Source organism: Centroberyx affinis, unplaced genomic scaffold, assembly GCF_046629955.1.
Source record: "Centroberyx affinis isolate AG114_WGS23_722 - 3 ecotype Tasmania unplaced genomic scaffold, CSIRO-AGI_Caff_v1 ptg001966l_1, whole genome shotgun sequence".
Classification (NCBI taxonomy): Eukaryota; Metazoa; Chordata; class Actinopteri; order Beryciformes; family Berycidae; genus Centroberyx; species Centroberyx affinis.
Genome location: NW_027280317.1, coordinates 197,371 through 267,259, shown reverse-complemented (window position 1 = coordinate 267,259; position 69,889 = coordinate 197,371). Strand labels below are relative to the sequence as shown.

Sequence of the window (69,889 nt, the reverse complement as noted above, 5' to 3'; positions counted from 1 at the left end):
AAGCTACTTGGTGCCCTTGTTGTTAGGCTGAACGCAGCACTGTACTAACCATGCTAACAACAAATTCCTTTCTAACATCTGCTCCTGTTCCAAAATCATTATTTTGGCAACACTGATTCATTATTTGATAGGATGATGATTATTTGTATACAGTAATTAAAGTTACTCCAATGATATAATGTGACTAACTTTATATCATATCAACTTTAACATGTTGGCCTGTGTCTGATAAAGTTACTACTTTAAATATAGATCAAAAATATTGGCTTATAACCACTTATGAAAAGATAAAAATGAATGATAATAGCAATCTCCATTTATATCTCCATTGGCTCCATTGGTTTTTCTATGTGACAGCATTTGCCATTATCAGTGTGGCAAGTTGCCCTGACCAGACATTTTGGGAAATTGTCATTGCCATGACCACAGTTTAAGCTACAATTAGTGCCAAATTAAGTTAATCTTTCCATAACTATAGCATAAATTATAATCTATGTGTTATGTTGTTTTTAGTTTTTTACTTCCGGTGTCTTCATCTCAGAGTGTATTGATCTAGTCTACTGAATCCAACATACAGTAACGCAAATGCAACCATTTGTGTAATTACACTTTTTTACTTAAACTTAGTGTCAGTTACAGCCCCTGTCTGACTTACCTACTTGACAACAAGCCCTGAAAAGATTAAAGTTCTTCTCTTGTATCTGATTCTTGACACAAATGGGGGTCCTGCTCTTTTTATTTGATCCAAAACCAACTGCGTCCAGCTGCACTAGCCCATCAGACAGCTCAAGCTGCCACCAATGTAACCATTACTGCATGCCACCAGAGCTGCTGTCTCTTTTCTCAACCCCTGTTTGACATGTAGGAGGCTGAAGAGCTGCGCTACACAGGGGAGGAGACCGAGGAGGGAGCAATGGTGAGAGATGACTTCTCAGCTTTGGGAAAAAACACCATCAGTGGACTGGTTTTGAAAGGCTACCAATATTTCAATATACCCTGAGCAATGCTTTTTGGCAGTAATTACATTTTGTACATATCCATACAATCACAAAGACTCACACATTCAGATTCATTCTCTCTCTCTCTCTCTCTCTCTCTTACACACACACACGAGACAAAAAAAGTGCAGTGCCTCTAAGGTGTCCTCAAAGTGCCAATCATGATGCATCCGTTTTCTAATCTCCTCTGTATAGGAAACAGAGTGGTGCAGCTGAAGACAAATGAAATCCTTTAATAAAAGCATTGTGTTCATAGGAAACCTACAATTTAGTAAAATAGTAGTGATGTCAGTGTTAATAATGGTTCAAATATGCTTTTTCATGAAGAAACCAATAAATCTCTACTTGTCATTAAACTACAATTGGAATACAGGGTCTCTTGTCACAGTGAGAACTCTGCAGTCAGAATACACTGATCAGAACTGGGACTGGGAGTTATCTGGCCAGAAAAACACACTTGTGTATGAAATCCCAAGGCAGACAGACCAATTAGTCTGTGAACTCCTCCCCATGCAGGCCTGCTGCCCATTCTCTATATTACAAATGACAAACTAACAAATGAACCAGCAGGGTGGCAGTATATCACTCTGGTCAGGGAAATAAACTGGCAACCTGGGGGTCGAAATCCCACGTGGTTCACGCTGCCATCATGCCCTTGAGCGTGGCACTTAAGCCAGATTGCTCCAGTAAATCTTCAGCTCAACACAAATGACTCACCTGTCAAGTGTGAAGTGACTACTACCCCCCACCCCCACCCCCCTCCTCCTCCTTCACGGATTCAGGTATCAGTGACATTAGAGGAGGAATTGGAGTAAAAACAGGTGAACTTGCTACAGAATAATGCCGGAGGGCAGACACACTGTAATTAAAGAGGGTAAAGTATCCGATGTCCATATGACTCACAGCTAAATAAATCATGTTCAGTTCATTTCCATCACAATAAGAGGGAATAATGCACTTCACCACTGTGTTCCAGCATTTTAAAAAATTACGATTGGCCCAAAGGGTTGTTATGTCCATTTTTATTCATCTGTAACACACAATATCTTAGACACCACTGACCGAATTTTGACTAAATTTGGAGGAATAATGGATCCACCAAAATTAAACTGATTAACCCTTGGAGGCTGGTACATTGTCTGTTCATTTGTTTGTTCCTTTATGTGTCCATATGCCATGTGTCAGATTTTGATGAAACATGGGGAAATGATGCATCTCACCTCTGCATTATAGCATTTTCAAAATTACGATGGTCAAATGTCAAACCAAGCTCACATATTTGATTGGCCGAGACGGGGACTGCATCATTCCAGGAGGACAACATGTTTACTGTTGCCTTGTTTTCTTGTTGCTTTCCATGGCAGCACTGGAAGTTAAAACAATTTTATTTTTTTTTATCAGAATTGATTCCCCTCAACTATCTGTTTAGTGCTGTTTGTTAAAAACAAAGTGCCCAGTGGACACTGAGGCTAACTCCATTCTACTCAAACTCTACTGAATTCAATAACAGGTATAAACATGATGGGCATGCTGCCTCATTTCAGCAGGTAACAAGATCAGTGTCTTCCTCATGTATTATATAATACAATACTACTTCTCTAAATAGAAGAGAAGTTTGATCGATGAATAAGTGGTGATTTTTTTTTTCTAAATGACAACATGTGATTTAATTGAGAATGTTTATACACCATATAAAATGCATCAAGCAGCTAGCATAATGTATTTTCTGTGCATAATGTATTTTCTGTGCATTTTTTGAAGTGTGCTTAAACACTTCAAAATTTCTTAGATTTCTTGAACTGATTTAACTCAATGAAAACTTGTGTTCTTGTTTTGATCAGATTATTGTCAGAGTGATCTTGACAGCATTGGTTCAAGACTGCAAGAAATATTCTAATGTATGGGTCTTTCCAATGGCTGAAAGGACTAAGACGCTGCATTCTTGTGAAATTGTGGGTTTTAATATGGCTCCAGACCTTTGTAATGTCACACTTTCTCTTGCACCTTGATGTGTCAACTCTGAACTCTCTCTCCACAGTAACAGAGGAGAAATACCATGAAAATGATTGAAAAAAGAAATACTATTTTTTCCACATTCAATCAAACCATGTCCTCCTCTGACAGACTTTACAGGCCCCTTCAAGGAGGAACTTGATATCTCTGCCTGATTCCAAAACTACCTGCCTCTCTCTGAGGTGGGAGGTAAGGGACTTTTTATCACAAGAGTTCTGCAACAACTGTAACAAGAGGGGGAAGGGTAAAAGGAACAGGACAAAATGTACGTTAAAAGACCTTTGCAAAAATAATTTTGGTTCATCAGTTTTGTAGAGCCACAGTGACCACTGACCCATTTCAAGACAAAGGACATAATGCAGTGACTGCAAAATAAAAAATATATGAACATAAATTTAACTTTAGATATATGTATATAGCACAGCAACACAAGTTTCACTTGAGGTCTTCAGTAAAAGTGATAATTTCCTCACAATGGCAGTAATTTTAGAGCTTGATCTGAACAGCTAAAAAGATATAGTAACAGATAAATTAAGATGCCAAAGAAACAAAGAGGCGGGAGAAAGAGTGCCTCTGGCATATAATGCATCATCATAAACAAACAGAAAACCTTTATTGGAGTATGTACTCAGTTTTGGAAAAAAACAAAACATGGTAATTCTTTTTCATCCCTCCAGCTATGTCCGTGACTGCGAAAGTTTCGTCAGGCATGTGACATATCTATGAATGAATGTCGGCTATGTGACACCAGTTTGGCTTGAGGAATTCTTTAATTTCCTATGATTAGAAACATTCATTATTTATACAGGTTTATACAGCGGGCATATGTATCCAAAATTGCACACTAAAACTTTGACCTATTTCAGATGTGTGATCTCCTGAAGAAAGTGTTTGTGTAACTGTAGTCATGATGCAATAAGCGCAATAGTGAGGGAAGGAGGAGGAGTGTAGGGACTTGGTTGAGAACTTTGTCCTGTGGTGCCAGGAAATTCACCTGCAGCTAACTGTCAGTAAGACCAAGGAGCCAGTGGCGGACCACCACTGTGCCAAGGAGCATCTAATCCCCATTTCCATGAAGGGAGTGGATGTGAAAGTGGTGCAATCCTGCAAGTGCCTGCCAAGCCGGACTGGTCTTCCAACACTGAGGAGGCTTATGTTATTCAATGTGTGGAACACTTCTGTGCATGGTCTACCAGTCTGTCGTGGCCAGCGTCATATGCTATGCTGCTGTTTGCTGGCGTGGCAGTATAACTCAGTGTATGCCTACAGGCTATGGATGGATGAATTAACTATATTTATACAATGCACACCTGTGATCTGCTGTGTTATTTATTGTTTATTGACATATTTCAGCCATCTCTTGAAATCTCGTGTTATTTGATCATGTATTCATTTCATGGCTCCAGCGATAATCAGGCATAGCCGTAGACAGAATTTACAGCTATTCCACAAAAAACCAAAAGACAGATTATGGCTGTGATAGAAAAAAATAAACTGCTGAACAGAATAGCATATCTTCTGTTTTGCAATGAAAGCTGAGGACCATAGAAGACTGTTAAAAGACACTCCACATAGTTGTATACATTCAAGCGGTGTTGCACAGTCTGGATGCAGCTGGGCAGGGAGTGACCAATAGTACGTTGGTCAAGTGTACAATGAGGAAGTTACACTGAACAGAATGAGATGCATGAAATAATTTATGAGTGTTTGGAGAGCCTACATTCCTGTGGATATAAAGTGTCGTGTGCCAGCTCTGACATTGTAGTAGTGCGAGGCTGTGCAAAAACACACTTGGATAATCATAAATTGTGTGTTAAAATATAGTAATAATGTTCTGATTTCTGGGAAGTGAGAAACAGTCCGGAGGTTTGTGAGGTTTTAAATGGGGAGACATAAGAGCGATGGTTAAGCGCAGCCACAACTCTCAGGAAGAAGCTATTGAGGTCAAGGGTGCTCTTGGTGTTAACGGATCAGTAGCCTCACCCAGAGGAAACTGGGAAATGACTGCTGAGCCGCTGAGTGGCTGTTTCTGTCAAGTAAGCAAGTTACTCACTTTGCTACTTGCCTTACTGCTCATTTTGCCCCTTGTCAGTATGATCAAAATACAGTCCAGTGGGTCTATGTACATGGAGTTGGGGAGTCAAGGGAGACTGACTTTGGAATTTGTGAGGCGGCATTATGTTTTACTTTTCTTTTTTTGGGGGGTATATTCGCCATTATTGGACAGATCAAAGTAAAGATAGACTAGGAGAGAGAGGGGGATGACATGCGACAAAGTTCCCAGGCCAGATTCAAACCCAGAAAGTCGCATCTACATGGTACGCACCTTGGACCACTGAGCCACCAGCACGTCCCGCGCTGTCCTTTTCAAAGTACACCAGAATGTCAAAGTAATCACATTCATTTCCATCGCTAGGGGGAGCAATAAACTGTGATTTTGACAAAAAAATATAGAAACATCATATATGGAATGAATAATACGATTTCAAGATGTCATTATAATGCCTTGACCATCAATTTCAAACTGAAAGAAGTCCTCTTCGATGGGGTAACTATAGGATTCCCATGGGACCCCATGAGCACCCATGGGGGCCTCTTAGAACCCAATGAGCAGCTATGGGATCCTCCACTGGGCCACAAGCAAATTCACTTATAACTACAGTAAACAGCAGCAGTAGAAGCAGCAATCATAATCATAATTATAATTATAATCATAATAACCCACAATCTTCAAGACACACTCATCTTCCACCCAGCTCCTTTCAATCAGTTGTTAGTATTGTAAGAAATGTCAAAAGTATAACTTTAAGTTTACACAGTAATGCATTAGTGAAATTAGCTTAGAATCAGAAATGACTTTGAGTCCAATAATACGAGCGGAGAGAGACAGGAGGAGAGAAGGAGTATTCAGCAGAACGTGAGCAGCGTTGCAATGCAATGTATGCACATAATGTAGTATAATGTCAGTTATTTCTGTGGCAGACAGTGACACGCATAACAAATCTCTCAGCTGACCATTGATTAAGCTGAAGGTCGACGGACCAGGCGGGTCCCTCTCAGCTTTCTTTGTGCCTTCACTACAACTACCGCTGTTTACAAACCTCCTCCATGTTGGTGCTCTACTGACCTGCCCAGAATCACATGGGTGAACAAGACACATTAACCCACACGGTACAATTGTTGTGAACCACACAGACAGTGTGAACAAGGAAAAAATTAAATGGTAAGCTCCCAAATGAATTTACTCAATATTTGAGTATTCAATATTTTTCCCTCTCCCTGTCTGCGGATGTTTTGAGATTTACCAGCTAAGAACAAGTTGGATGCTGCCAAAGCTCCCTACACATAGGCAGGCTGTGAGCTATAATTGGTAACTGTAGTTCATTCACCGTTTGGTTTACTAATGTATCCACTGCCAGTGATTTGTCATAATCCAATTATAACCATAGACATGGTTGTTTTCATATCCACGTACCACTGATTGCAGGGTGGTGGTGATTTTATAATATGACATTACTGATTAGAGCTGTTGTTCTTTGGATGCTGACTTTGGGAGAGTTGTTCATGTTTAGCTTTATACTGAATGATCTGTTGAAAGTAATAGAATAAATGTTTTCTCTGAATTCTGGAGTGTGTGTGGCCTGGGGGTGTTTTTTTTTTTATGTTATCGGTGTCATTGTGTCACATTACTTAAATACTTTCAGACTTACCAATTTGAAATTACAGTCAAAACACAATATGAAATTCACTGTTATAAATATATATGTAAAATTGTCAAATATCACTTTTGTATATTAATCAAAAATCTACATAAAATTCCATAACCAGTAAACTAGCCGCATTATTTCTGTGAATTGGTTGGTTGATGTGACTGATATATTTTCAACAAACACTACCTTACAATGCTTAAGATGAACATTAATGTCTATATTTTTAAAGTAATAAAGTTCATCTTCTTTATAAAAATATTCAGAAACATTCATATCGACATTTAAAATGGTGTGTTTTATGTTACAGCTCGCATGTAATCTATCTGTTGTCTTTACCTTTATGTTTTTACTTTTTGGTGTACTCATCCCACAAGGAAAACGTCAATAATAATAATAATAAATTATGGCATCTTATATTGAATGTTTGCAAAACTTCTATGAATGAAAAGATAAAAAAAAAAAAAAAACTCATTCAAAAATTTCAAACTGCTTGTAAGGCGAGATGTGGCTCAAATGACTGAGTTGTGGAGCTTCGGATTGAAATAACAACAAAACCAAAGGGAAGGGAAGTTTCTCAGATGAATGAAGAAGTGAATGAATTTTTTTCAATGGAATTTTTGGGACTAATTTTAATTGGGTAAAATCAATGACACGTTCGTTCAAACTGGTGCTCACTAGACCTCTCCTGGTTAAACTGATGCCGTGTGGAGGGGGTTTTACTTGAGCGCTGCATACAGCTTCCTAAACCAGTCGAGCTGAAACGGACTATCCAGCACCGTTTCCTCCGGCTGTGTCTCACAAAATAATGACACGGCTAAAACACGGTTTCCCTCGGATAGCGTGTCCACTCTGGGAGCGATACGTGCATTTAATTAAGTGCTATTGACTGTCTCGGGCTCCACACAGAGGGGAAACTTCCGCCTAGAAAAGGTCGGGGGTGCCACGTGGTTTTAAGCTCTAACCTATCAGGGGCAAGTGCGCATTGCGATCCTGTGCAGGAGGATTTTTTTTTAAAGGGGAGGTAGTGATGAATGAACTAACTTTCAGCACCAGGGATAGCTCCACTCGCACAGTATCAACCTCACCACAACACAGGCGTTCATTTTCTACTCCATTTAGGCTAGTGAGTGTAGTCCCTTCCCGACTTTACAGACGGGTTAAGATCTCAAATAGTAAAATGAGCAAAAGAGAGTCAACTTTACGACTACAATGCAACTGAAACAAAGACACTCTTATGAGAAAACTATGAGCTCTGATTAAAATACCACTACAAATACAATAACACAGCAGTATAGCCTAACTATATAGCCTAAGGCTAAATTTGTTGCAGCTGCAGCACCAAGACGTGTGGATGATTGGGTTCTGCTTTGGTTTATGCCTCCCCAGATGCTCAATTTCGAGCAGTTGGCTGTATTTCCTCGGGGTGATATAACTCTTCTACTCCATTAATAACACAGCCACCAGCGATCACATCAATCTGCGGCTGCAGACACGAGCCCTGACCATATAGGTGCTATAGGCCCAGTCACATGGTCAGTGACCAATGAATGTTGCCATGAAGGCACAGGAGCGCTGAATGAAATCAGCATCTTGTAAATCAGTGGTGACAGAGAGCTGCGTGTGTTTCGCATGCAATCAATAAACAGGAAACCAGTCAGGAATTTATGAATAGGCCGAGCTGATGGGTGTTCTGTTCAAAACCTGAATTACATATGTGGAAATGGGAAATGTCTATCTCACAATGCTCAGATGAACTGGTGAAATGACTGAAAATGGCACAAGTGACTTTTTGATAGTAAAAGAAAAGAAAGAAAAAATGTTCTTCCATATTTTTTTCTTCTCTTATTTACATGTCTGTTGTCTGTTAATGCATAGACCATATGGCCCAGCTTCAATAAGCTCAATGACAGGTTAGGCTGTGTGGGTTTTTTTTGGGGGGGGGGGGGTTTGGACACTTAGGCTAGGCCTAGTGAGAAAAGTTTTCATTCATGGCAAAGGTGTATATCAGTGAAGCAGTGAAGATATGCCTTAAAAGATAAGGCATATCATTTTGTGTCCTTTTTGCTTCTTTGCCGAGGAAGGCTGGGCTTCAAACCCTGTGGTTGCAACCTTTTCATGACGTCAAGCCAGTTGTTTTGGTCCCCGCTGCCCAATCGCAGGCGCCTCTCGCATATCTACCGGAGCCGAAATGGGTCTATTCATGCAACGTATCTGTCCTCCCGTAACTACCATAACGCCCTTCGGTGGGTGCTCTGTGGTACCCGACTGCTGCTTTAAACAGCAGCACTGACATGGAAACCCCATTGCAGTTGCAGAACGATTTCTTTCAAGAGCAGCAGTTCCAGCACTGTAAGTACCAGCACTACTGCGGGCGAGAGGATCGGCTCGGCAAGCAGCAGCACGACCAATGCTGCACCTGCAATAACTGCACCTGTGATGCGAGAAAAAGCCTCGTCTTCCGCGGGACATCGCCGACCACTGTCGGAACTTTAAGGACACCATCCGAGACGTCTTCGCGGCAAGGTTGTCAGTATAGCGTCTGTGAGTTCACGCCCTCTAGTCATGGTAGTTCATCCAGACATCATCATCCTCACCATCAGCAGTGCCACGATCGGCAGCGGGGCAGCCTGGGCAGCAGCCACAAAGAGAGTAACTCCTACAATGAAATAGCCATGAGCAGCTGCAGATACAACGGCGGCGTAATGCGGCCGCTGAGCAACTTGAGCTCGTCCCGCAGAAACCTACACGAGTTTGATTCCGAGTCCCAGCCTTTACAACCCATCTCCACCGCAGATGCGTCGGACACGTTAGTATCCAAGCCTGAGAATAATTCGACCACCCTGATGCCTTACGCATCGGGAGACGGAGGGGGCGGTTGTAGCCACAGTGGCAGTAAATCGGGTAAAAAGAAGAACCAGAACATTGGGGAAAAGCTTGGGCACAGGAGGGCCTTGTTTGAGAAAAGGAAGCGGCTCAGCGACTATGCTTTGATCTTTGGGATGTTTGGGATCGTTGTTATGGTTATAGAGACTGAACTATCTTGGGGAGCCTATGGAAAGGTGCGTAACTCAATCCAGTGCCGTGCAGTCCCATCTAGATAAGGGTTAATTTAGTGGCATGTGACTGAGCAAGTGTTAACCACAACTTCTCCTAAAAGTGTTTCTTAACAAGTTAGTAAGTAGTCTAGCATTCATTCCATTTGAATTACAGGTAGTAAAAGTATGCAGCATACTGTATCATACTGTAGCAAAGTGTCCCATGTAGTGACACACGCAGGCCCAAAAGGCCTACTGTTGTCCAACCGTGAAGGGGAACCCCATTGTGTATGAGGATATCACATTTCAGCATTTGTGGAAGCATGCTAAGAAACAGAAATATTATGTGTATTTATCTTGATTCTAACAAAAGTAACATTTGATGTAGCGTACCAGAAGAATATGGATTGATTTCATGATGTTGTGTTTTTGTGGCTATAGTGTTGTTGTGTCTTTTCCCAGGAGTCCCTGTATTCATTAGCTCTAAAATGCCTGATAAGCCTTTCTACAATCATTCTCCTTGGGCTGATTATCATATACCATGCAAGAGAGATACAGGTAATGTTTGAATATTTTTGTTCCTCTTTTTATTAATGTTGGGTGAAGGGTCTGTCATGTTATGACAGCTAACAAATGTCTTATCACATGTTATAATTATTCCATTCAATGTATTCTATGATGTATTTCTACACACCTGTCAAAATATACTGTAGGCTGTCATGAAGTGATGTGGCAGCTAATAAGTTTTGCAGAGAATTCTCATGAATAATTGCAGTTTGGGAAGTGATGTGCTGTGTATTGACTTAACCAAAGCAAATAACGACTTAACCAAAGCAAATAACGACTTAGCCAAAGCAAATAACTATTAAAGTAAGTTAAGTCTTTTTTAAATTGCACTAATTTTCTCAATCTAATTATGGCAAGGAATACTTTCTCTGACATGAAAACTTTTGTACATGCAGTAGGCTTTAAAATAACTTTATATTTATGACATAAATGGTGACACATTGTAGTTCATTTGTTTGTTTTTTTTACTTTTTCATTAGTCTAATGCTAAAATTTTATGTATTATGTTTGTGCCATCATTATGGATACACCAACATCAAAAAGGCCACAACACTGTAATTCCATATGGGGTTTGGTGTTCAGCAAAAACCTTTTTTATTGGGTGTAAGAGATTGGCCAAGTCACCTTTTGAACCACATGTAGCTACAGTTCATTGTACATTTTGACAAGATTTATTTCAAGAATTCCTTACAATTAGCAGATGGATGTAGACTGTCAGCTTCCCTGATGTGGTCTAGTACTTGGACAAATCTCAGTTTTATGACCTTGCATCAGAGCACTGTTGCATTAGTTATACTGTTTTCTTCCTGCAATTCAGCACTTGTGTCTCTGTTATAGAGCCACTTAATTAATGGTGTCACTTTTTGCAAGGTGGACATATGTTGTCTTTTATGCATTTGAGATGGTTCTTTTTTAATGAAATCAACTTAAAAGGAAATTTGAATGTAAAGAAATACAGCTCAAGCATTTTCTTGAACCATGAACGAGGCCAAGTTTAATCTTACTAATGATTTTTATTTTAATTCAAATTGTGATTTCCGGGTATTGCCAACTACAGTGGATGAGTTTAACCAGCCATAAAAAAAATGAAGAAGTTTTGCCAGCGTACAATATAAATTGACATGAAAGCTGTTTGCATCTGCTCTTATCATTTTACCCTTTATTTGCGTCAGGATAAAGTCTTTGTAAGATTCAAGACCTAGAATCTGCCTTTTTGTAAAAAGTGAAAAATAGAATGTTTGGATCGAGCGCTCGGTCCTCATCTTTTTCAGCACGAATTGCATTAACCATCTTCATTAGCCTTTTTGTTATATTTAGTACTTAGAAGTCCCAGAGGAGCATCAGTCATTGGAATAGCTCAGCAGTAAAACATGCCTCCCCCTTCAGATGTGTTATTGTAAACCTTTCCTTGTGAGGGATGACAGAAAAGGACAAAGATCAATCCAATATTTTGATGCACAGCAGAAGCATTTTCATTTCCTCAGTAGCTGTTTATGAAATAGTAGGTGTGGTGTGAGCTTTATAAAATGCACTTTTTCACATCTTGCTTATACAAACTTACCTTAACACTAACCAATTGAACGAATTATTTACTCTTAATATATTCCACATGTTCATTCTTCAATGCAAAAAGTTTTCCATTTAGTGTATTTTATAGCAGATTGTTTCAATGTATTAGTTGTGGCTTCAGATTAAATGGGCCAGTTACACAGTCGTGGTTCCTGTTGATAATAAACCAGTGAACTGCTTCACCAGTGAATTCTGCTACATACTTTGGGCCACTTTGATCACGTTGGCCCTCGTCTCTTTTGGTGCTCAGATTCCACACAGGCACAATTATATCGTAACTATAACAAATCAAAAACATGGTGACGATACACAACTTTACAAAGCAATCTGCTGAAATAACACAGCAGTTTTACGCAGCAAAAAACAGTTGTCAAGCAACATTCTTCTCCTCATTACAGGCAAAGTGCAAAATGCTTGTTATAGGCATTAAACAGCATGAACTCACTTTTCATTAAAATCTTGCCATTATCTTTGATGCAGACTCCTCCTTTGACAGTCACATGAAGGCAATATCCAAAACGCATTTCTCCTTAGATAGCTGCATCTTCAAGATAAAGACATTTCCTCCTTTACTGACCTAGAAAAGATTATTTGTGCTTTTGTTTGTTCCAGAACTGATAACTGCAATGCACTGTTCTCCATATATCCCGTGTTCGCAATAATGAATATACAATTTATTTGAAACTTATAGGCCTGAATACTCACATGAACCAGAAAGTATTGGTTCCTTCTAAATGTACATGTTGATTACATGTTGATTACAAAGTCCTTCTTCTAACATATAAAGTGTTACATGGCCTTGCCCCTCCCTGTGGAACAAACTTCCTGCAAAATCCAGGTAATTGGCATCGTCTTATTATTTAAATCCAGTTTATAGTCTACTTTAACTACCATCAGACCGGCCGTTCCTTCCCTTCCCCCCCTAAGGGGCTTTTGAGTTCCTGCTGCTGCTAGTCTGTCATTTCTGGGTTCCTGCAGACTCACATATGTGCCTGCGCGCATGCACACACACACACACACACACGCACACACACACACACACACACACACGCACACACACATGCACACACAAAATACTATTAAAACTAATACTAAATATAGTATCTATCTATCTATCTATCTATCTAATCACACATACACACACACAGAAGCTTTGGCCTCATATCTTAAAATTTGCGTTGTGTTTGTTCTCTTCTATCTTGTTTTTTATCAGTATTTATGTCCTTTATTTCTCGGTAAAGCACTTGTGCCAAATCTGGTTCGTTATAAATATGTTCTAAAAATTTGACTTGACTTGACATGGATTAAGCCAACTCTTAAATCTAAATGGCTTTTACGTAATAGGGTGTACTTAGTCAAATTGGCTCCCAGAGATACATGTTCAAGTCCTGGATTTGGCCTTTGAATCTAACAATTCAAATGTCATGAAGTATTCAAGTTGATCCAGGATTGAATAAAGGCTTAAATTAAACCTCATAGATAACTACTTAGCACCCAGAGGCCATGTATGTCATGTAAACATAAATGCAAGTTAGTCTGAGATTTTAAGTTTATGTTTTTTCATGAACATAGTCAAGATGTATACTCTTTTTGTTATATGTTTAAATTCTGACTCTATAATTTTGTCATGCATATAATGTGTTCATTGATTGACTAGTTTTGATTTGACTCCAGTTACACTTAAATGAATCACCAAAATGCAAATACTAGACTATGGAGTAATGGATTATTGTCTAAAAGTAATTTCACCAGATTTGAACTTTGTTCATGAAAGCTGCATTAATATTCTACCCTGGTTTGGGACCTCCACTTCTCTTTTGTTGATGATCTACAGTATATTGTTTGTGTTATTTGTGTAAAGCTATTTCTGAAGTGCACTTTACATTTTTTTCGGTGCGGGCAATTTTGCTTCCGCAGTGAAATAGATTATGCATGCACATCCATGTGTACTCACAGATGCCTGTCAAGTGTAGATGCACAAGTCACGATGATGAAATATTTCCCCCACATTTCTAGCCCCTTAAAACTGATTTACTTGTCAAACTCAACAGTGTGACTGTGCCCTCTCATTTTTTGGGGTATTATGACAGGGTGCATAGCAGGGAGCAGTTTCCCTCTGCTAAGTTTCTCCCCTCAGAGTGACAGAAAGTCTCCTAGGTCAGGTCAGACGAAGGACAAATCTTGGACACTAGCTGTCATTTCAATACATCTCCTGTGTTAAAACGGCAGTGACGGGTGACCTACTGTGTCAAGTCCACTGTATCTGTATCTCTCTCCATCTTTAACAGAAACATATGTCCATGTTCTGGCAACTCTCTCCAGATTTCCCCCTGTTTCCACAATTAGGAGCAATAATATCAACGTATAATCCTCCTTTGTACATATTGATGTCGTTGAGCAAAATGAATGTCGAGCGCTTACTTTTTATACCGTTCCTCGAAGTATTATAGGCCTGATTTAGACCCTGTGATGTCTTTTGTTGACAGCCAGTAATCGGTCAGAGGAGTTTTTAGAGTTTTTAGTTTGGTTTAGTCTGCTGTGCTGGCAGGCAGCGGCTTATTGTACGGCACGAGTGGAGATTGAGAGCTTAGAAGCTGTGGTTCCACTCTGACTTTGATTTGTCATTGTCAAAGGCTGATATGAGCCAGGAGGAATACTGTAAGCATGTTGCTGCCCTCTCTGCTTCAGATGTTTGATGAGTTCACCATATTCCAAGGCAGACATTTGAGTGACATTTTGAAAGTTTTCTTTTCTCTTCTTCTTACATCAAAGATACTTTGCCGAGGGGCAATTGTGTTAAGGCCATTGCTCTGTCGTCGTACCTTGTGATGACAGTTCTGCTGAGTTTTCTAAACAAATGCACGATTCTTTGAGAGGTGTTCTGTTCTTTGATGAGTACTTCTGCGATAAAAGTCAGTGCTGATGTTTCTCACTCTCACAATATTACAATTTTACAACCTGCAGGAAAGATAAGATGCAATAGTTGCAGTATTCGATGGAAAAAACCACACAAAACTGTGTAGATGAATCCTGTCACACCCAGACTTGGCCGTAGTTGTCAGCCTGCCCCTGGGTGCTGTGTATGTGTCAGAGATATGGTGTAACTGCAGGAGATGCTCTGCATTTCTCACAGTGAAATCTGTCCTCCACCTGAGACGCCAGACTGGCGTCGGATAACCACCACTGGCTGGTGACCTCAATGTTTTCACTGAACATACAGGCTTTCAAGGGCAGAGACACCCAGCCTCCCAATGAGTTGAGAATCCTAATGATTATTAATTGATGACATTTGCTACTACATGCACTCTATGTCATTTTAAACATGCGGATGATTTTATTTTATTGATATTGACAACGACACTCCAAAGGACAAAAGATTTATTTGGAAATGTGCTTTGGCTTGAATAGGTTTTACCTTGGCTTGAATGGAAAAAAAAGATGCAAATATCAAATTTAATTTCAGATACAAAAGTAAATGGAATCCGCAACAACTTAAGATTTACTCAGCAAAGTGGCCTCTTAGTGGCTCACTTTGATATCATAAATAAACCATTGCATTAATGTCTAATTGGGCTGAACCTCTCAACCTAATTCACTAATGAGATTGAGCGATTTCATTCTCAGTGACAAGATAGATGTTCCCATCTCCACATTACACAGATTAAATATTGAGCTGGACTCCATTAGTTATATTGAGCATACTGAAACCAGTAACCAACCCAGCTAGCATCGCGCGTGAGCGTCTCTAGCCTGTACAGTATAGGACGCCAGCAGAGACTCTGAGTAATGGGATGACCTCCGGACATATTCAATTGTGTTGTCTGGGGAAAAATGTCAGCACCGTGACACGGGCTCACCCTGACGCGAATGCAACTTTCCCATGATGAGCAAGGGGAATGCACTCTTAATGATTAAACAGTACTTGTATCCAACAGACAACAAGCCAACCATCTGAAAGCAGCCATTGGTGGCGAGATTGGCCTCGTTTAGAAATGGACACCTTGGCTCTCTGTTTCCACGGATCTATTGTGCATTGCAAGGGCTTGTGGGAAATCAAATATATTGGCATACGCTCTTATAGGGGAACTTGGTTTGTTTGTGTGCGTGTGGTCCATATGGTAAAATGGCAAAAAGGCCTACAGGACATGAGCTGAAACTGATTTAAAAGTTTACTGGGTCATCAACTCCCCGTTTTTAGGACTGAGCCCTCAGTGGCTTCGTCTTTATTGGGCCATGGATCACCACCAAGCCTGTCATGAGACACGTTGGCCCTTCATTCAGAACACATAGTTTGAGATTTTTCCACTGCAGATGCAGGTTCCTCCACCTCTCTGTCATAAAAAGTGGTTCTGCCACTCGCATGGAATATTTGATGCTCAGAGGTAAAGAGCCCTTGAGTATTGTATTTCAGGTCATCCATTACCATAATTGCTTTTACCCACCAAGTAGGCTTTCCTTACGTAACCTGGGTTTAAATGTTTAATTACATTGTTTTGAGGTAACAAACTTTGTAAATGCTTGAGACAAGGTGGGGTTGTTGTTTCAAATGTAAAATGAAAGGCTTGTGCTGTGTGCAAACAATAGATGTTATATTTTACCTGTTTTCAGAGCCTAATCCTGTAAGTAAGAAACCGTAACAGAGTGGAGTCACAGCTTGTGTTTCCATGTCTAAATTACACTCCCTTGGAAAGCTTAACAAGAACAGCTCTGGTTAGAGTTACACACACATCTCTGACAGATGTCAGTGTCTTGGAGGAGCTCAGTGTCGCTCATTTGATATGAATAACTACCTCTGAAATTTTAAATGTTCTGTTTTTTGGTAAAACTTTCATTGTAGCTTTTAAATAAATGAATGAGCTGCTCCAGCTGTGTAGGAACAGTTGTACTGCACTGTCGTTTGTGCAGGGATATGAGTTATTCATATCAAATGTTGTAGCTTGCATGTGTATCGGTTTGTTATGGTGATACAACATGTGTTTTACTGCGATGTGTTGACAGCTGACATAGAATTGCTTTGCTTTGGAAACAAGCTATAATGAGCGTGTAGTACTTGCTGTTGTAGGTTCAATGATCTTGTGTGTTAACACGATGTGGGTGGCTGTAGTGTCAGTGTGCCTGTGAAACTGTAGCATGTGGAGCGGTCATGTATTTCTATGAGGCGAGTGGCACTATGTTGCAGTTTGCTGTAGGCGTACATTAGTTTAACTTGTCGAATAAAAGCTTTCTTTTGTTATGGAAAATATATTTCTATTTCAGAAATTGAAGGTTTTGTTTAATATATCACCTCTAAATATACAATTTAGGTCATTGATCCCATTACACTTCCAGGAATGGGACGTTTTTTTCTCTCTAATGAGAAATTCCAAATTAAACTAAATGGAGGCTAGTTGGCAGGATAGCAAGTCGTAATGTGTGACTTGATATATTAATGTGCAATTTTTTTTCACAGCGTTATCTGCATTATTAAAAGTTCTGTGTTTTGACTGATATATTAACATATCCAGCATATTTCAGACTTTTTCTGTCTTAGACAATTTAACTAGGAATATTTAATTCTCTGTCATTCTTCTCCCTGAGTTAATACAGACAGCTATGTGTGGGATGGAAACAAGGCATTGAGAATCTAAATCCCATTACTTTACAGGGCCAATTAAAGATAATTGAGCAGTACAAAATCTTGTTTGCAGAGATGTTGAAAGTGAAGCAAAAGTATACGTTCATAATTGTCAATAAAGGGCCAGAAATCACTAGACATTGCTCAATTAAGTACCAAGCATTATGGAGTGGTTTCAGTCAAAATGTCGTCAGGTGCAGTTTTTTCCCCTCCTGCAGTCATAGTGGATATAGCCAACCAGGAAACCTCCCTTGTATTTGCTGACAGCAACATTTTGTGAAATATCTACTGCCAGTTGTGACGGGCCGTACACAGGCAGAGGACCTTGAGGTGATTGAGTGGATAGAGCAGGAGCTGCTGTGCAGGAATATCAGTATGGCGTGTCAGAGAGAGGAATGTTTTGACAAATGCAGTGGAAGCTAATATGGCTCGATAGTATTTAATCTGCAATCCACACTGGTGAATATACAAGTTGGAGAGGAGAGGAAAAGGAGGTCAGGTATTCAGATTGAGATAGTGTATCTGCAGACCATAAGCATGATCAGAGAACACTCTGAATGACGCCGGAGTCGGCTATGGCGGTCATGGGCTGGGCCATTAGTTCAGAGTGGATACACTGAGCAATGAATCCTCAGACTGGTAGATAGCTCTAGATTGGATTTAAAATGATGAGGGGGAGGGAGGGGAAGAAAAAGAGGAAGGGGCTGTACCATAAGTGGCAGGGCCAAGTGATGAAGGTGTATGATAGAGGACAGGGTGGAGTGATGAGAGGCTGTGAAATCTATCCACACTGAAGTCCCCGGTGAAAAGGCCTACCTTCTGGTCGCTGTGGCCAGGCAATAAGAACATATGCTAATGTGGAGGTGGCAGATGTTCTCATCAGTATAATGCTTTGAAGTTGAAAATGCTTGCCACATGCTGCTAATGCAACACTTAAAAAAAAAATCTTGAGTATTTTTTTTTTTCTTATTTATTCCGGGAGAGGGAAAGCAGAGAGCGAGACAGAGTAGGGGGAAACAATCCCAGGCCAGCAGGGGCGGACTTAACCGTTCGATGATCTTTGGAAACCTAATGTAACACTTAATGACGTTACACAAATGGTCATGGAACCCAAAAGTGTTAACTGAGGCCTAATGGCTATGAATGAAATGAAATGAAATGCCATTTGTGACTTATTGTTTTAAGGGGTTGGAAGATTTATTGCAGCTTGCTATGTAAGTGTAAGCGTCCATTTACCCTTCACTGTACCCTTTGCCTTTCAGTTATTTATGGTGGACAATGCAGCGGATGACTGGAGGATAGCCATGACGTACGAGCGCATCTTCTTCATCTGCCTGGAGATCCTAGTGTGCGCCATCCACCCCATCCCAGGGAACTACACCTTCACCTGGACGGCACGCCTGGCCTTCTCCTACACGCCGTCCAAGACGGATGCGGACGTGGACATCATCCTGTCCATCCCCATGTTCCTGCGGCTGTACCTCATCGCTCGTGTCATGCTGCTGCACAGCAAGCTCTTCACGGACGCCTCGTCCCGCAGCATCGGCGCGCTCAACAAGATCAACTTTAACACACGCTTCGTGATGAAGACCCTCATGACCATCTGCCCCGGCACCGTGCTGCTGGTCTTCACCATCTCGCTGTGGATCATCGCTGCGTGGACCGTGAGAGCTTGCGAGAGGTGCCTGGATCTGCCCTTCTCACGCTATGCTGCGCTGTTCTGCATGAAACATAGATATGGCATAAACATGCATAATATATATACTGTATATAGCTCTTAATGCATTCTGTGTAGCGTGCAGAGTGCCTGGATAGAATGATTTACACATGCTTGTACAAAAACAAATTATCGCCCTGTAGTGATTATGTCAAAACATTTAATATTATGTTCTATTTGATTAGATCATCTAGTTTACAGTCTTTTAAGTTGATGAGTGCATGGGTGGTTGGTTTCTCAGGTGCATGTAGGTTTGGCAAGCTATTGCGTTTTTATTCCAGATATCATGACAACCAGGACATAACCAGCAACTTTCTAGGAGCCATGTGGTTGATCTCAATCACTTTTCTAACCATCGGATATGGGGATATGGTCCCAAACACATACTGTGGGAAAGGAGTCTGCCTCCTGACTGGCATTATGGTGAGAAAAGTAGATACAATTCTAGTGAATGTCGAAATCTAATTACTGCCTCCTTTTACAGCAATAAACTGGTCATCTATCTGAATGTATACCTCAGAGATTTTTTTTGTCAATATTTGTAAATGTGTCTCATACTGGATTTCAGATGATTTCATATGTGGAGAATATTGATTACAGAAACCGACTGGAAGCCTTGTCATACTAATATAACTCTTGCTGATATTTCTATACTGAAGGAATATTTGACAAGCAGATGAAAACCCACATTTCAGATTCCTGGCTGTTCATCAAATCTTACTTACTTACTTATGTTTCTGTTATTTTTCAGGGTGCTGGCTGCACTGCCTTGGTGGTGGCTGTGGTGGCAAAGAAACTGGAATTAACCAAAGCTGAAAAACATGTCCACAATTTTATGATGGACACCCAGCTAACAAAAAGAGTAAGTGAAAGCCACACATTACATTATATTTATATCAGGACATGACATGTTTCACCTTTTACTATCTGTGTTCTTGACCAAATGTTTCCTTGTTTTGTGCGTTAGGTGAAAAACACAGCTGCGAATGTTCTCAGGGAGACGTGGCTCATCTACAAGAACACCAAACTGGTGAGGAAGATGGACCATGCCAGAGTCAGGAAGCACCAGAGGAAATTTCTCCAAGCCATTCACCAGTAGGTAGCACCCTGTTAACCCTGACCTTGTCTGTGATGGTGTTGGTCTAATGCTTTTTGTCCAGCAGCATGTTCACGTGACACACCAATGCAATGCAAACCTGAAATCTGAATTGTTTGACACCTGTAGCAAAAGTATGTATTCATAATATTGAAGGATCCTGTACTTATATCCGTGTTTCACCTGACTAACTTTATATTTGCAAACGTGAAATTATGAGCTGGCCTGACTCTCTGTTGATTCTGCATTAGAAGGAATGGTAGTTCATTTATATGATGTACAATTTACAAATGCCTCTGTTGATATACTATTTGAGTAAAGGTTCTTAAGATCTGTGACAGGGACAGATTTCATATTTCATATAATATCTTACCTGTGTAAAATGTCCTTTTGCCTCAGTAAGTATTGAAAAACGTCGGAGCAAACATAAAACATGACAGTTGTCCTGGAAATGCTCGATCACTTCCACCTCAACAACTCATCTTCTCTTGAACTATTCTCAAAAGTTACAGGATTCACAGCCGTATGATATTGCGCTCTCTCTCTCTCTCTCTCTCTCTCTCTCTCTCTCTCTCTCTCTCTCTCTCTCACCTCTTGCTGTCAGGTTGACTCTTGTGTGTCTTTGTGCACTTTAGCTGTGAGTCAGATGTCAGGCTGACCTCAGGGCTGACACATCTGGCTTTCTACTTTCCTACTGGCTGGTCAGACTCTTACCTGTCAGCTAGTCTTTTAGTGGGTCCCCACGGACCCCTCAAGTGTTACCTAACTCCAAAACAGTATTGATTTTAGTTTCACCTCCCTCTTGTTTTTCTTCAACTTACAGTACATATAAGCACCTCTATTGTGTGGCTTCTTTTAGTAACTGGAAATCCACTCAGTACTTTGCTAAAATAAGTAAATAGATGTAAAGATTTACACTCTGATCTATTTATTATGTAGATTATGCTCAAGTAAAAATGTTCCCTGTTTGTTTGTTTTCTGTGGTTTTATGTATGTATATGGGTCTATGTGGTCTCCTGTGTGCAACTTTGATTTGCTCATGAATCTTTTGAACGTGCATTGTTTGTTTTAAAGACATTAAGAGGTTTAATTACAAGGTAGAGAATATTGTCTGCTGCTGCAACCCGCATCCAAAATTTTTGCTGTTTAATAGTCTTTTGTCATGGTTGCTTTGTCGAGTCATTACGTCCTTGCTGTTGTATTCAGGCGACTTGTGGCGGTGATGACAACATTTCATGTCCACCTCCTGTTCTCTAGGACAGCCTAATAATGGAAATCCCTTGGAGCTAAAGCTAAATCTATAAAGAACCAGATTCAGTAGGAAAAAAGCCACTTCCAGCTCTGTGTGCAAGGGCGACTACTCAGCATGGTGTCACATCCGCACTTCACACTTCTTTTTTGTACAGATTCTGTTTCGTTCACGAGGGAGTGTGTTTATAGGCCTCATTTTGGAGTGTTTTAAGTGATGCCTGCAGCCCCTGTCGTAGAAGTCAGCCAGTCAGATGCAGAGTGTGATACACAAAATAGCGCTGAGATGAGCGAACATGCCCAACAGCGAGCGGATCTCCCGAGCGGAGGGTCGGAGAAGGGTCAGGCAGATGTTCTTGACCTGACATGAGGCAATTATAAACATCGAGTCAGATATCACCGTGCCTCTTTCCTCTGGCCAAAGCTGGATCAACTGTAATATCAAGACAGTGTGAAAACCCCTCATCGTCCAGAATACTGGATGTGAGGTGGGATGAGAAAAACATTTGCAGTCCCCGCTTTGAGGCACCGTGTGTTGGTGGTGGATGTGTTAGGGACAGCTGCTACTGGCATTAACAGGACGGTTGGCTTGACTTACTGTATTTCTGATAACCAGGACAGGAAAGGAATGGGAGGATTAGACTAGGAAAGCATGCAAAGCTCTGGCTTCTAGAATTAGTCCAGTCACACACCGGTCACAGGAAGAAGTAAGTAATTGTTGCTGCTGTTCAGAAGCGAGGTGACAGTGTAGAGATGAGGGTTACAGCAGCCAGACTTGAGCACACAGATTTTGCCATCTGAATATGTTTATCTGATGTTGTAATAATTCATTTGTCTACTTCATGTTTCCTTTTTTTCCTGTTTGTGTCGACACAATGCAATAGAGCTCGAAAGTAAGTCTTCGCCTCACATGTAGATACAGACCTGTTGTGTGCATGCTAACGAGAGCTTGTCTTTGAACCCAATAATGTGACTAAAAATTACACTCCCTCATTTGATAAGTGAAATTCATAGCACACAAATGTTGTAGTTTGCAGTGACTGAATTGTTTCACGTGACACAATTATAATGTCTTGAGATTATTTAATTTTATCTGCTACAATGATCTTTATAAGAATCGTTTTCCCACCTCAGTAGCATGCCAATTTGATAAAATGCACAGTAGTCTTACATTCTGCCATCCATTGTCCAACGCTTTGTGTTGCAAACAAACAGCACACTTTAAACAACTAGCACAAACACCTTTCCCACCTTATTAGTGAGTAGACACAATACTGCACATAAATACTCCCATAGATGCTTCCTAAGTGAATTTCAATTATCAGTGATGGAGGGTGTTTTTCTTTCCATTTTTGCATGGATGTGATGAAAATTTGATCTTTAATCAGAAAGCCACTGATTAAACTCCAATCAACTCTGCTTTCACGTACCGAAGGATGACGACTAGAGCTCTACAGGAGAGAGACCTGCAATAGCACAAGTATACAATATATCTCTCAAGTCATGTTATACCACTTACCAGTCATACTCATACAGATCAGGGCTCAGGGTCATCTTTCGGCTTGTGGAACCATTGTTACGCCTGTTACTACATTTGCAGCCACATTCCCTCCATTTCTCTCTTGGATGACGTAGTAGCAAAGACACTGGTCCAGTGTCATCATATAGCTGGCAGCCGGCATAATTCACAAGGACATACGTCTGTCATGCATTTCTGCACCAAGAAGCTTATGCAGAGTTAGCTATACTGTATGCTATGGGTTGAAACGCTCCATAGCTTATTTGGATGGTGCATTTTACAGGCATGATGTTGCATGTATGCAACCAGATGTCTTACAATATGTTTTAGGGCATGATAGCTGTTTTGGCAAGAATATGACAAGTGCCTCAGCGCAGTTTGACAATCCCCTTGGGACTGCTGTCCCTTTCTCTCTACAAGGTTGAAAGGGGGAAGCGTAGCGGGGAACAGGGCAGGCGGTGTGTGCTTGTTAGCTGAGAGCTTAGTGGACGGGAGAAACAGGAACATGACCTGAGGGGAAGGTCAGGGTAAGCCTCTGGGAGCCTCCTGATTGTGGCCAAGGGGCTGAAACTATGACTGACAGTGTGAGGCTCTCTCCCTGCTCAGCTCAAATCTCAGTATTCAGGACAGCAGGGTCGGAAGAGACGAGCTGCCCAATATTCACCCTGTGTCCATTACGCTAAAGGAAAATTAGCATTAGTCTTTCCACCATGAGGTAAACAGGGGTCATGACAAAGAGAGCAACTTGGGGAAAAAAATATGCCGCAGCACTATTGAGATTGCCTTAAAAGATTCAAAGGAGTATTGAAGAGCTTAGCGTAGCTGTTTTCCCCTGATGAATAGCAAAGCAGATTTAGCATTGCCCATTGAAAAGGAGAGCTGCCCAGGATCAGTGATTCACAGAGGGAAAGGACACTTGGAATATAAAAGAGAGGGCAAGTGCACTTCCCCATCCTGACCTCATGCTGCCCCGTTCTTCAACAACATTTGACAGCTATTGGTCATCCAACTGTGAAATGCAGAATTCTAACAGGTCTTACATCAACTGCAAAGCCATTTAACATCGAATATCTATTATCTTTCATCATTTTAGATAGACCCTGCCTCTTTTTTCTTTCATTTCACTCAATTAGGCTACTTAAATAATAAGAGTGCTATTCTGCAATACTGTTCTCTATTTGTCTTTAGACTCTGCTCTGTATGAAGCATTTTGGTCCTCGACTGTCAGAACATCTTCCTTTGCCTGTAGTTTCCTTTAGTGACTCCTGTGGCACCCTCTGTTGGTCTAACCCGTCATTTTCGCTCCACATCTGCCTGTCTTCAGGAAACCTAAAAACGATCCTGCATTGCATGAGAATGGGTGCATCTCGGCTAATTAGCAGAGTCCCTAAGGGCCCCTTAATAATCCCTTCTTGATCTTCACTACTTGTTTGCCTCAGATTCACACAACCTAATGATCACCTTTCACTCAAAGTGCATTAGTGTCTCAGTTGGTTATAGAGGGTTTTTACTTTTTTATCAAATTCTAAAAAACTGGCTACCAGAGTTATGTCCCTGCATATTGTCTCCAGTGTAATTTAGCATGCGTGGATGATTGCAGGAAAAAAGCACCCTAATATCTTGAAACCCCAAGTGTGGTCCAGACTCCACAATACTGCACAGTTGCTGTTTCCAACCCCCCTGAGAGCGTGAGTGAAAACACTGGCTTTAGAAGCCTAATTAAATGGGAGATGTGAATTATTTAAGCCTGGTATATGGATTAGGTAAGTTATTTTGTGCAGACTTTAGAAATAGGATGTTTGGTTGATTTAATTTGGTCCACATCACAAGTTTCTTTATCCCACAAATAAATGTCAGTGGGCAAATAATGTCATTTCAGATTTTATTTTACTGGCAAATGTGTTATTTTCCACCAATCAAACATTAACAGGATTACTTTAGGTGGCGAACCGTGAAGACCTTTAAATTTTTCTCAATTTTGATGTCATAAAATTTTAATGTTTTTCAAATTTTTATGTCTCAAAAGGAAACAAATCCGCATCTGTACAGCCCCCTACTGTCAAAAAGGTTAAATAGAAGTGTTTTATGTTTGGATAGAACTGTGTTTGATATCTGTGGCTTTTTGAATGACTAAATAATTCATAAAGTTAAACAGAGAAATGTTAGTTTAACCCACAGAAGAAACTTGTATGGTGTATACACTACAGTGGACTTATTTTTGTCATTTTATAATGTCAAGTAACCATGACTTGAAAAATACTGTTGACACTGCATAGGTTCTATGATACGATTCTGTGCAGTTTGTCCTCGTTCCTTTAGATGCTTTGTACGTTTTGGTCAAGTAGGATGAAGGGCTGGTCTCATTCTCCTCAATGGCGGCTCTCCCCCTCTGTGATCTCCTTTCCACTTTGCATGCAGCTCAACCAAACAGACTGACCCTTGCAATCCCTGCATTCTCTACACACATCCTGTGCATGTCCTGGGAGTGTTCTCCATGTGTATGCCTTCTGTGTGCACAAATATATTGATAAATACTGATAGCGTTATTTATTGGGTTCTGAATGGTCTTGTGTTCAGATTGAGAAGTGTTAAAATGGAGCAACGCAAGCTGAATGACCAAGCAAACTCACTAGTGGACCTTGCTAAGGTAAGCTAGACTAATAACAGTTTACTGCTGCATTGTACATTAGGATAGACAACTATCCTGCAAACTTTCTTTCATCTGTGTGATTGAATTAAATGCATGCTAGTTCACTCGCTGAATTAGTTGTGTTTCCTAATATAATCAAAGTCTACAGGTGTCAAATAAACAGACAGGCTTTTCATATGGTGATACAAAAATCAGTGTGTGATAATACTGGTTATTCTCACTGAACCTGAAATCTGGATCTGCTGGGTTTGGTATAACAGCGTCATTTTGTTTTGCAGCTTGAATCACATTTTCCAGGACAGGTTTCCCTCAAAATTTCAGAGGAGAGAAAAACGTTTTAGTATGCAAAAACCCAATGCTGTTTTTCACCTAATGTTTTCTTTGATGTTTGTCTCCAGATGCACTAAACAGAAGTTGACAAACCTTAGGGAAAGACCAGGCAGCGCGCCAGCCTGACACAGCAGAAACAGAGTAACCTGGGAAGGGAGACACACTGTGATCTGATGATTCAGCCAGAAGTAGAGACAGAGAAAGGCAGAGAGCTTTGACATTCAAGAGTCCACCACAGTCAGGCTGGATTCAGGCCAGCATGCCATGAAAGGTATTAGTTAATATTGCCCAATCACCTTTTGCTGTAAAACAGCAGCAAGAGTGGGGATGTGACATTGGATAAGATGGCTCGCAGCCAGAGCCACTCGGCTGGCCCTTTAATCATTGTCATGCGAGTCTCTTGCCATAAGAGGGCAGCATAGCGTTAATCATCTCTTTATGCTCCCACTGGATAGATGAAGCCGTATAATGGAGCCTAAAATATCATTGGCAGCTGCACTGCCACTGCAGAGCCATGTGAAATTCCTCAGATCACAATGCGTCCCCTTGATTCTGGCATTTCACATCCATGTTAAGGTGCAATATAAGGTGCAGTCTTTCGCTTAATGTAGCCTGAATGACAGTGTTTGGTTGAATGTGTTTTTTCCTTCAGCATTTCTCTTCACTCTTGCCAGTGAGGCTGTAGTATATATGCTAAGAATTCACTTTAAAATTGCTCACTCAATTTGTTGTTTGGAACAATCTCTGCTGCTCTTCCTTTCTTTCTCTCTCTCTCATTTTCTACTCCTTGAAATGGTTTGATAGTTTCAGCGTGTGGTTTTGCTATACGGTTGAAGTGGATCAATAATGTCCTCATATACTCTTGCACCAGCATTTTCACCTTGTGCTTGTGATATGTGTTCCCTCATGGTTTACTACCTTCAGACCTCCCCAGGGGCTCCAATATGTTATGTTGTCACTATTTAATATGTTCCTGTTTCACTTAATGGCTTGCAGATGTGGCTCAGGCTTGAGTTAGTTCAGCTGGATGCCTGTTTGCAATTAATTTCTTGATATAGTGATATAAAGGATTACAGGTCTGTAGGGTGTCATAGCCATAGATTTAACTCTTAGGTCATATTTGGCAGCATCCTGTCATTTTTCCATTACATTAACTGCTAAGATGATGTGCTAATTGCCTTGGTAATATCTGTATGGTGTATACACTGGGAAATATTAACAGTTCAAGCAATCAAGGATTAGATTGGTGCTTATGTAAGTAACACAGCACAGTGAAACCCCTGACCGCCCTAGCTGCTGCTATTTGAATGGTGTCAGTGCTGCTTTAGCACTCAGTGGATCACTGTGATTCCCATAAACAACCTATCCCATTATTGCTGCTTCAAATCAGAAGAGGACAAGGTAAGTGATGGATGGCATGGCCCCCAGGCTGTCAGGGATTACTCTTCTACTGAATAAAAACCTCACCAACCAGCAGCAGCTTCACTCCCACTCCCCATACAAATCTGACATAGACTTCTCAATGTTGTGCAGTGTGTTGGCAGAATTTTTTAGAGGGTTGAACCTGGGGAATCAAAGAACAGCCAGACGGCAACTGTATTTTGAGAAGTTTATAAGGTTAATGCATCAAGAGAGGGAAAAACATTATGCGATGTCAGCAGGTACCTTTTCTGTCTCAACAAGGTCAGAGGGCTCATCATGTACCTCAGTCTGCATGAGAGCACGACTTCTTGAATAGCTTTCTTATCAAGTCCAGGCCCTCCTTTAACTGAAAAATGTGCCGCTTCTCAAGGCTGTAACTATTTAGCGTTAAGAGCCACTGATATACTCAGGTCATGACTTTACCTGATGTGCCTCTGACCTCCCTTAGGGCGGAATTGATTATACTGCTTTCAACCTCTGCTCCTCTAACAGCGGAGGAAAACGGGGCAGTCGGTGTTAAATTGCAGCCACCGAAGTGGATAATATAATAAGATTTATTGTGACGTGTGAAAGTTGATTAAGCTACTTAACTGACTTTGAAAAAAATCAGCCATGTTCATAACACATTTTCTTTGCTTTATTGATCGCTGTCCTTAATACCATTTTGTATTAGATGGTGAGATAAATTCTCTTTATGTCAAATGAAAAACAGATGCTATTGGCTGTTCTTTTAATATGCATTCATTTTGAATCTGTTATTTGTAGTAGGTGTGCAGTCTGAACAGATTGTGTTGAGAAAGTGAGTCATTGTGAAGGAAACTCACCAACTCTTCTCTTTACTGTCCTCTTCTTTTCAACACTAGCTCAGAACGTTCTGACGACTTTCATCTGCACGTCTATTGAAGTATTGAAACAGCCAGTGTGTTTTTTTAATCTATAATCTAAATAATGAATACATATCCTTAAGTCCTCCATCGAAAATAACCCAAATTTGTGAATGATGACGCTGAGTGTGTCTCCTCTCCCCTGTTCCAGACTCAGAACATCATGTATGACATGATATCAGACTTGAATGAGAGAGGGGAGGACATGGAGAAGAGGATTGCCCTCTTGGAGACCAAGCTGGAGACTCTGCTGGGTAACTTGCAGGCTCTGCCGGGACTCATCAGCCAGGTCATCAGCCAGCAGCACAGGGACTTCCTGGAGGTGCAGCTCCAGCCTTATGACAAACACAGCCCTGAGCGCTCACAGTCAGTGTCCCGGCGGAGGTCCTCCTCCACAGCACCTCCGACCTCCTCCGAGAGCAGCTAGAGTCCAAGGGGAACGCCTCCACTGAAGACTTTTGCCATCATATGGCCAAGTTGCATTTATCGTAAAGCCTTATGGTTTCAATAAGTATTATCCAAATTCTGATGACAGAATCCAAGACACCGGGGACAATGCATTTTAATGGATAACTTCATGCTGTTATTTGTTTTTTATTACCTCAAAAGATGTTGTTATCCTTGCTCTGGTGACATGACCATAAATAATGGCGCTTCCCTCAGTAAAAACTAAAAGGCCTATCGATGGGGCTGTGATAAGAACTCTACTCCATCTCTATGCAGAGGTAGCCAGTTTTAGGTGGCAAGGTTACCAAGTGTGAAACTATTGCACTAAAATAGTGCTTCTCACAGACTTTGTGCTTCCGCTGGCTTGATTCAGATGCCGTGTTCCTCAAAGCAAACTGAGAAACCATGAAACCTGTCAGTCAGGTAGCATGGCGGTTACATTGAGGAAAAAGTGCTGTGTTTGATGGACTGAAGTGAACTGACAACAGATGGCAGAAGAAAATCGCTCCTACACACTGTCACTCAGAGATAACTTATAAAGCTTGAAATGAGGAAAAAAGCATATATCTTTTAGGTTAGAAACAGCATCAACTATAGCGGTTTTCTTTTGCAGAGTGCCCCTGTAGAATGACTATTTTTGGGGCGACATTGCAAATAATTTAATCCTCTAGTCAAAATGAATGCATCAAAAATCTGTACTTGCACTTACTTTTTAATCAATGCACTTCAATGCTGACTGACGTATGATATAAAGATGCGTTGCTCATTAAAAGAAGAACATTTGAGATGTTTGGGCATGGGTTTATTATTGTCAATTCTCAAGTTGTGGCTAGTGTTGATGAATCAAGTCAAAGCCCTCTTGCTGTTTTTCACAAAGAAGCATTAACTTACCTCTACAGGCCTACAGAAACCCATTCAATGATCAGAAGCATAGCCCCCCCCCCTTGTCTCACTGTGTCTTACCTCCTGTCCTCCTTTCCTGTGCCATTTATGCTTACTGTCACCCCAGCCGGGCAACAATAGATAAATGCTGAACAACTCACTGAAACCATATCTACCTTTTAAAAAGAAAAATCCTATTTTTATATTTTGATGAGGACAAGCACACCTCCTACAACCAAGCAAACAACATTGGGGAAATATGAATGGACAGATTCAGCATATCTAGCATAGGGCTTAACATTTGGACTGGGGTTAAGATACATGATAAAGTATTAAGTTGTCCTCTGAAATGAATTACGGTCTAATCTAACATTATACATTGGATTACATTTATTTTTTACAGCAAACGCATTAGATGACATTGTTGGTTGCATTGGAATTTAAAGAAGAGCAGTAGCCTATCGAAGCGCGGTGCTGGTAAATCTACCAGTAGTGTGTGGCCTTTATTAGGTTTTGCAGTTTAATGTCAAAAAGCAAACATCAAAAAAATATTAATCCAATTTAATCGAATCCCCTCCTGGTCCTCTCACACAGTATCTCCATGTCAATGGGATAAACTGTACAGCGTGAAAAGCCCTGATCAATACACTGACTGGACATAAATATTCACCATATGCACATAACTGTTAATGCACCGTTTGCAAGGTTCATAAAGCAAAGGATGGGTGAGTGGACATCTGTCTGGTGGTCACTCATCCAATCAGCTGCCCTGACCTTGCTCAACCAACCAGCCCACTAACCAACCGATCAATCGGAAGATCAATAACAACAAAAATGATGGATGTTCAGTCCAGAAATTTCAGCAACATAGAAACCAATGAGAGATTATACTGTATGCGAATAAAATATTAAACAATAAAACTATACTATTTGACAGGCCTGCGTCCTTTTTTGTGTGAGAGAATTTGTATGATCTAGATATAGAAAAGAATAGAATTATTTCTCTCCCTTCCTCTTGCTATGTCTTCTGTGTGTGTGTGTGTGTGTGTGTGTGTGTGTGTGTGTGTGTGTGTGTGTGTGTGTGTGTGTGCGTGCGTGCGTGTGTGTTGTGCACGTCTGTCTATCTAGACCTATCTGTAGACAAGTGGAAAAAAAGATACTGTCATCGATAGCCTATATATAATCAATATACAATCATAAATCATGAGAGACATAGTTTAATTCAATTCATAATTTCATTGTAATGTAGATAAACTTTCTTGATGTTTCACTGAGCAACCAATGGATGGAGACAAAACGCGCTATATAAAAAGCAACTTCCATGAGCTCAGCGTGTACGCAGCCGGGCAAAATTTACCCTGCAAATTGACTTGTAGGCACATTGACGCGCACGAGCCTCCCAGGCAGACAGCCACATGTACACTAAACCAACCACTTGCCATTCATCAGTTTGACAACCAGCCAGTTAAATGCAGTGCTCATGTCAATCAAGTCCAATTTATTTATGAAGCAATTTCAACAAAACGGTTTTGTCTCAAAGTGTTCTCTGTGCAACAGAGGACATAAATATAGATAAAAACAAACAAATGTTACAAATGTTAATCTGTAAGGCCAGAGTTTTATGTTTGTGTGTGTGTGTGTGTGTGTGTGTGTGTATGTGTGTGTGTGTGTGTGTGTGTGCTCATGCTGCATGGTAATTCTACATTACCTAGCTGTTTATTTTTTTGTTGTGTTTTTTTGGTTGACTCTTGTGCCCAGGACTTGGACATACCAACTCCTGTAGTCAGACAATTTTTGTCTGCTGTTTTTTATTCTATGCTTGTTTTGTGTGTGCTTTTTTAATGCTCATTGTGCAAAGCAAATTCCCCTTGGGGCAATAAAGATTTCATCAATTGATTGATTTATTGATTGATTCATTCATATATTGTCAGAGTAGAGAATCACTTTTTCTATCCCCCACGCTTTCCCTAAAACAACTGTAGCCACAAGGCAAGTTAGGCTTCATCAATCCGTTAATAAGAGTTTAATAATAGCAGCATAGTCTTTCCATAATAGATTTTTAAGTGGTCATATCACAAGATAAAATCAAGTATCAAATCTGAGAATCTGTGAAAAACAAGTCAAAGTCAAGTTTCGAGTAATTCATCTATTTGCAAGTCTCAAGTAATAAAAATCATCTGTAGCTACCAGGTCATGTGAATCTAGTCTCCATCTCTGTCAAAATCAAAGGAATTTTTTGCTTCCCAGATGCAGCATGTGCATCCAAGGCTGATTTTGAATGTCTCTTTCGTCTCTTACACCAAACACTGTAGTAGCATGCATTGAATACAAGAGAGAGGCATTTCTATATGACTGGCTCTTAATGAAATAGCTCCATGGCATTTTAAACATGGCTGTCTGTGGGCGGGCAATGCTAAGCTTCCCTTTGAGTCAACACTCGGGGCAAAGCTCCCGCTCTCAAGCACCACGTCCTCCTCGCGAGATTTACCGCGAAGCACTGCTAGGCAGCACTTTGCGTTGGAGCTGTGTGCTTACTAAACAACATCGGATAACTTTACCAACTTCCATGTAAAATCTGTTAAACTTTCATCGGTGGCGTTGATCACATCTAGGAATCTCCGGCAACATGAGTTTACTCGCCAAAATAGCAGAGATCGAAAATGAGGTAAGGTGAAGGTTGACAGCAGGCTAACCCAATGAATCAGTCACGTTTTAGCTGTGAATGCTAGCAGGTATTAGCCTAGCTGCTACAGCCGGGCCTCGTACCCTACTTCATATTTCTGACCCGGCTACAGTTCCTTGTCAGTGTGCTACGTGTTACAAAGCATACCAAAATGAATCACATTGTACCGTCCTTATTCGGCTCACAAATTAACATAAATTATATAGCTTTATTATTTAAATGTCAGTATGTTGCCGACGTCTGCGTGTCAGTCCAGCTGTGCTAACTCCGATTTGTTGTTGATTGGTAACAGAACCGAGCCAGCAGCGACAGACCGACCGGCTACTTTCTTCAGTCATTTAGGCGTAGAGATTAACAGCTAGTAGGAAACGCTTTGGAAGTTAGTCTATAGGCATTAGCTGGTGAAAGAGTTGAGCAGAGATGGGACCAGGGTAGGAAGCATGCGATGGACCTTGAAGGGTCGGTGGTAACTTATGAGCTGGGCTGTGAAAGTAGGCTCAGTAGGACTCACAGGACCACAGCGGTGAGGTAGAGGCTGGGCAAAAGATCACAGTTAACAGTCTGCAGTGGAGGCATTCATACCGCTGTGACATTACATCACACCTGTGGTTACCAGTCCTGGTCTTAAGGACCCAGAGTGCTGCTGGTTTTCTATCTCAGTGGTTCTCAACATGGGGTCCGGGGACCACCAGGGGGTCCTTGACAGAGCTCCAGGGGGGTCCCCAGCAATTGTTGGGTGAATTGTTAAACTTCAGAATTATTTAATTTACAAGAAGTTAACACAATTAGAGAATATAGAAGAATGACTGTTTTTGATTATTGTTTCGCTGGTATCTCTCTACCTACAATATAGATAGTCATGGAATTCTGGACAAGATCATATCTGACAATAAAAATATTCTCCGATTTGGGTTTGAGAGACAAAATCTCATCAAATGGGGGTCTGTGGCTCTAATGTGGACTAAATTAGGGGTCCTTGATATGAAAAAGATTGAGAATCACTGTTCTATCTTACCAGCTAGGTAGCCTAATTACAGTCACTCTGTATACCTAGGTGTTAAAGTTACCAGTCCATGGTTAGATGGCAGGACTGTAAACCAGGCCTGGGTCCTGAGGCCCGGGACGGAGAACTTCTGCATTACACCACACTGTGGATTTGACTCCTCTGTGGCATGTCAGCCTCCTCTCTCCCATCTGTCCTGTTATTCTCCACTGTATATTGTCCAAATAACCTGAGGGGCCATTAAATGTATCTCAAATAATTAGCCCATTTCCATCAACATTAGTGGTAGCATGTCAGGTCTCTTGTGAAAATAAATTTGAGTTATGCTAGCATACCATTTATCAGAGAAGCAAAGTTTTAAATTATGAGTTTAAAGGATGATAGTTACACAGAACAGAGGAGGACGACACATCTTGGGATAACATCAGCATTATTATGATACATTTGCATAGCAGTGAAAATCACCGTTGCCAAATTTGACTAAACCAGTGCTGGGAAATACTGGGAAAATTATACATTTTAACTAAGTCACTCTTAACTTCTAGTTGTGCTATCTTAACCTCTACAGGACTACAAACAATGATAATCGTCTTCTCAGTGCTGCCCACTGGGTTATTTTTCCCAAAAAATTACTCACACACCGTAAAGGACATATCGATAAGCCTTTTTCATTTCCGGTTAGGTCTATTACAAAGCAGCAGACAGAGAATGACTGTAGGGTCTCGTATTGATGATGTCACTGCCGGTTGCAGATGGCCAGGACGCAGAAGAACAAGGCCACCGCTCATCACTTGGGTCTGCTCAAAGCACGCCTCGCCAAGCTGAGGAGAGAACTCATCACACCGAAAGGAGGCAGCGGCGGTGGAACGGGAGAAGGTCAGACCATGATTTTTAAATACTGCAAACTCAATCCACATACCACTCTTACTAATGCATAGGTTTTATTCCTGTTAAACTATTGCTGTCCTGTGTAGCGTCACAGCGGTTATTTGGTTTGATTTTGAGTTCCTGATGCCTTCTCTCTGTTGTTCAGGTTTTGATGTAGCGAAAACAGGGGACGCCCGTATTGGGTTTGTCGGGTTTCCCTCGGTGGGCAAGTCGACCCTGCTGAGTAACCTCGCAGGTGTGTACTCTGAGGTCGCTGCCTACGAGTTCACCACTCTGACGACAGTACCCGGAGTGATTCGATACAAAGGTGCCAAAATTCAGGTACAAGAATTTCTACTTGCACATTAATTCTTGCTATGAAGTCATATCAGTCTATCGAGGATTTTTAGTGGATTTTACTTATTTATCCTTCTTCTTTCTAAGCTGCTGGATCTCCCAGGAATCATTGAGGGGGCCAAGGATGGCAAGGGCAGAGGCAGGCAGGTCATCGCAGGTAAGGACCATCAGTGAAGACAGAAAAATGTTCTCATTTGCAGAATATGCACTTCAGACAGAGGTGACGTGTGTCCTGACCAATGGCTGACTTCTCTCTCTCCTTTCTGTTTTAGTGGCTCGAACCTGCAACTTAATCCTGATTGTGCTCGATGTCTTGAAGCCTCTTGGTCATAAGAAGCTAATAGAACATGAGCTGGAGGGCTTCGGCATCCGACTTAACAAGCAGCCGCCCAACATCGGCTTCAAGAAGAAGGACAAAGGAGGCATCAACTTCACAGCCACAGTACGTCTGCCGCAGCATCGCAGCATTTCAGACACATTCACAGATGGAAACTTCTCACTTTTGGTGTTTTTATCCCTAAATGGGTCACTCACATGAATTGTGAAAAAAAAATTTTGGGGGGGGGACTGGGAGAGAGGGGGGTGACATGCGACAGACCCATCGTCTCTATCCATCATCAGTCCAGAGGCAGGTTGGCTGATTAACCCTTCATAGTGAATTAATTTGATCACCAGGATCCTAGTTGGCCCAGATATTTTTAGTGGATTATGCATTTTCAGAGATTTTTTATTCATGTTGTAACAGTTAATTTATTGAAGGGTATTTTTCAGCCATCCCATCAATTTACACAAAGGTCTTTGATTAACACCGGATTTAAAGGGATCGTTTACATTGATTTGCAGAATAAAAATGTTTTCAAAAGACAGGCAGTTTTACCATTACAGGATGTCCTGTTACACACACTCCCCCTGGTCACCTATAGACTGTGAACTGTCCTTTCTGATGCTGCCCTCTGGTGGACATTAGTGAGAACACACTTTACCAGATCACTCCATGTCCATTCATCTTCCCTCTTGTGAATCTCTTAGCATTTCATTTCTCTTTAATCATAAGAACTGTGAATCTTATTCTACTGATTGATTTTTTATTATACTGTAAGAATAATGTAATTTAAACAACATGTAAAAGTGATGCATTCATACATATTTTTTTAATATGTATTCAACTTTTTAAACATTAGTATTTTTTCCACCCACTCCCTGTCTTGTGTTGATTGACATCCCACCTGTCCTTCCTCTGTCTCTTCAGTGTGCGCAGAGTGAGCTGGATGGTGACACGGTTAAGAGTATCCTGGCAGAGTACAAGATCCACAACGCTGACATCACTCTGCGCAGCGACTCCACTGCTGATGACCTCATTGACGTTGTGGAAGGAAACCGGTAAGCAGCCGAGGGGCCGGGATGGTCCTGCCTTAGCCGTTCCCAGTGGGTGTGGCTATTGGGAATCCAAAAAACCATTCCAGTTCCTTCTACTCATCCTGCCCTCTTTGTTACGCATAAGCCTGCGTGTGTGGGGCTCACGATTTTTAACGGCTATGTGTGCAAGTTACAAGGTGTCATTTCTTGCTTTCTGTGAATTCCTGAGGGTGCTGCCCATTTTAATGCCAAAAGAATTCAACATTGTCCGTATATAAAAACCTGAGGGATCCCAATTTATCCCATTTCATTTCATGTACAATTTAACCAAATGCTGAGAAATCCAGGACATGGTCAAAATAACAGGGGATGGGACATATAATAGGGATACACTTTAATAAATAAATAAATATAAATATAGTTTAAAATGCAAGAGAAATAAACTCAATTCAATGTGTGTGTTTACTTAACTTAAACTCAGCTTCACCCATAGCTTAACAAAGGCTACCAATAAATGCAGTAAAAAAGCAGTGCAAAAGTTATGGTTTGCAGTGGCATGAAAGAAATATTTTTTTTGTATTACTTGCTAACATGGCTAACTGCCAACATTGTAGACTATTCTGATATTATAGTGTTAACATTAGCTAAGGTTGTAACAGTGTTCTTATACTCACACCATGTGATGCTCCCAAAATAATACACTCCTCATTGCTCATAATGCTGCTTTTGGCCAGCAAATCCTGTTATTGTACGCTGTGTTTAACATTGCTTTGATCTCAATGTAGACAAACACATGAATAGTCAAATTAAGGATCTTGTCAGGGTTCCCAGTCAAGGCGGGGGTGTTTTATTATTTAATTTTTTTTGTTACGGTTAGCTTACCTTGACGATAAAGCACTGTGGGAAACCCTGTACCATATGTACTAAATCATTTCACCAAAAGCTGGTCATTGCTGTAGAAATAAACAGTACTAGGGAAATATTTTACATGTAGTCGCACAAAGCATGGAAAATTGTTGTTTGGTTTTGGATCATATTTGAGGTACCAGTATGAAAAATGTGCCTGTTGTTGTAAAGCTTTTATTTTGACTATACTATAAGTGTTGAAATGCAGATCTACTCACATCCAAGAGACATTATTTACACTTGGAATGCACAAAAGTGTGACATTACCTCAGGAAAATAATAATCTTTATTTATATAAAGAAAAAGAAAAAGTGCTGTACCTTGCTGGTTGCTGCTTACCGGGTAATTTCACACACGGCACCCTCTTACAATCTTTTGTCTCAACAGAGTCTACATCCCGTGCATTTATGTGCTCAACAAAATTGACCAGATCTCCATCGAGGAGCTTGACATCATCTACAAGGTGCCCCACTGCGTCCCCATCTCGGCCCACCACCGCTGGAACTTCGACGACCTGCTGGAGAAGATCTGGGACTACCTGAAGCTTGTCCGCATGTAAGAACGGTTCAGCCAGTAACCACAGGGGGGAGCCACAGGGGGTGAAAGATAGATCCACACAGGAATCTTAACCATATATAATACCATATAATATTTTGATCACTTCTTGTTTGTTGAGACTCAGTTGATTGACTCGGCATGGAAAATCTGAGTGAGATGATTGTGTTAATTTACAGCTACACCAAACCCAAAGGCCAGCTTCCCGATTACACATCTCCTGTCGTACTGCCTGACGAACGAACTGCTGTGGAGGATTTCTGCTTAAAGATCCACAAAAACCTCATCAAAGAATTCAAATAGTGAGTACCATAGCCTTGACTTGTTTTCACTTTTTGAAAAGGAATTTTGTCTCTTTAGACACAAGTGTATCGTTTGTTTTTTTCATTATGTCCTGATTTCATCCCTGCAGTTGACATTAAGTTTCTCTCAGTTATGTTTAATAAGACAGTTGTTACCATTGTTTTTTGATGATTCCAAGTTTCTAACTCTCCCTCTTCTTTCAGCGCGCTAGTGTGGGGTGCATCGGTGAAACACAACCCTCAGAAGGTGGGCAAAGACCACGTCATGGAGGATGAAGATGTTATCCAGCTGGTGAAAAAATAAAAGGAGTCTTAATTCCCTGCATGACCTGTTTATCACAAGGTGTTGCTCTATAGTTACTAAGTCATCAACCAAATCCATGAGAGAATCTGTGTCTTGTGGTTCCCAGTTTTTTGGAAGTTGGAGAAACAAAACATGAATGTCAGTGTTACAGTTAAAAGCCCCTTACAGTACTTAACACCATAAATGGTTCGCATTGAATATCAGTTGAGCCTTGAATTAAAATTTTAAAAAGCTGTACAATAAAAAGCTGAAAAAACAATCTTGCTGTCTATTTCATTCTTGTGCAACAGTTAGCTTTTCATTTGACTATTTTATTCAGCGAAACAAAATACATGTTTCACCCATCCACATGATGATATTGTCTTGTGTATTTAATGCTGATCATCTTTTTTTTTTTTTTTTAATGAAGACGATTTAAGGTGCTACATGTGGTCTGCTACAAAAATGTTACATCACTGCACCACATGCTCCATCACACTTCCATGGATGCGTGTCCTGCCCGTTCTCTCAGAAACAGTCCAACACTAGTAGTAGTGTAGTAGTGATTCCACGACCGTCTCAGTCTGGCTCAGAGAAAAGGTTTCATCTGAAAGCCCTGTCCACCTTGGTGATTTATGTGACATTGATGATGGAGGCAGTTACTCAGGCTGGTGGCCCACCCCCTCTCCCTGCGAGGGACGGCCACTCAGGTTAATCAGTTCATTCACTCAGACAGTCTGGGGACGTCGCACCCCAGCTGTTCACAACTACCAAGAATCCACACAGCACAATGAAGAGCATTTCATCAGATCCTGGAGCACTTCAGGATACGTGCATTATCTAAGGTCGATATGTGGTAACCTACCGCATGAGATGTAGCGGCCATTTTGTGTCTGAGCGCTTGATGCTGGCCAGTGATTATGCAGGACGGCGCCAGTGTGTACAGGAGTAAATATAGAGAATAGTATTATACAGTCAGCCTGGAAATCTGAAGAGTAAGAGACTGCACGCTCCGCCCAGGCCAACAGAAGAAATACAGCAAGGCCATATATGGTTTAGCTGAGTCTTTCAAAGGGTTCACAGCATCATGCTGCATTTACGGCATATTTAATATGCTGTGCAGATGTGGCACTGCCATTGTGTGGTTTTAACAGATTCATCTTACACTTACACTTCAAAAAATATACTTAAAATGCACCATTGGATAGGAAAAGGTAGACCTGTAAGTATACACTTACATCCTTAGGGCAATACAAAACATTATTTAAGATGTATCTCATATATATAAAAATATAACTACAATTTCAGCAATCCTCACAGTCAAGTCTAGCTGCTTTGAGTAAAAGGATGTGAAATTATCTGCTTTACTTGTGTAAAGGCAGAGAAAAATTAGCTCACTAAATTGGGCGATCACTAGTTTGCTAAATAGCTGCACACTGTGGTCATGGAGGACACCTGATTTGCAATTCCACAAAGCAACCATTTTTCCATTTATATATATGAGAATGCATTTAATTATTAAAAGTGCTGCAAAGTATTTTATTTCCTTAACACATTTTTCATTCTTTGTTTTATCTTTTCTATTTTGGTTGTGCTGTAAAGAATTGTATCTCATTCACTACAATGTGTTTTGCTCATCTAAATTTTACACATGGAAATTTAATAAAGATGTGGATTTCCGACAAGATTCTGTTTCAGGTTTATAGATACATAAATAAAGTGCCTATTTGCAAAAGAGACAACACACTTGCTCTCAACACTTACTTCAACAAACTGAAACGGTCCAATGAGGATGCTATCAAGAATGCATTTGATATTATAGACTACAGCTCATATTGAGGCAGAAAATGTCCACTTTGAGGAAAAGCTGCAGTGATTTCGAGCAGTGCATGCCTGTCCAGCAGCAGCAGCAGGATCAACACTCCTCGGACACCGCCTCTTCCCCACCCCCTTTTACCCTGTAAATTATAGCAGCACTTTAGCTAATGAAAGAGTTGAAGACCGGGCACTAATAAAAGCCATTAAGTGAATAAAGCACTTCCCCCTCTAACGAAATTAAAGAATCTGCCCGTTTGGAGAGGGAGGACTCTGTATTAATATTTATGAAATGCGGAACCAGGCCCCCCCAAACTCCCCAACCCACGGGCCAATCCCACCCTGCACAAGTCCTCCTTGCCAGTCCACCTATCCCAAGAGAAAACCACCCACCCCCTCCTAACTTGAAGGAGGGGCAGGAGATAGGGACTTGAAGGGTGTTGAAGACGCAGTCAGGACAGTCTGTCTCCAGGAGAGCGAGCCAGTAGACCCCAAGACACAGCTCAGAGCGCCCACTCTGCCTCTTCACTTTTCAGTCTGCTGCACTGTGCTGGGCTCCCAGCACCAACTTTGGGGCCGGCAGATGGAAAGGTGGGTTTCCTGGAAAGACCAGATGCATGGAAGTGACTTTCCAAAGACACCAGCTGGAGTGTGTCCGTAAGATACTGAGTAAGGTATGACTGAGTCTTATGTTTGTCGTGTTGGTATTTTCTTGGGAAGGTCTCTGTGACCCTTAGTGCCTGAGAAAATTTGGTTTGGTTTGAGTTATTTTTATTTCAGTTGGGCGCTTTTTGTGATAGAGGACAAAGAGCATCTAAGCATGCTTCATTTAAGCGATCTGCAGGAGGAAAAGTCAAGCCTTCAAACTGAGAATTGGTAAGATGTTGAGTTTTCTGTACGAGTTTGAAAGATCCTAACTCCAGGGATCCATGGCAACTGACAATTCTCAAAGAAAGAAAGAAAACAGAAAGAAGGTAAGACCGCACAATCATGTGTCCATGTGTAAAAACCATCATGCCATCCCATCAGCTATATCACATCCCATTGAAACATCCTCATTCTTCTGAAAAACAAAACCATCCTGTTTACCAAAACCCACCATTTTACCCAAATTTCCCATTATTGTACCATTAATCCCATTTCGTCATTACAAATTTAGGGTGACTGTTTGGTGTATGCCGCATTAATATACAATGTGGTGTCTGCATGTTTATCTAATTTCATCACACAAAGTGCTTCAGTGGCCAGAGCTCTAAGTTGATTATCACACCAAGCCTTCTCATTTTAGTAAGATGTCCCTTGGGATCTGAGAAAGAAAGGTAACGAGATTGTCAAACCCTTTGGAGAGACTCCCCTAACAGCTCTCTCAGCTTGATGGTATCATGACTCCTGACATTGTGTCCAGTGGCCGTTAACATGGTTAGGACTAAAATGTCGGGAGTGGTTGTGTCTTTACTTCTGAGGAGACGGGAAAATGTCTACAGACGGACAACAGAGATGCAGCTGTAACTGTCATCCTTCAATCCATTGGTGTCCTTGGCCACTAAGACTCTTTTTTGTTTTAGTCAATTAGAAGGAAAAGCTTGTTGGCTGTACTCTATGAGATGCTGAGGTTCTTAACTAGATCGCCATCGTATTACCCAAACTCTGTTTCCATTGATCACTTGAAAAACGCCCAATAGACTGATGGAGTACTAATTTGATTACCCAGCCCATCCTTCTGGCCTGCGGTAAATCATTCCATGAAAATTTTGAATATTTTAAAGTTTGCATCGTGGAATTGTCTCTACAAATTTTTCTCTTTCGTACGAACGTGACTCGTAGGATCGGGTGCGAAGGATGGGAGGGTGGGGTTTGACGCAGTTTGTGCGCAGGAAGGGTGTCGCCCTTTTTTCCGCAGTGAGTGTGACCTATGACTAATCCTTTTTTTTTTTTAATTTTGCAGATGTTCCTAACCCCACCGTATTACAAACACTTCCCCTTATCCAATAGTTGTGTAAAGCGGTGGTGTCTCTTTTTTGTCGATCACTCCATAAGCCGGGAACCCTTCCCTCACACCTTCGGACCTCCTGCACCGCCACTCTTGGGCTGCGGACGCCACAAAACTGTGGGATTGTCCTTAGACAGCTCAGCAGACTTGTTGGGGATCAAAGGCATCAGAAAACATTTTAACGGATAATGGTGTATTTCTTTCAGGATTTTCGACCCTCATGATTTTTGCGGTTTGACCATAGTTGATCATGTCTGACCACAACTACGAAAGAAGATATCGTCTCTTTTACAGCCTTACAGCAAGTCTCTTCTAAACCAAGCTGGATAAGCTTTCTGGTCCCTCAGTTGCCTCAGACTGAGCTGGATCCAGTGTGATCTGTGATGGGTTTCGCCGTTGCCCAGGACCCCATTGTGCTTGATCTAACCATGCAGTGCTTCTTCAGTCCATGGTTGTGCCAAGCACCTTGGAGGCTTGTGAGTGCTATCTGCCTTCTATTGTTATCAGCCCAATCTCAGCATTGTCCTCAAACGAACAAAAAAAATATATATTACCCTTTCCGAGTCACTTGCTTACTTATTTAGTCAAAGACCAAAGGTAAACGAAATAAAGCAGAACAATCAAACTTCTAACAATCTTGAGAAAATCATGATTGTTGGGCATGTAGGCGACAACTGTTGGGCTGAAGATCATAACTGACCAATAACCACAAGGTAACTTTAATTATTTTCTGAAGCTTTTTCATTTTCAGGCTATAATTTCATTATTGTCATTCAGATTGCTGTAGATGGGATTGTTGCAGAACTTCATTTTGTCTCATGATATAGTCTAAGATACAGGACCAAGACCATGATTCTGGGTCTTAATAAATTTTATGCAAACAGCCTGTGTAGATATTTAGCAAATGAATAAAGTCATTCATGTTGAACGGAGGGGACGAATGGACCAAAAGAAGAGTGGGAGACTGATGGGGCTTGAGGGGTTTATAAAATTTGCACAGATAAAGCAGTTTAGTAATTTTCTGCACGCCAGTTAGTTCTGATGTGGCAGCTTTGTGGATATGATCAATTACATTAAGTGCTCAGTGGCTTTTAACTGTGGCGTATAATTTCAGCTAGTAGAGGTCATATGTTAAAACAATGTGCACTCAATTAAGGCTGTGGACACTTCACAAATCTGTAAATCAAACAATGAGACATTGCGCAATGCCTAATATTTATAAGCTGATGTGTTTTAGACTGTGAGTTTATGTTTCAGATATGATGATAAAATGATATCACTCTTGGTTGCAGTGCATAACCACTTACTTTGAATCCAGTCTGTATGTCTTTATTTAAATCATGGAAATAAATTCTAAATTATAAACCGGGCTCCTCCTTTCTTTATGACTCTCATTTAATCAATTCAGTCTTTGCTGACAGCCCACGTAAGTTTACATGATGTATGCTGTAAAATATAACTGCAAGATTTTCAGAGTTGAATCACTATCAAAATGACCCAGCCAATGCACCAAGAGCTTTGTCTTTTTATGTTAACTTGTATCGAGTAAATGGTTTTTATCCTGAAGGAGAACGGACAACTCTCTTGGACTGGAAATCTTTATTCATGCATTTTATCATATATCCCACATATTCCTGGAAAAAACCCACCAGCTTTCCTTTGTCTGGGGAATTTAACCTTGCCAGCAGTGTGTGTGTGCTAGAGTTGAAATAATAGACTATGATTGGTCACTGGTGGTTCTACTCTTATTTTATCAAACTGCACTCTCCCCGTGGATAGTGACAATCTCAACTGTAGCTGTTATCTTAAACGCAGCTATTATTTACATACACATAAATGTGTGTATATAACAAAGCATGTGTCTTGTTTCAAGCTTCCTTTAAATAAGCATTCTCAAATGTCACTATGCCCTGAATACAAGCCCTAAAATATCTTTGATGGGTGATTCTCCACTGACAGGCATTTTAAGCAATATACTTGGGTGTGTTTCATGTTGCCTAAAACCAAACAGACCACAGCAACCAGTGACTATTTAACGCACAGATAACCTGGGCCACATTCCTCTCAGGCAACAGCTACCAGCACTGGGACCATCTGCAGGGAATAAAAGCCCAAATTCAATGAGGTTCCAGCTGGTAAAAAATGTGATCTCTTCAAAGAAACATACAAGCTGGGGATCCCAAAGTAATCACAACATGGTAAGGTTTGCAAAACAAAGTTGTCAATTAACTCTGTATAAATAAATAATTATTGGTATGTTATTGTAATAAAATCAAGAGTGTCAAAGTGTTAAGGCACAATGCCGTTACCAGTGAGAAATGACTTCTACCAACAATTCTGCTGGCAAGCCAGTTTAGTTGTTTACATGTGTGGTAGCCAGTAAGGCATTTTGTTTTGTTCTTTCTAAACTTTTTTGGGTTTCATTACACTATATTGTAATGTATGTATGTATGATTATGTATAATTGTTAATAAGGGAGACACTCCATAAGCCCCTCGGGGTTTCTTTGGTCTTCCTTGCACATGCTCTTTATGATGTTGGTATACATTATGGATATTTTGTTTGACTCACTCTTTTGTGCTAAATAAAAAAATAAAAAAAAAAAAAGGCAGAGAGTTTGTAAAGTGTCAAGCTGATTCCAGATCAGAGTGACAGTGCCTTCAGTGAACGGTGCAGTCTGTCACTGACCATGCGCCGAGCAGGGAGTAGGGCTTACGGATTATCCCTTTAGATTGGACTGTAGCTGCTGTCTGGTACTAGCACAATGCTTATCGCTGTGTTTTCTCTGACTACCATGATAAACATGCTCATAATAAAAAGCCACTGACTGAAGAGAAACACAAAACACTGTAAAATACACTTGAAAATCCGTTTATTTGAACCGATTAGTTGTTCCATTTCAATATTTCTGTAAATCACAGGGTTACGAGTGCACCAGCCCATAGACTTTTCCATTTTCTGTACACCATAATTATGCGGTTTCTAAAGTAATTAACATTTGGTAATCACAACAAATGTTATACTACTTGCAGAAAACAAAAACAAAAAATAACAGTATATGACGACTCTCTTTTGGACTACTGCAGGTGGCACACGGGTGTCTACGGGTGACAGCACACCAGAATGTTACATTCGCAAGCTGAACATTCTCAAACGTTGCATACTGTTCAATTACGTTATTATGCTCATTTTAATATCTCATGGCTCCGTTTGACCATACCAAGATAAAGATCAAACAATAGGCATTTCATTTCCTCCGTCACACTTTCAACATATCAAGCATGTCTTACATCTTACACTGCCAACAGTTTATTTTTATTTTTTTTAAACAAAAGGAGGAAACACTTTTTTCACTGAAGATAATAGGAATTCTACATATTTTAGACACTAGGGGGATATATTAACTAATACTTAATACATGTACATGTGGGATTTATTTCACAAAAGTGGACCCTTCTTTAGACTCAGAATTATATTGGCTTAGTTGAAAGAGTTATCATAGCCGATTCATTCTGATGTACACCTACAACAAATTTGATGTCAAATTTTAGTATAAGATGAGATGCTTCCTAAACACAAACGGATGTCGACATATTTGTGCCGGATTGTCAGGCTGTAAACAGTGTAGTTAATTAGTACCACAGCATGTGGTATTCTTTGTACATTCACAAAACCCCCTGCAAACTCAGTTAATTACAACAGCAACATGGATGATTAGGTCTAAGTAGTTTCAGTAGAACCTACACTTATAACAAACGTATTTTTTAAAACAAAACAAACAAAAATCCATTAGCATCACACTGATGCAGAAAGGAAATGTTACAAAGCTCGTCTTACTCGTGAGAACAAAGATTTGCACTACTCAAGTTAGGCTGCGGTTGTGTGAATGTACAGGATCTACAGTAACACACAGGAAATACAGACACCCATTACTCCAGTGCAGTCTGCTACAACAGGTGTTAACACCAGGGTATCTGACAATTTCCGAGTTGAAATGTTTCATCTACGTTTACAACTCAAATGAAATACAGAGGGGTTATGAGGTGGCACAAGTGTTATAAGTTTCTTTGATAAGGGCATCGGTTTATTAAAGAGTGTGTCTCTGGGGGGCGGGAGGGGTTGCATTACTGGTAAAATCAAAGTGAAGCGCATTAGTACCATTGTATCTGAGGATTATGTGGTTGTCATAAGACACTATGCCCCTAATGGTGAAGGACTGGTTATCTTCAGAAGGCTGTTTTGTCAACGGTGGCAGTTTGAAACAGTCACTCAGACACGGTGGGACGGACAGTGTGAAAGCTGGGCTGTGCTGGGAGCAAAACATTGTCATCCACACATGAAGAAACCATAGAAGCCCCAGAATATTCATCTCAAACTTTCCCATTGAATCAAAATGTTTTGTTTATTGTAGAGTCATTTAAATTTTTATTTTTTTTAATCCGTCCTGTTCTGTCTTAGGAGGAACGATCACTTATGCTGCAAGCAAATCAGGAAACCAGTTGCCGGAGAGTCCATGCAATGAAGAGACTTGTTGGCGTGTGTTCACCACGGACAACTCATCTCCGCATTTGTCAGTGAGGAAGACTTAGCCTACAGCTTAACTTTTGGATGACATTGTCCGTCAGAAGCCAATTGGTATCGTTGCTTGTACCGTCTATCACTGCACAACCGTTGCCACAACATCTAGCAATCATCCAGCTCAAATCAGACAACAGAGAGCAGTGCAGCGATGTGGTTGCTAGTGAACACAGCCAACCTTCAAAGTCAGGCATTGCTGGACATTGTCAAGACAAGAACAATGAACATGGAGATGAGAGAAACAGTGCTTTGGCAATAGCATCTCTACAATAAGGGTATTTTGGCTCAGTCTCACCAATTGTTGCAGTACATATAGTATTAGCAAAAGGAGGCAAAGGGAACACCTTTCCCCTCATGACGTTGGTTGGCTAAGCAGAAGTAGTGGCAACGCGGGCAGTCGGAATTCCCTGGCAACATTTCCTCCAAAGAGTGAAAATACTCTCACCAACATAGTCCGTTGTTCTCATGACATCTCATCTAGGACCAATATAGTTGTGTCTGTGGATGGACATACTGTATGTACATCTTCAACGTAGGTTGCAACTTCCATTTCATGTTCCCATTTACCGCAATGTATCCATAAACTTGGTGTTGGGGTTGGAGGGTTGAATCTGTGCTGAAGCGCAGGTGAAAACACACTAACATACCCCCTTCCAGTACGAACTCCCATCTCAAGCGTAGATCTGCCCGGGACCACTCGTGCGCGTGTTGTCCCCGGTGAGGCGCTCCTGGCTTGGCTGGCGGTTGGTGTCGCTGGGCTTGATGACACCTGCATAGTCATGGATCCCCACTTCCAGGTTCTTGGCCCTCAAGGCAGCAGAATGCAGCTTGTCCAGGAAATCAGGCATACCTGCCAGATGTGAAGGTGGAGAGGAACAATTGTCATGGGTAGAATATCAATCAATGGAAAACAGGAAATATAAATGTGGGGTAAGAAATAAGTGTATCAGTGATTCTTGAACTGGGACAAGACACATCCCACTGAGAAAAGTCCTATTGTTCTACAATTTAATAAAACATTAACAACACAGCAAAGAATTCTAAATAAAATAAACTATGTAATGCTACGCTATTGAAAGCAATCATAAACTGTGCAAACTTGTTACAACTAGTGTTGGGGAAAGTTACTTTTGAATGCGGTTTTATTTTTTTGGACCAATTAAAATTGAAAGAAAAACATTCAAAGAAAACGACTCATTCTAAAAACATTCTAAAAAGTAACTAATAAAGGATTACAAGAATAGATGCATGTTATTAATCACCACATAAAAATAAATAAATGTACTCAACACGTTACTCATCAAATCTTCTCACTTAATTTGTTAAAAAGAAGATGTGCACAAGCACTCTCACTCATATATTTCCCTTAAATTTCAAACAGCAGCTCCTACAATTCTAATGTCTTCAATAGAAATGAATATTTTGCCGAGAAGTAGATTTTTTTGCCTGATGATCATTTGCCCAAATTCACAATTTCAATTGTATAAATTAAGAAAATATACTGCCCCATTGAAGGCCCTGAAATGGGGGTGTATACTGAGCTAAATATATCACACACACACCAAGGACACAAGAAAGGACTTGTAACCCCTGCTATGTTCGTGTTGTTGTTGTCATGCTTAAGGGAGCTAAAACAAGACGAAAATTAATTATAATCTCTACTTTGCTTCAACAACTGGATGTTCCTCTTCATATCATCATGGTCAACTACACCGATATGTGGAAACTTTTACGCAAAGTGAACTTATTCCTATTGTGTCTGTGAGTTTCCACAAGAATATTCATGTTAATTTCATTACGGATGAAGGGCAACTGAATGAACAGGGAACTGAATTCCTTGACAAGACACTGAGAGAACAAGAGGTTAAACGTAAAGCTGCCAAATAATATTAGTTGTGAATAGAGATGGGCATTACAAACTGAATAGCAACAAGAATTTGGAGTCAAATTGAATAGTTGAAATTTAACACTTTTTAAGTCACACTAATATATGCTCCCCAAATGAGGTCCATCTGAATTACACCACAGCTAAGAGTTGAAGAAAATCTCAACAAAAATAACACCAACAGGCCTGATCAGATTTAAAGGAAACAGAAAAGTGTTTTTGACTCATCCTGGAAATCATGAGGCACATGAATAGAATGAATGACTAAAATGAAACAGCCTAACAAAGTACTGGACTACAATGACAGCGGGTCATGTTGAATCAGCAGCTACTGCAGGCTAAAAACTATCTCCATTCTATTGAAGGTGAGTCAATAAAACTGTTTTGCAAATTCAGTGGCTGGCAGTTTAGTTATCTGACTGTATTTGACAGTGACATCAGCCCTGTATTAATCCTGACTGTGGTGCCCTTCGGTTTAGTCAACCGGTAGGTGTCCGGTACATTAATAAACAATGTGCAGATGACAGGTCTTCATAAGGGCAACTGTTCTTATTATGGCATGATTTGTATTTCAACTGACCACAACCCATCTGTGTACAAAAGGTAGGCTAATCCGCTAAGATCAGTTTTGACAATGAAGAGAACTCACCACTGGACACCATCCAGCTCACACAGTAACGGGGAAAGGCAGTCTGGGGGTCGTCACTGTAGGTCAGCAGGTAATCAAATCCATTCTGTCAAGAAAAAAAAAAAAACAGTGAGGTCCAACCTGCTGCCTACAAAACACAGAAACCTGGAAGGAAGACAAACATGAGTTCACACATTCACCACCAACCTCATCAAAGGACTTGTGAGGGCGGATGACCATCTTTGACTGGTACGAATGAACTCTCACAAAGTCCTGAGTCTCTGGGACTCGAGGATGCTGTACGGCCCTATACAACAAAATGACAAATATAAACAAGGGGGTGAAAGATAGGAAAATAGTAGGTAGTCATTTATAAATGTATCAAAAACACACAACCATATTTGACTTCAAAAATACGATTCAAATCTCCCACCTGGATACCAAGATCATCATGTTGTTCTCCATGTCAACATCGTAGCGGCGAACATACACATAGTCCCTCGAGTACATGGGATACTGTGAGGGGACATGTCCAAAAAATTAAATCACGAATGGCAGTCTCAAATACAAACTAGAGTCATGATGGCTAGGGCTGGTTGAAGTAAATATCACAATGATCATAAGGACTTTTTTTTGTTATCGATCACAGCAAATAATCAAATTACCGCTCATCCCATTGAACCGAATGGTAATGGTAGGTTTAATGTAAAAAAAAAACAAAAAAAAAAAAACTGAAATTTTCAAATAATATCCCTTAAAATGTTTCATACCTCGTTTCGTCAGAGTTTAAATAAAATTTGCTTATTATCATCAATTTAGACAGCAGAATTATGTGTCACAATATCCAAAAATCACTGTGTCATGATGATATGATTCCACTGAAAGACGATTAACGATAATATTAAATTCGCCCAGCCCTAGTGGTGGCTAAGGTTGCTCTTGGCCAAAGAGCAAGACAAGGTCATTCATATTTTGCTTACACAACAACAGAGGGCAATGGTGCCCCTATGAACACACATGACTTGGAATTAAAAAAACAAACACCCTCCTCCCTCTGAGCAGAGTGCGATAACAGAAACTCACAGGGAAGTGTGTGGCCCAGTGCACGACCTCGGAGCCCGTGTTGGCATCTCTGTCCACCACCTCCAGCTTGATAACCAGAGAATCCCACTTCTTCCTGTACTCTGTATCCAACTGGGGGAAAGGGGGAAGCATGAGTGGAGGACAAGATGCTTAATATAGCACACATGAGCACACACGCAGGGTGCTACATGCGACAGTTACTTTGGAGTTACATGCAGCGCAAACATTCAGGGTTGAGCAAGAGGGGTTGGGTAATGGACGTGCAAAAAAAGCTGCCATAAATATAAGCTAAACACAACCTATACAAATACAAACATGTGAAAGTAGCATGAGTATAAATAGTAAATATACACTAAATTAGTGGTATTGTGTGTCTTGTGCTTTGTTTTGCTTCCTTGTGTTACCTAATTCTTGTTTTGTGATTGATTGCTAGTTAGTCCTTTGAGACATGCTTGTGATGAAGTGCTATATAAATAAATAAACTCAAAGTTGACAGAGATTATTGGCTGGATGCACTTGCATAATATTACTTCAGTTCTAGAGGGATTTCATAGATTCAAGATTATGCCTAATAATATATAAAAGGAGACTTGGCAGCTCTGTACCTGAACATTGAAGAACTGTCTTGGGGTGACATCATTGTAGGAGCCCAACACTGCAGGCAAAATAAACAAGCAAGTGATGACACTCTGACATTTAGATGACAATCATACCAATATCATCAGATAGGGAGGAGTGGCAAAACCCTGAGAGCACAGGAGGAACTCAGAGAACATTAGCAATGTGCTTATGAAATATCTGGCTCCACATGTGAGACTGTGTGTTGGCTGACCTCTGTATTCATACAGGTGGCTGTCAGGGACAGGCCGCTTCCACACTCTGAAGTCCTTCTTCTCCATTACCATCTCCCAGCCAGGCTCCACCTGTCCTGCTACTGTCCCTGACGACGAGCTCAGCCGTCTGACAGCGTCCAGTGCCTGCATCTCAAGTCCACTCCTTGGCAGGGATGCAAACATCATCACAGCCTGTTAGTGTACTGGACTGTTGACATTACAGATCACAGATCACAGTCTCAGTCCCTGTGTGCGTGTTTAAGGAGATTACCATCAGAACATACCTGCGAATTTCTTCATCTTGGATCTTCTCATTCTCCCACATGAAGACACCAGCTAGGGCCGCGACAAGTTTCCCCGTCGGAGCGTGCTTGCTCTGCAGTCTGCGCCATATGCTCCCGACCAGGGTCCACCTGGTCCGCTCCGAGTACAGGTTGGAGTAAAGCTCGCCGATCTGATACGCACGCCGCAGCCTCTGACCGGTCACAAAGCTACAGTGGTTGGCAAATATGGAGAGCAAGCCTTGCTTCTTCTTGCCAGAGCTCGCGGCCTCGCACGCGCCCACACCTGCTCTCTGTAGCCAGGACAACAACAGGCCCATGCCCCTGCCCAGCCAGGCCACCCTCTCGGGTTTCCCACTGCCCTCCCCGACACCCCGTCGGAACGAGCTGCTGCTTTGAAGCCTCGCTGCATTCACACCGATCTCGCAAATCGGACGCCTGGGCACAGACTGAAACATGTCGGCTGCGACTGTGAAACACGTTCCGAGAGATAACTGCCAACGACGGCCAAGTGCAGCAGCTAACTACCTAATACTCTACAGAGAGGACGGCTGCCACTGACATGCATAACCTCTAAACTGATGATAAAACGGGTACCGTCCTTAGCTAGCAAACGTCATGACTCCTCTAGCTTCAACGAGCTGTCTAAGAGCACGCGACGTCTAGCATTGTGGTTAGCTAACGGTATCTAAGTTAACTGGCTACCACTGCGCCGTGGACAATATACCCAGACAATGCTGCTGCACTTATGAAATGTGTAACATATAATCCTAAATCTTAACTCAAATAACTGCGTCGGTATTGCTTTGTCGATCCACAACTCCAACACAATGATCTACCTGTGTATCTTTCCTCCAGGCAGCCTCACGTTTTTCAAACTCTCGCAGCGCATTTGACCTCCTCTTCCTACACTCTCACACACCCACTCGACAGGCCCGCCTCCTTTTACAAAGCGAACGTTCATTGGACAGGTGGCATTCAACGGCGATTCTCATTGGTACTAATGGCAGCCTGTCTTAGCATAAGCTGCTGCTACAGTAGCAAGTTTGTCTGTACAGTTTACGCCAATATCGACGCCCCCTTTTCAGTTTCAGCTCTGCACTGGGATCAGCTTTTCCTTTTCCAGCCTACGCCATTAGCCGTATTAGGGAAATTACAAACCTGGTCCAGGATCAGTGTCAACCGTACTAGGAGGGAAAGTCATAATGTCGCCCTCCGGTGGTGCCTTTCAAAGCTCAATGAGTAAAGCAGTGACTTTTTCCACAGATATTTGACAAAAAAAATCTGTTACAACTCACTGAATGAAACAAGGCAGGGATTACATTTTCATGATGAAACAATCTGATTTATTGATCGTTTTTGTTACACTTTTTTCTTTCAATGACCTTTACTGCGGATTGTAGTTTTAATCAGTATCAGTATCACCCGTATCAGCCCCAGACTGTTCTGGCAAAGTTCATGCGGTAAATAATTCATACGCAATTATTTGGCATTTGTCATATTGCTAATTGTTACTTTCCCTCCCAGGTAAGGTGAATAGTCTCAACATTATTATAGCCTATACAGAAAAACAAAAGAAAGCTATAAGAACTTAAATTATGGAATCGGAATACAAAAACAGACAGAGACGTGAAGAAAAGCAGGCTAATATCACTTATTATCAAAATGCTATTGAAAACCATATACGCCAGATGGCGACATTTAACTACGCAGAAAATGTCGCCAGATTGAAGTAGACGTGTTTAGACGGGGTTACCGCTGGTAGTCTAGACAGATTTACCAAACACAGGCTGGTCAAAGGGAAAAATGACACAATAGCAACTGGCTGCTGGGTGGGGGTTTATAGCATTTCTTTTCAAATTTTTGACACATACTGTCTGAGGTGGGCTGTCATTAAAAGGCTGCTGCCTTTTAATGCCTTGGGGATAAAGAAGTTTTAAAATAATTGGTAATGGATATTCATTACCAATTCAACTGAAAAATGTAGCTACACTTTGGCCAATTGATTTCGCTGTAACCCTCTCCACCTGTGAACTGATTGAATTAATGTATAAATATATTGCCTTCGCCTTTGTCTAACCCTGAATCGCATTAATTCATTCATTCATTCATTCATTCATTCACTCACTCATCCATCCATCCATCTGTGTAGGCTACTCCAGTACACTATTTTTTCCATTTCTTAAACATAACCTACAAATCAACTGTGACAAAACACAATCTTTTTATCTACTCCACAGCTTGATTTTTTGTTTTGTTTGATTGTTTTTTGACAGTACAACCTCATTACATTCATCAGGTCAGTGTAACCAGGCAAAACCCTTCATTTAACCCCCTAATCCCCATGTTGGCTTGAGATTTACATAGCTCGTTATTTTAGAAGTACAGTGTGTCTTTTTTGGGAAACTGAAGGCGGAAATAATCGTGAGACGTGCACAGAGGACATGTGGGACCTAGGGGGGGCTGAAGAGCTACTAAGAGATCTTATAGCACATTATGTCTTATGTAAATCAATATGTTTGCTGACTACACAAACACACACACACACACACACACTCACACACACACACACACACACACACACACGCATATGGCAGCAAAAAAACTTTTGAAATTACGAAAAAAAAAATGAAGCAGGTCATCCACAATAGGCTAGTATTAGTATTAATTGCATGGGTGACAGCTCGTAACAAAACTGCCAGTCCATATGATTTCTGAGCCCTTTTCTGACATTGACAGTTCTACTGTAATCTAATCTATCTGATTAAGTATAGGTCACTTTTCTATCACTGCAGCCTTGCGTTTAGTTAGGCTACCGAAAAGGGAGAAACTAGTTGCTATCTGTGGCTGAACCGGATAATCAAGCAGACACCGATTATATCTTGTTTGGTTATAATTAGGATTGACAAACTACAAAAGACTAGTATGAAAGTCACTGATTATGCAAGTTTTTCACAGAGCCGTTTTTGAGACGGTGTGTAATAGTCACTCCTTCCTTTGTCAAACGCTGCCTTCAAGTACTGCTGGTAATTACGGATGATCATGAATGACCCCAGAATTGGTGAATATGAATAGGAAATTAGGATTTTTTTCATGATCTCCCAGTTACCAAGATGTGACGTTTGAAGGGCATTTTATATGATTATTATTACATTATTCTATGTAAATAAGTATTGTTGTATGTGTAGACTTTCACAGTTTGTTACGCTCGTTGTTGCCATGCAAACACAACAAGTTTTGGCTAATTAATTAACTAAAACACCAATTACATGCCTGGGTCTGCCACTGCAGTTTGATTCCCCAAATAAAAGAACAGTGACCAAAGAAAATTACCTTTGTTAAAGTCTGAATGTTGTTTTGAATGAGCGACAAGTCATCTGTGATCACTGCTGCCTGTTTTTCTGCCCTGTTTTGATATGGCAGTGTTTCCCTAGGTCTTGGTAGCAGAGGTTACTGCCTGGGGGTAATTTTGGTTTGGGTTCCATATCTGTCCGCATTTTGGTCTCAGCATTTGTTACAGATGCTATAATATGGATATTGTAATAACATAAAGGGGTTAATTGACACTGCAAGGCTTATTTTGGTATTTCAGGGGGAAATAGGTCTACATTTTTACTTTATTTTTGACTCCAGCTTTTCTTTTTCAGCTCTTCTTATGTGGCACCACTGCTGAAAGGATATATAAATGTGACATAATACAAAACTATTCCAGTCGGAAGTGGGATCCTGAACGCACCCTGAGCGCCGTGTCCCATGCTCATGTGGGCGGTGCTTGCAGCAGGGTGTATCCAATAAAAAAAGAAACGCCTGCTCCTTCCACCGGCAAATTCTACACACACGCGGCAGTGGGGTTCGTGACTCATTCAAACTGAGATATTTCTGGATTTGAAAAGGGATTGCTTCAACATCGAACCAGATAATCGTAAAGAGGATTTTGAGAGTAACGTGTTAGTTACGCGTTGTTTATTACAGTTTCATTTTTGATATTTTATTAGCGATTTAATTTCCTCATCCCGCGCGCGCTATCGTACGTTTTGTGCGCGGGCTAATTAGCTCACTTGCTAGTAAGCAGTATTATTCACCGGATTGACAACTGCGACGTGTGGTAAGTTTAAAACATGTTTTTTTGTCAGCATATGGATCTAACTATGGTATATTCACTGAAAACACCGACTTTCATTAACGTCAATATTTATTGGCTTACAGCAGCGTTAAGCTAACGTTAGCTTGGGTAACGTAAATCACTACGCCTCGCAACCAACACAGACGGCTTGAATGACCTTCTAGTTATAACGGTGCCATGTCGTAGATGTATCTTAGGTAAAACATCTCATTTGCTCGATCTACTGTGAAATACACTGTCGTTTATTCAATAACCCCGCTCAGTGTAATGGTTGATGCTAACATTAGCTCTCTGTCTGTTGTCTGGAACCAACAACCTTCATAAGAAGTGCCCATCGGGGAGCAGGCCGACCTTGCTGGCCATCTGTCCGGCTCTCAGCCTTGGCGAACATCTCAGCCGGCAGTTCACATACATTTTACTAAACACACAACGCGGATACTCCCCAGTGTTATCGTAATGGGTAGTTTTCTTCATTGGGTCACATCCGGTTGCGTCGCCTTTTACGATAAATTACTCTACGTAAAGCATTACATAAGAATTACTATAACTACACCAGTACCACGACTATAATCGTTATAACGGCAATTAAAGCGCTACCGTTAAGTTAGTGTGGCTCCTCTCACAAAGCCAAAGGCAAGTTGCTTCTGTTTCGCAACGGCGTGAAGCTGCACGCGCTGCACTCATGTTTAGGGCTGGACAGACGGCTATGAATGGGTGACGACACGTGCACACGTAGAGAAATGAATTGTGTTAATGGTCCTACAGATGCCTTGCTTCTTAGCCCGTAATGACTTCTAATCACTAACGCTGGCCAAGTGATAATGACGCGCAGTTAAGTACAAAGGTATAAAGTATTTGGGCTGTCTAGGTTATATTGGATGACGTTAGTGTAGTACCGCCGATTCCTTCCTGCGACATTTCCCGAAAATGGCCTCCCGTAGAGTTTTCAGGAAAGGCAGCTAGAGGTCCTCATTCAACCCGAGCATTTACTATGCGAGATTTTTCCACGCTGCCTGCAGTGTATAACGTTATTAACACTTAAAACAGATCTATGTAAGGATTTCAGTGTGTGTTCACCCCTGGTCTTGGTGTGTTTGCCTTGTATTGTGGCAGTTTCTTTATTGAATGCGTTTTGCTCTGAAGGTGGACTGATTAGAAAGGGCCATTATGGTAACTACTTCTGTTTTCTTTTTTTTTGTCTTTTTCAGGATGTACCTCTATTCACCTGCAGTTGCAGTTCCACAATGGCTGTCTGTTTAGTCTGCTTGATAGCTCAGAACCAAAGGGTCAGCAACAGAACTAGTACAATAATAGGATAGCAATACGCCCACACTATACCTCTCTTTACCTTAATTTATTTCTGGTCAATCCCAGACAAACTTATTACCAAATTTGCACTGCTTATTGTCAGAAATCCTTTTGGACGGTTAGGCCTGAAGAAAGTCCGTTATTTATTAACTTTGTACCTCTTATTTGATTAGCTGCTGTTAAATAGTGAGTATCTATTTTGAAAGGCATTCATTCCCTTTTAAGATTGTGAAGTAAGTCATCCTATTTAGCCTACAATCACACAGACAAAATGGTTTCAACAACTACCGCTGCAATAATACTGGCGACCACAGTAGTCACAGTGACCCAGGGCCCCCTGGTAGAGTATATGTGGCTGCTGATTGTTGGCTTCATCATCGCCTTCATCCTAGCCTTTTCTGTCGGTGCCAATGATGTTGCCAACTCATTTGGCACAGCTGTCGGCTCTGGAGTGGTCACATTGCGACAGGCCTGCATCCTGGCCACAGTGTTTGAGACTGTGGGCTCCGTGCTCCTTGGGGCCAAAGTGAGCGAAACCATCCGCAAGGGCATTATTGACGTGAACATGTACAACGGCTCTGAGCACGTGTTGATGGCTGGGTCCGTCAGTGCCATGTTTGGTGAGTATCTGCAGCTTATTTGAAGGAACGATAACCTAAATAACACATTTCTTGATTGCCCCAAGCTTTAATGCCCCATGCAAGAGCCGTAGCTGTCAAACCAAGACTTGGGACATCAGCTTTTAACACGCATGTAACATTTGAACATGACATGAACTTTCACTTAATGACATGATTCTATTATTCTGCTATTTAGCTTTAAACAGTTTTTTACAGGGTAACATCAGTTTATCTCCTTCCTCCCTACAATAGACTTATTTGTCTGGAGAAAAACTGATGCATTCTGATCTGCGCGTTATAACTGTAATGCTGTGTATCATCTTGTGTTATACCTTAGCTATCATGTATTAAACCATAACAATGTCAAGAGCCCTTTAATGTATAAATGCTTGACTATTTCCTGATTCTACAGGTTGTCTTAACGGTGTTTGGGCAAGGTGAGCACATGCTGAATTTAATGCGATTCATTTGTTAATTCTCATTAGGTTCTGCTGTGTGGCAGCTGGCCGCCTCCTTTCTTAAGCTACCCATCTCTGGAACCCACTGTATTGTTGGTGCTACTATTGGCTTCTCCCTGGTTGCCAGAGGCCAGGAAGGGGTCAAGTGGCTTGAACTCCTCCGAATTGGTGAGTCAGTAACTCTTTGAATTCGGCTGACCTAGAAAGGTCCTCAGTGTTTGGCCGAATTGCTTAGAGCTATTATTTACATTCTGCATCACAGACCATATTATTATGATCTCAGGGTGTTCCCAGTAATGTAGTATTATCGTAATACATTGGCCAGTGTTTTGTCTGTGTCAAGGCCCTTCAGTATCCAGGGTAACGGTGTTTGAAATGCATGAATGATGGCAAAATCCATAACATCTTGAAAGAAAACTTAGAATATGTTTTACATTCATCCGGGTTCCCGCTGTTCGAGTCTGGTTCTCCAGGCAAGTCGGGGAATATCAGGCAATTTTACAAATAGGTCACTTTACAGGAATATACCGGAATTAATTTTGCAACTTATTTCACACATTTATTACATTAGATGGTGGTTTTCAGCTTTAATTTGTTCTACAGCAAGCCCAAACATAGTGTAAACCATGGCTTGACCCCTTTGGAAAAACAACATAAGCAGACCAGCAAGGAATAAAATGACTTAGTTATGGAAAGTCATGGAATTTTACATCAGGGCCACAATGGGAACCCTGATTAATTCAGAAATGGAATAAAATTGTGCAAAATGATCCACCTGTCCACTAATGGTAAAGTTAGCAGTATTAACAAGGTAATGTCTTCTTTTCCAAGGAGACATTTACAAGTTAATATAATTGAGAGTTGGCATCATAGCCTCAGACACATACTATAATGTATTTATTTATTTTTTCTTGTATAAATTCCTTAAATGGGACTTCTACCCTGACACCCATAATTAAACACACAAAATTAAATGAACGATCGGGAATACTTTCTAAAGAAGGGGTTTCTCAGCAGTTCTATGAAAATGGTCAACTCTCTGGTCTCATATGTTTGAAATGCTAATTGTAATGAAATAATACATTGAAGATATTTGAACGCCAACATGTGTTGTTGCCCAATGGATCATTGCAATAGCCCTCTGTAGATGAAATCTATAATGCACTAATAATTTACAGTTTTTGTATGCAATTTTTCACGTCAAGTGTAAATCTTAATCAGAAAGATAGGCCTATTACTTTAATTCCACTAAAATGGAATAAGTTTTGTGTGTGTTAAAAATGATGTAACGCCCATCTTTCTTTTCTGTGCAGTTGGATCCTGGTTCCTGAGCCCACTTCTGTCTGGTATAATGTCAGGCATTGTTTTCTACTTTGTGCGCATGTTCATCTTACACAAGGTAAGCTGGCTGTTGTCAAATTCTAGAATTTCCTTCAGGAGGGTGTGAGGGAGTGGGTGTGAGTGTGTGTGTTAGTGAGAAACTTCCGGTGAGAAATGTTTGGGCGATCTGTTTCAGCACTGTAGCAGCCCATGCTCAAATTGAGGAAATGTTTGTACAAAGAATGAAGTTACTGTTCTCTCAACTAGTTCCTCATCCTCGTCGTCCTGGTTCAAATCACTATCACGCCCACAGTAACCAGACAGTGAAATGGGGCAGTTTTTCATATAGTGGAAGTCGTATTTCTGACCTTGCCTTGTGTTTTGTCCCTGTAGAAAGACCCTGTGCCTAATGGACTGAAGGCCCTGCCTGTCTTCTATGCCATCACCATGGGGATCAACCTGTTCTCCATCATGTTCACTGGAGCTCCGAGTGAGTATCATTGTTCCATTCCTTTTGCTCTGCATGCCTGCCCACAGCCACAGCTTAAAATAAACTGCTCCCTCAGACAGCCGGATGCCCACACTTATTCCAGACCGAACCAGACTGTGTTTACTGTTTTCACAGAAGGCTTGTTTATTTTAACATGTTGTTTTTTGGGGCTCTCTTGCCCGTGGTTCTATGTGGGTCATGACTGGAATGAAATTTTAGAGCGGAGCACAACAGGGAGATGGAAATAAGATTTCACTTAATTCTTGACGTCAGTGTCTGTGCCCTTCAGACATGGAAGAGGAAAACAGAAGTAAAGAGGGTGTTTGAAATGACCACAATTGACCACTGCCCTTAGATGTATTGCTGCTGTGCATTTGTTTAATAGTGCTCTGAATGTTCTGTTTTTGGCCTTTCCTCTTCAAGAAACTCTATTAAATGAGCAACTTTTGCTCCTTTTGTTTTCTTCTCTCTACAGGGCCTAACAGTTCAAGACGTTAGCTGGCCTGGGCCATTAAATGGCGGCTACAGGCCAGAATATGACCAGATATCGTGCACTGATGTGTATGTGTGCTTGCACGTCAGTACACTCACAGAAAGGAGATACCTCACACTACCAGCATGGCCCATAGGCCTGCTTAGTCACATTCTGAACAGTTGTGTGAAATGCTTCACACCTTAACACACTGTACACGAGGACCTGTACTTCGGTGCCTCACGTAAAATCGATGGAACATTACATTCCAGACACCCTAACAAACCCATTCTACCCTCTGTGAATGGAACTAGATTTAAGTAATGAATGAGAATTACATCAGGGAGTTTATGACCACATGGACAACATGGAATCCACATGTATATATGACTATTTGTCATCAAATACAGGCTCATTGTTGGACCCCGAGACTATAGCTGAGCCAGTTTTGCACGGGGATAACCCCGTTCTTTGCCATGTCAGTTTCCCAACGCCATAACAACAGTTTTGTAATCAGTCAGTAGCCATGGATTGATAACATTGTAAAAAATATTTTTTGACGTCAGATATCCCATGTTTGTTGTAGGCCTAGTTTTGGATAGTAAAGTACCTTGGTTCAGAGTTGAGCAGCAGCAAGAAGTCACTGCTGATACATGCTTATGCAGCTGTATTATCTGCATGGGTACAGCATGTTTGGTTTCCTGCGATAGAACTCCACGTTCCCCTGATCTAACTCCTATTGTAGCAGTGTGAAAGGACACCAAGCATCCCACAGCACATTCCTATACTCAATATATATATGGCAGAGCCAGAGACCTCAAGTCAACATGTGAAAAAAATGAATGCAACTTGGGCCAAAGAATTTGGAGGTCAAAAGTGGATCGTTTACAGATGAGGCTTGATGGGAGTTGGGCTCTCAACACCTTGTAAATCACTCTGCTGCCGTCCAGTCATTGTAAAGTGAAGATCCACCCAAAAACAGATTTTACATATAATTCCTAGCCTCTTGGATTGTTCCACCAACTTCTGAGTTGGCAGTGAATGTCAGACTGACTTAGCAGGCGCTGAGCCTTGAAGTCCAGAGGACAGTTATCTGTTTCAGGAGTAATGGTTAAGAACCAGAAAGTGTTCCTACGCCCTGAATCTGTCTCTTTACAGAATTGGCTTCCTGCTCCGTTACTCTCTTGTGTCTAGCTTTGGATGAAGCACGTTTGTTTTTTACACATCACAAACTTTCACCAACCTGCCAATTCTGTTTGAGCGAATTTTCCTTTAAACAAGGGTCATTTAGTGGGGCAACTTATAAATGTGGTAATTTAGTGGGTCATCTTAATAATAGGGTCATGTTAATATTTAATAACTGCATGAGCAATTTGGTGGACACAGCGCCTGCTTTGTATGTAGCTCCAAATAGATTTACCATTGCCCAGAGTATTGAAACTTTATCTGTATAGTACTTTGTTTTTCTTCTTGCTTAACGTTACAAAGTGCGGAGTATTGTAGTGATAATACATTTTGACCCCACCACCACCACCACCACCACCCTCCATTGATGAACTTCAATACGGTTTAGCTGGAATGCAAATTTTCTGCTTGGGTTCCCCTTTGAAAAACAAACACCCGGTGGCATTGGTTGCTTTGGGAACACTAAACAATCGGCAACATAAAAACAGCTAATCACACCACAGTAGAGATGAATGACTTATTTTCACCGGAGCCACGATTCTGAAACAAAATGATAAGCGTCCTCAAAGGCTCCTGTTGTCAGTTGAGGTATCAAGGATAGATACTTATTGTTGAGACTAAATGTCCGGCTTGAGGAGGTTCTTCAGGATTGGCTCTTATTCAGCTGTTACTTAATCCATATACTCCTGGTAAGTTTTACACAAAACCTTGGACAAAAAGTGAGGACAATTAGACAAACGTTCCTTGCCAAGTGAGTCATAAACTTTTTTCATTTTAACTGTCACTATAATTAGGGTTTGGTGCAGAGCTGCACTTATAGTAGTGGAAAAAAACAACAAACCATGTTATTGTGTAATGTAGGCCATGGGATGCAGAGGTTACAGGGAGGGGTTTGGAACGCACCGTGGTTAAATTCCACTTCCTGTGCAGTCCCATTCATCCCACTGCATGGCTGTGGTATAGACTCACCGCTTTTGTGTAGGAGTGTTTATCAGACAGCTAGACCAGTGCTATTTTTCTTTTTACCCTCTTTTTTTTTTTAAGACCTGACCCACAAAAGAGTCATTATGACATAATGTGTATCCACACAAATCCTATCGGCCATGCAGACCCCTTTCTTTCCCCTTGCTTATTTTTGGCTTCACCCCTTGCTTATTTTTGTCTTCACCCAACACCTGTTTTTGGATGTCCCACCCCATTTGAAACATTCTAGTGAAAGACAGGAGGCTCAGCTGTTGCGGGGTAGGGGGGACTTCTACGTGCCCCCTAATGGTTTTCTCACCTTGCATGCGTCTCCCCTCCTGGAGGGAATGAGTTTGCATTGCGTAACTAAATACACATCACTTAGGTGCTGCCGTGCCCTGCAGTCTCCTGCCGCAGCATGTGAGAATGAGTCAGTGGAGAGAGTACGCTGTGGACTCTGCCCTCAACTGAACACGGCGACCGAGACACTTATCTCTGAGCCTTGGCCCCCATTTCCTTTTGTTTATCTTTCACATCCCAAACAGTCCCAACTTGGTGGGTTTTTTTTTTAATTATGTGTGGTCAAGGTCACCTCACCAGAGACACTGCTGGAATTTTCAACAGCTCTTGTTTTTCATCCCTTTCTAACCACACTGCATCGTCTCTGTATGATGATGGTGGCTGCTTCCTTAGGGAAATTTGTATTAAGCCGCTCTCTGCATGCCCTGCACTGCGTTTACATCTAGCCCTCATGCACAGACTTTACTGCAGTCTTGGCAAGAGTTTGTCCTTTATGCTACAGTAAACTGCTTCAGTGAATAACTCCCCCCTTTCTTTTTCTGTTTTTTTTTCCCAAGTGAAGAAGCCTTTTTAAGGAGCTTATTGTCCATGTGCAGTTGTTATCTGGGCACTTAGGGGTCACTGTGAAATCTTTCACCTTTACGTGTTGCATAACTGTTCACATCTAGGAGGTACACATGCTCGCCATATTTAACCAGGACATGGCACAATGAGGCACTGCAGTTTTGCTTCTTGTGTTGACAACCAGTGCCAGGGGACGGCACATATGGCCAGACGTCATTGAAGATGACATTATGTTGCCCCCTGTAGTCAGTTTCCTCCATCGGTGTTATTTATGTTGTAGATGAGAATACCAAGTTCATTCTGACACTGCTATCTAATTTATCTAATTTTGACACTCATGAATATTATGTTGCCATACACTGTACTATAGTTTTATAAGAATAGTGAGTTGTAATTTCAGTATGTATTTAATGTGTAATTGTCTGTATTGTCCTCTGAGGAAGGTAGCGCCTGCTGCCTTGTTTTTTAAAACTGCCTTTCTCTTTCTCTGTTTCCCCTTTGTGTGTGTGTCTGTTTCTCTGTCTGTGGCACCCGGGCCTCCTTCAGTGCTGGGATTTGACAAAATCCCTTGGTGGGGCATTCTGCTCATCTCTCTGGCCTGCTCTGTGCTGACCGCTATCGTGGTCTGGTTCATTGTCTGCCCACGCCTCAAGAAGAAGATTGAACGTAAGTCACATTTCAAGGTTTCGATTTAGGTGACCTTATGACTCAAAATGCTGTCAACAGGTTCTGCTGGCCACTGAAATGGTTGTTTCCTTACTGAAACCACTGAACAAGTGAGGGATTTAGCGTTGCACATGTAGCCTCAAACTATTCATGCTATGGGCTTAATCTAATCCAACAAATGGAGCTCAGGGATATTTTGTCATAATGGAGTTTCTCTAATGAAACATCATTATATCTCTTTGAAAATATTGTCACCAGGTTTTTTTTGTGCTATAATCCTAGATTAAAGTAAAGTCCCAAAGACCCATCTGCATTTACACATTGAGAGTGTGGCTTGGTGTTAAAGGGGAATACCACTCAATATCAACCTTCATGGATGTATCCCAGTTCCTGGCTGCAACCGTTATTATAGAGTTACATTCAGTGGTCTCTCCCATAGCTAGAAACAATTTTGTCTTGCCCCCTTTGATTTTGCAAAGATATAACACTCTACACAGCATCTAATATATAAAGCTTAATCTGACAATACCCAGTTTCCCATTAATTTTCAATGGAACCGTACCAGAATGTGAATCTTGATGACTTCACAAATTGGTCTTTTGGTTCTCTATTTGTAGCTAAGTTTAGAAAGTTGTTTATTATCATCACAAATACAGATCTGAGTCTGCCTGGCTGTAGGAATGATGACGTTTGCCTTTACCAACTGGTGGTGTCTGCAGGTTTATCTGGCCAAGCATGATCTGTCTAGACCCACCCCCATCCAGTAGACGGAAGCAGCCTAATTGGGTCATAGTGATCCACTAATTGGTCTTTACCTCTTTAACTTAAATAGCCCTAGGTTGACTTAAGGTGTTGACATGGAATTTGCACTGCATACGTAGGGTGAAGGCTGAGGCCGTGGCTCCAGTCAGAAATAACTGCTTCGACTCCAGTCTTGACCGGTTCCAATGATGCAATGAGGCTAACTGACCAAAATGTTCCTGGGATTATCACATAGAAAATATTGGCATTGAGTATCTGATTCACTTTAAAAAACAAATGTCACGTGAGGCACAGGCCCTGCTGAGTCTTATCATCTTTCATAAGTGAAGCTGTTAGTGGTAGTGTAAATATGGTCTTTTTAAGGTCCTAATCCATTTATCTGATCCTGTGAACAGAGGGGATCAATTTAGTAGGACAAAAGTTTTTTTTTTTTCTCTCTGGTTATGCAATTCTTGTAACTCCCTAGAACTAAGGTTAAAAGGAAACACATGTGCTGCGCTCATGTTCCTCTACTGTACTGCGTACATGTTTGGACACGACCCAAGCCGTCTCTCACTCCACCCCTCCTCCACTAGGAGATATCAAGTCTTCCAGCCCCTCTGAGAGCCCCCTGATGGAGAAGAGGGAGTTGAGAGAGGCCCACTGTCCAATCCTGAAGCAGACTCCCAAGGAGGGCACTACACCCACCACCCCAGCTGCCAATCAGACCCCCTCTGCTCAGCCCCAGCCTGCTGCTGAGGAGCGCAGGGTGGCCTTTGACATCGGAGATTCTGACGATGCCGACAACAAAGAACGCAGAGTGGCCTTTGACATTGGAGATTCTGATGAGACAGACTACAGCAGTGCTAATGGTGGTAAGTGTGGTGAGAGGCAATGATTTTTTTTATTTTATTTTTTATTTTTTTTTATTATGTGTGGGATGGGAACATAATGTTCCATGCATGATTTTTAGGTCTTCCTTAATGCTTTTTACTCCATGGCAATAAGCCCTTTTTTCTTTGTGCAGTCCCCAAACAGGTTCAGTCCAACAATCAGGTCCAGGTCAACAACCAGCAAATCCAGAACGGCAGTGGCTCCGCAAATGCTCCCAACCAAGTCCAGTTCAACAACCAGGTTCAGTTCAACAACAGGCCCGCTCACATCCCAAGTAACGGTTACAGCCAGTATCACACAGTCCACAAGGACTCCGGCCTCTACAAGGACCTACTGCACAAGCTCCACCTTGCCAAGGTTGGTGACTGCATGGGCGAGGGCGGCGACCGACCTATCCGCCGCAACAATAGCTACACATCCTACACCATGGCCATCATCGGCATGCACGGAGACTTCAAGCACAGGGAAGGGGAGTTCCGTTCCAGCGAGGATGGCGACAAAGGCCCGGGGTCAGGCGGTCAGGACAGGAAGCGTGTGCGTATGGACAGCTACACCAGCTACTGCAACGCTGTGGCGGAGCACATGGCTCCCGAGGGCCTGGGGGAGGCGGACGTGACCCTGGAGATGGCGAAGGAGGACGCAGGAAGCAGCCAAAGCTCTCTGGATGATGATGGGCTTGAGGCAGACAAGCCTGAAGTTTCGACTCTCTTCCAGTTCCTCCAAATTCTTACCGCCTGCTTTGGATCCTTTGCCCATGGAGGCAATGACGTCAGGTAGGCAGACGCCTCATGATCAAACTGATAGGATGTCGCATAAATGAGGGTTCTTTGGTATGCTCTTGGTAATTTGTTTAACTTTTGAAATAACCTCATTCTTTCATTTGCAGTAATGCCATTGGACCCTTGGTAGCTCTGTGGCTGGTGTACAAAACTAACAGTGTGACTTCAAATGAACCAACACCCATTTGGCTGCTGCTGTACGGAGGAGTGGGTATCTGCGCCGGGCTCTGGGTGTGGGGTCGCAGAGTGATCCAGACTATGGGCAGAGACCTTACACCCATCACCCCCTCCAGGTACAGACACTACAGACCATGCAGAACTCGTTTCTCCTTAGTCAGAAAACCACATCCTCTTCAGACGTTACTAGTCTTTTAAATTAGCACACATGCTCAGACAGATCCACCTGAGAGACATGAGTCTTATGTTTTTTTTTTCCCTGCAGTGGTTTCAGCATTGAACTGGCCTCAGCCCTGACTGTCGTGGTTGCCTCTAACATTGGCCTGCCTGTCTCCACCACCCACTGCAAGGTAAGCTGGTCAAATACTGTGGTCTGGGACCCAGACTCTGAGACATGGAGAAGGGGACTATTTAATGTGTGGGAGGCTACAGTAAACAGGATCCAAATCTGGCAGTCGGTCTTAATGTGGGGCAACTTTCTCCTCAATAAAACTTTGAGGTTCCCAGTGGAGTTCAGTAAATGTGTTGGTAATTTGTGAAGACTCATGAATTTACGGGAGATAATGGTAGTCAGCTGCTGAATGTGTGTGTGTGTGTGTGCAATTCCAGGTGGGATCTGTGGTAGCAGTAGGCTGGCTGCGCTCCAGGAAGGCGGTAGACTGGCGTCTGTTCAGAAACATCTTCATGGCGTGGTTTGTGACTGTGCCCATCTCTGGCCTGATCAGCGCTGCCATCATGGCGATCTTCACCTATCTCATCCTGTGAGCGTCGGGTTGCACCCCATGCAGGGGAGGAGAGAGAACCAGCTCCAGTGCGCACCAGGAGAAGAGACTAGTTGGGAGGCCAAAATATATCGCTTACCTCAAGCCAACTACTTTGGAAGAAAAAACAGAAATGGTTTAAAGGACTTGTGATACGGGCCTGCGGTTCTTGGCTGCATCATTCTCAACCTAGAATTGGCGGTTGTGTTTGTTCCATTTGGGCCAGATGACTTCCAAAGGGAAGATTGCATTTCTTTGTTTGTTCTGACTTTTTGCTTTTTCAATTCTTATCATTCTGTAAAGAGCTAATCAAAAAAAAAAAAAACTCATTGCTTCCATTTTTTACTCTGGAATTATGTGTATATACAACCATGTTCTTTTTTTGTTAATATTATTTTACAAGTTAGAAAGACAAATGAACAATTAAAATGCAGTATTAGCCTTTTGCAGATGTATATCTCCAGTCATAACACATGCTGAAAATAACCTAGAAGCAAAAGCAGTATTTTTAGGTGAAAAACGAGGTTTGTGTGGTTTTTCACATTTTAAATGCCAATGTCAACATAAGAGTCTTTGTTACTAATTAATTCATAGTTTGGATCTGGTCTCCTTGTGTCCCCTTAAAGTACAAAACTTGTTTTTGTTTCCCTCCCTGTTAACAGAACAGGGTTTCTGACAGTTGTCAAGCAGCTACTCGACTGATTGCTGAGAGGCTGCTCAACTTATTATAATTTCCCCTTGGGTTTTCTACCATCCAGATGAGTGGATCAAGTTAACAGCAGTGTTTTGTCTATGCTATACACAACAATTATCATTTGAATAATTTACTATGATAAAAGCACTACTTGTACACACTGGATGAGTACTTCCAGACAGGAGAAACACTGTACCACTAATATAAAGTAGTCGGCACACTTGGCAGAAAATGACAAAGCTCCAGTGGGTGAAGTTGAGGGATCGTTGTCAGAAGTTGAGTACACCATTATCCAGTTCTTCCTCAGAATCTCCTGAGGCTCTACATCCTTGATGATTGTAGACCTTTGCCAGAAATTACATGGCTACTTAAATCTGACAAATGTAACGGTAGAATGTTAATTAATGCAAAAATGTTTTATCAAACAAGACCTTACATTTTCCTGTTAAAACTTGATCGCATCAAACTAGATGGTTAAATGCTTTAGTCCTGCTCAAGCCTTCGATAGTCCTTTTTGTCTTGCAATTCAACTTATATCGGCTTACTTCCCAGTATGGTTTTTTTCTGTGGAATGTACACCTGCCTAGATATTGGGTTGCTATCTCCCTCTCCTCGGCCTTAGGAGTTGCATAGTTGGTTCATGAGGTTGTGAGTGAGGAAGAATACGACCCTAAACCTGGAGATTATTTAGCTGGGTGGTGTGGTGTGGAGCTGACCTGGATATTGTTTGAACGAGGGGGGACATACATCGCATGCCACCAGTGTGTGGTCATTTGGCTGCAGTACTAAATGCATTGTAGACCTACAGATGCTGTAGTTGCCTTAATTGTTTTTTTCCCTTAGGTACCAAAGAGAATACTTTTTTTTTTTTTTTTTCTTTTTTTTAATGCACATCAGCATACACTCTGTCTAAACCAGACCGGCAGAGGGGAAAAACAAAAAAAAACAATAAAAATGGGAAAATAATGTTGGTCTCTTTTGACTTCTTTTGTTGTGATTTTAAGTTTATATACAGTCAACACAAATAACCTCCAAGTATTGCATTTGCAATTCCATACCTTAAAATTTCCATTTATTGTGATAGAAACGTACTATAGATCTGACTAAAAAAATCATGAATAATGGTTCTGAATTAATCTTGTACAACAGAAGTAAGACTTTGTGCTCTTGTGGATGAAGAAAAAATTAAGTCCTTTGGTTTATAGGTGTTCATTGGGAACAGGAATCAAATCTATAGAAAACTGAGATACTAGCTTTAAGATCAAAAGCCTCCAATGAGGAAAAAAGCAAACTTTTGAGCTGCATACACAAAGTCCAAGGCTCTCTAAATCCAACAAGGAAGGAAGACACTAAAATCTTGAAATTGAACAAGCCTTTTATTGTCATGGCTCTGAGCCAACGTGTCTTGACCTGAAGATCTTCATCAGGGCAAGAAATGGCTCACAAGTCATGACTGGCTTTGTAAATTTCAGGATTTTAGTCTCAATGGATTTCGAATGCCTTTGACTTTGTGTATACAGCTCAAGAGTTTACTTTTTTTCCTTTCTAATCTTGGAGCTAGTATCTCAGTTCTCTGTAATCTTGTACAACACTTTCAAAAGCGAGTGAGTATGATATCTAATCGTGCACAAAAGGAAGTCACACAGGTTGTATAGATAGGTGGAGCGGTTCCCTTTTATTGACAATAAGCCCAGTGCGAGGTGCGCGCCTCAGGCACCGGGTGATGAGTGGAGGGCTCCGCGTGCCGCAGGGTCCGCGCCGCCTCACACCACCACATCTGTGACGCAGGGGACAGAGAATGGATTCCTTTACGCCAGCTTTACATCACAAGCAACATCACAGCTCAGTATTTTTCCAGGCTCGTCACAGGCAGCAGTGTATGAATCACATCTCTCGCCGCTTCTCCTGACATGACTCACTCATGAGCCTGTTGTTCAGAACATTCGGGTTTTACGGCTGTAAAGCAGAGTATTACCCTATGTCAACTATCACATGTTGATCTTCCCTTACTATACCAATACACAGTGGGGTTTTCTTTTCAGGAATCTGACTTCTCTGAACATAGATCGTGAAAATACCCTTGGCCATTGCATCAACATCCTTGGATTGGGAGGAATTTGACCAATTTATCCCTTTCAGCATGTTTTAGGACAGGGACAGTGCATCCTGGTTCCTAAAATAACCCAAGATGAAGCAGATGATACAGTATAAATCAAGCACAATAAGCACCTGGGGACAGACATCTTGGAGTGCCCTGGATTTTTGTCC

At 41.3% G+C, this 69,889-nt stretch overlaps 5 protein-coding genes across 7 annotated transcripts in view; 3 read left to right on the top strand and 2 right to left on the bottom strand.

The window, feature by feature from the left end:
- Nucleotides 1-9,423: 9,423 nt before the first annotated feature.
- On the top strand, nt 9,424-28,799 carry kcnn2 (potassium calcium-activated channel subfamily N member 2). The gene is made up of 8 exons (XM_071530740.1): nt 9,424-9,780; nt 10,219-10,314; nt 18,769-19,187; nt 19,505-19,646; nt 19,975-20,085; nt 20,191-20,318; nt 25,664-25,733; nt 28,524-28,799. Exons 1-8 carry the CDS (start codon nt 9,424-9,426, stop codon nt 28,797-28,799), a joined length of 1,599 nt encoding a protein of 532 aa, XP_071386841.1.
- Nucleotides 28,800-32,201: 3,402 nt separating this feature from the next.
- On the top strand, nt 32,202-38,285 carry drg1 (developmentally regulated GTP binding protein 1). Its single transcript, XM_071530730.1, has 9 exons — nt 32,202-32,366; nt 34,140-34,263; nt 34,421-34,596; nt 34,699-34,768; nt 34,884-35,053; nt 35,861-35,991; nt 37,261-37,428; nt 37,608-37,730; nt 37,935-38,285. The coding sequence occupies exons 1-9, from the start codon at nt 32,328-32,330 to the stop codon at nt 38,032-38,034; spliced, it is 1,101 nt and encodes a 366-aa protein (XP_071386831.1). The 5' UTR covers nt 32,202-32,327; the 3' UTR covers nt 38,035-38,285.
- A 6,396-nt stretch (nt 38,286-44,681) lies between these two features.
- stard7 (StAR related lipid transfer domain containing 7) lies at nt 44,682-51,982 on the bottom strand. Its single transcript, XM_071530724.1, has 8 exons — nt 51,110-51,982; nt 50,825-50,988; nt 50,598-50,647; nt 49,993-50,103; nt 49,343-49,425; nt 49,117-49,216; nt 48,931-49,015; nt 44,682-47,246 (listed from the first exon to the last, which is right to left on the bottom strand). The coding sequence occupies exons 1-8, from the start codon at nt 51,562-51,564 to the stop codon at nt 47,068-47,070; spliced, it is 1,227 nt and encodes a 408-aa protein (XP_071386825.1). The 5' UTR covers nt 51,565-51,982; the 3' UTR covers nt 44,682-47,067.
- A 2,956-nt stretch (nt 51,983-54,938) lies between these two features.
- Nucleotides 54,939-68,584, top strand: slc20a1b (solute carrier family 20 member 1b). 2 transcript variants are annotated; one of them, XM_071530717.1, is made up of 11 exons: nt 54,939-55,211; nt 56,438-57,157; nt 57,643-57,783; nt 58,929-59,014; nt 59,329-59,425; nt 63,456-63,575; nt 64,913-65,188; nt 65,344-65,983; nt 66,097-66,282; nt 66,432-66,516; nt 66,776-68,584. In XM_071530717.1, the coding sequence occupies exons 2-11, from the start codon at nt 56,809-56,811 to the stop codon at nt 66,929-66,931; spliced, it is 2,136 nt and encodes a 711-aa protein (XP_071386818.1). In that variant the 5' UTR covers nt 54,939-55,211; nt 56,438-56,808; the 3' UTR covers nt 66,932-68,584. The 2 variants fall into 2 exon arrangements, with proteins under 2 accessions (XP_071386818.1, XP_071386817.1); XM_071530716.1 differs by having other exon boundaries at nt 64,913-65,191.
- Nucleotides 68,585-68,702: 118 nt separating this feature from the next.
- Nucleotides 68,703-69,889, bottom strand: part of LOC139653757 (uncharacterized) — a 4,702-nt gene continuing 3,515 nt past the window's right edge. For both annotated transcript variants that reach the window (XM_071530718.1, XM_071530719.1), the window contains exon 13: nt 68,703-69,398. In XM_071530718.1, coding sequence (XP_071386819.1) covers nt 69,385-69,398 — 14 coding nt within the window. In that variant the 3' untranslated portion in view covers nt 68,703-69,384. The remainder of the gene's footprint in view (nt 69,399-69,889) is intronic.

What these genes read in the sequence shown, in the direction of transcription:
- kcnn2 (XM_071530740.1), top strand. Translation starts at nt 9,424, where the DNA reads ATGCGGCCGCTGAGCAACTTGAGCTCGTCCCGCAGAAACCTACACGAG. An exon ending in TTTCTCCAAGCCATTCACCA is followed by an intron (nt 20,319 to 25,663) that starts GTAGGTAGCACC and finishes TCTTGTGTTCAG; the next exon opens with ATTGAGAAGTGTTAAAATGG. An exon ending in CACTAGTGGACCTTGCTAAG is followed by an intron (nt 25,734 to 28,523) that starts GTAAGCTAGACT and finishes CCCCTGTTCCAG; the next exon opens with ACTCAGAACATCATGTATGA.
- drg1 (XM_071530730.1), top strand. Translation starts at nt 32,328, where the DNA reads ATGAGTTTACTCGCCAAAATAGCAGAGATCGAAAATGAG. An exon ending in CGGCGGTGGAACGGGAGAAG is followed by an intron (nt 34,264 to 34,420) that starts GTCAGACCATGA and finishes TCTGTTGTTCAG; the next exon opens with GTTTTGATGTAGCGAAAACA. An exon ending in AGGCAGGCAGGTCATCGCAG is followed by an intron (nt 34,769 to 34,883) that starts GTAAGGACCATC and finishes TTTCTGTTTTAG; the next exon opens with TGGCTCGAACCTGCAACTTA.
- stard7 (XM_071530724.1), bottom strand. Translation starts at nt 51,564, where the DNA reads ATGTTTCAGTCTGTGCCCAGGCGTCCGATTTGCGAGATCGGTGTGAAT. An exon ending in CCACCTGTATGAATACAGAG is followed by an intron (nt 50,648 to 50,824) that starts GTCAGCCAACAC and finishes TTTTGCCTGCAG; the next exon opens with TGTTGGGCTCCTACAATGAT. An exon ending in ACTGGGCCACACACTTCCCT is followed by an intron (nt 49,426 to 49,992) that starts GTGAGTTTCTGT and finishes GTCCCCTCACAG; the next exon opens with TATCCCATGTACTCGAGGGA.
- slc20a1b (XM_071530716.1), top strand. Translation starts at nt 56,809, where the DNA reads ATGGTTTCAACAACTACCGCTGCAATAATACTGGCGACCACAGTAGTC. An exon ending in GTCCGTCAGTGCCATGTTTG is followed by an intron (nt 57,158 to 57,642) that starts GTGAGTATCTGC and finishes AATTCTCATTAG; the next exon opens with GTTCTGCTGTGTGGCAGCTG. An exon ending in GCTTGAACTCCTCCGAATTG is followed by an intron (nt 57,784 to 58,928) that starts GTGAGTCAGTAA and finishes TTTTCTGTGCAG; the next exon opens with TTGGATCCTGGTTCCTGAGC.